The 58229-nt window shown below is 30.8% G+C and overlaps 5 protein-coding genes across 5 annotated transcripts; 1 reads left to right on the top strand and 4 right to left on the bottom strand.

Moving 5' to 3' along the window:
* Nucleotides 1-975: 975 nt before the first annotated feature.
* LOC109809036 (Tetratricopeptide repeat (TPR)-like superfamily protein) lies at nucleotides 976-20093 on the bottom strand. The gene is made up of 27 exons (XM_020372256.3): nucleotides 19692-20093; nucleotides 19515-19609; nucleotides 19241-19340; nucleotides 18794-18898; nucleotides 18475-18637; nucleotides 15688-15808; nucleotides 15458-15526; nucleotides 15272-15352; nucleotides 15066-15160; nucleotides 14808-14958; nucleotides 14075-14161; nucleotides 13834-13953; nucleotides 13622-13750; nucleotides 13430-13527; nucleotides 13196-13319; nucleotides 12868-12975; nucleotides 9586-9727; nucleotides 9124-9231; nucleotides 8901-9025; nucleotides 6857-7042; nucleotides 6626-6736; nucleotides 5206-5364; nucleotides 4948-5106; nucleotides 4486-4719; nucleotides 3278-3445; nucleotides 2318-2430; nucleotides 976-2194 (listed from the first exon to the last, which is right to left on the bottom strand). Exons 1-27 carry the CDS (start codon nucleotides 19855-19857, stop codon nucleotides 1642-1644), a joined length of 3870 nt encoding a protein of 1289 aa, XP_020227845.1. The 5' UTR covers nucleotides 19858-20093; the 3' UTR covers nucleotides 976-1641.
* A 5451-nt stretch (nucleotides 20094-25544) lies between these two features.
* On the top strand, nucleotides 25545-26665 carry LOC109807240 (Dof-type zinc finger DNA-binding family protein). Its single transcript, XM_020369758.3, has one exon. It carries the CDS (start codon nucleotides 25608-25610, stop codon nucleotides 26370-26372), a length of 765 nt encoding a protein of 254 aa, XP_020225347.1. The 5' UTR covers nucleotides 25545-25607; the 3' UTR covers nucleotides 26373-26665.
* Nucleotides 26666-27414: 749 nt separating this feature from the next.
* On the bottom strand, nucleotides 27415-28164 carry LOC145958778 (uncharacterized). The gene has a single exon (XM_083076321.1). It carries the CDS (start codon nucleotides 28162-28164, stop codon nucleotides 27415-27417), a length of 750 nt encoding a protein of 249 aa, XP_082932447.1.
* Nucleotides 28165-37855: 9691 nt separating this feature from the next.
* Nucleotides 37856-39435, bottom strand: LOC109807135 (E3 ubiquitin-protein ligase PUB22). Its single transcript, XM_020369661.3, has one exon. The coding sequence runs from the start codon at nucleotides 39336-39338 to the stop codon at nucleotides 38076-38078; it is 1263 nt and encodes a 420-aa protein (XP_020225250.1). The 5' UTR covers nucleotides 39339-39435; the 3' UTR covers nucleotides 37856-38075.
* An 11227-nt stretch (nucleotides 39436-50662) lies between these two features.
* LOC109807239 (E3 ubiquitin-protein ligase PUB24) lies at nucleotides 50663-53107 on the bottom strand. The gene has a single exon (XM_020369757.3). It carries the CDS (start codon nucleotides 52913-52915, stop codon nucleotides 51650-51652), a length of 1266 nt encoding a protein of 421 aa, XP_020225346.1. The 5' UTR covers nucleotides 52916-53107; the 3' UTR covers nucleotides 50663-51649.
* Nucleotides 53108-58229: the final 5122 nt, after the last annotated feature.

The raw sequence follows: 58229 nt of genomic DNA, 5'->3' as shown, positions 1-58229 counted from the left end.
ATAAATAAATTTAATAAGATAAATTTCAAATCTTAAATTAGTTAAAAGATAATCTAAAAGCATGTGTCAAAATTGAAAACAATCATTATTTCAAAAGGATCAAATTAATCCAAATTTAAAAGATAAAAGATTATAATAAATATTTGTTTTTAAAATCTAAAATAAAATAAAGGACAAAAAATATAATTTAACTTGACAATTTAATTAGAATACTAATGAGTTCAATTTCTTTGGGAGGCCAAAATTTACTTTAGTGACCACAGCTCCTCCGAAAAAGAATTAATCTCCTATTATCGATTGGAGATATCCTTGATAAAAAAAATAAAAACTTAATCTCGAATCATTATATGATATAAAAAAAACGTATAGATTATTTTTCCATCACTTTTATGATTAAATTTGCTTTTTTTTCACAAAAATACGACTAAACTCAAGTTTTTCTTGTTTGTTCATACAAATATTTTAACAAGAGATGAAAATTTTACATGAAAATAACACGAATACAATATTTTGGCACACTTTTTATGACTAAAACTTACGTGAATATCACATGTTAGTGAGTTCTACTTTCTATTTTGTTAGTTTTAATAATAAAATATATATTTGAAAATTTATCATGGTATATATTGATAATATATTTATAATAAAAAACTGAAATTGAGTTAAGAATCTTGATTACTAAATCTCTCACACACGTGGTCTATAATTATTTACAGGTCACATAACTGTATAAAAAGAATGTCAAGAGATCATTAATATCTCTCCTTTATAATTATCATGATTTTTATTTTTAACTCGAATAAACAACCGTTACCTAGTGGAACGTGTTGCTGTTTTAGATGCTTATATATTACATGCTTTATTTTAATTTTCCCATTTCACCTAGTTTTAACCACATGGATAGTGCAACGAGCCTCGCTGACACTCGAGTTCGGATTATACCATTAATATTAACACTAAATAAAAGAGATCACGTTATAATAATAAAATTTTATATCTTTTGATCAAATTATACCATTAATTCTAAAAATAACTCTTTACATTGTAATAAAAGCTCCCTGTCTTACAACTTTGCAACAGTAATAAAACTAAGCACTCTAAACTGTTTCCGATCAAATGTAGAAAAAATTAGAAAGAACAATTGCTCCAATGCTCCATGAAGTACGCTCAAAACATTTGGTTTAAGTTTAACTGTATCCAATTCTTGCGCTGCATACGCGTGCACCCCACCTATAGGGGAAAGAGGAAAGGGGTGAAAAACTCTGATTCGATTACCTAAGGTCCACTCTGCCATTCCATTCCTAGTTAACCGTGGGGCATATAAAAAATTGTTGAGGATTGTCTTGATAAAAATACTTCTTGTCTCTATAAAAATACATCCTTACAACTTCCTTTCCCAAACTTGGCCAGTCCAAATACGCTAGCCTGTTCGAGGAATTGTAAATTGCCACCGTCATTATTGTTTGGACAAAAAGAACTCGAGTTCTAACACTTTTTCCACCGAACTTTTACACTGTTCCTAGCTCCTAATGACACTAACAATACATGGAAACGCGTATATAATATATACAGCCCCCAGTTACAAATCACATATAAAATTCTAGCATGAGATAAACGGACAGCAAATCATTTACCAATTTTTCAAGTGGACTGGAGCACGGTAATATAGTGTTTATAGCCCTGGCACTTGCCTGAATGCTGCCTCGTTTCATCACTGTCTCCCTGACCATTGGATGGAAGTCTCCAATTCAAAACATAATTTGACAGGTCATATGTCCCTGGAGAGAATACACAGATCTCAAGTGGAATTTCTGCCAAGGACATACCCTCAATGTGGAGATTGGTTGAGCTTGATCCAGACCAAATATAAGGGGAGACACTTTCAAAAGATAGTGCCTTTCCTGGTTGGGTTTCAAAAACCTTTGGGGATGTGACTTTGTGTTCATTATTCACTGGTGTGATATCATGCCACCCTGCTTGGTTATCAGGAGTTGTTGATTGAACCACATTTATACTGTTCTTATGTCCACCATTACCAGCAGAATCTAAGGTGTCAATGCGTACAAAAGCAGTGGCACCAGATGAATTGTAAAGATGCATCTTCAGACTTATTTCACAGAACGATGCAGAGAAATCATGATGCAAGGTTTGAGGTCCATCCACTAGCCATGAAATAGGGCCAGAGCTAGCAATACTAGCAGAAGATAAACAGATCAACATAAATGCACCAAGAAGACGAACAAATAACATACACATGAATATATTGAATTTATTATAAAGTCAATATTAGAAGCATTGTTTATGGAATGAAACAAACCTGGAGTGACATGCATGATGAGACATAACATGAGGAGGATCAGAAAAACCAGGATCGTTGTTACTCTTGAATGGCCAAGAGATTAATACAAAATCAACAGTATTTAAGTCGCCCTGACCATACAAACAGATGAAGCTCGAATCAGTAAAAGGAGAGAAAAACAATAAATAGATACGTGGGAGAATTTTGTAATAGTCAATAGTAAATGTTCATCACACAGTAAAATAAATGTCCTTCAAACATTCAAATTCCTTAGATCTAGAAACTAAGCCTGTTGCAGCGGGAGAAAAATAAGACAATTCTGATATTTATATCACACAATGAAATATTTTCATAATCTAGCTGCCTAGAAAAATCTAGTAGTGTGAAATATATATATATATTTTTTTTTTCTCATAGTTAATTGAAACTTTGATACTCGTTTTGTCCTATTGAAACTTCATGTATGTATGATAAAATAGAATGACAAAATATCCTTTAGACTTGAGTTGTGAAAAATAATTAAAACACAAAAAGTAAGGAAGCAAAGAAACAAGTGCAGTAGAGCAACCCAATCCCTTCGCAAGTCTGATATGTCACTAGACTCAATACCCTTGAAGCAACCATGGGCCAAGCTTAAGAATATATTGCAAACTAAATTTATGGGCAAGGAAAATCATTTAAAGTTGTGTACATTCTCGATTTTAAGAGAATAGTGGTAATGGCAAAAGTGTGAGTAAAAATTTGCAGAGAATATCACTGTACACTTGCTCAGTTGATTGGTACAAAAAAAAAGCATGAAATAAATAAAAATATAATTCATTTTCAATCTTGGGTAAAAATTATTTTAAACCATCATATGCTTCTGACCTTCCCACTTTCACCTACACAATCAAGCATGCCCTAAATCATATGAAATTCAAATTAAAAATTATATATACACTTTGGTTGGACTTCAATAAAAACAAAATATACATTTACCTTATATGAAACTTCCTGCTGCAATCTTTCATAATGGTGAAAATTGATCAAAGGAGCACTGTTTATATCATAAACTAAATCATCACTGCTTTGGGGTACCAATCTTACATCACTTCTGACAGGCAATGTAGATATGTTGTCCTCCAATGCCGAAAACCTCCTTGAATTCTGAGAACAAACAATAACCTAATTCAGCCAACTGTAGTAATTACATGCATGCAGGCATACGAATTTTAAACAAGTGGTCGCATCTTGCACAAAAACATTCATTAACAGAAGATGCATAATAGAATAATACTAATAGCATATTTTGGGGAGTGTTTGAACTACCAACTCGAGTTGGAAAAATATAAACAGGGTTTCTTAAAAAAATTGATTGGCTGCACAAAGTTAAAATCAGGTTTGGTCCTAAAAGTATGCTAGAGTAATAAGTGAAAAAAATGTAGCTTTTACATTGGGTGGAGAATTCCATACCAAGTTTGAATACAAGCTTGCTTGAGTTAAGAGTTTCCGAACGTAAATCAGTAAATCACTTCAACCAAAATCAATTTTGTAAATTTAAGATCATCCAAAATCAAGTTTCCCAACACTCAACCAAACACACGGTTTTAGATAAAATCATGTCACGTGAAAACACAAAAGCTGATGACCAAGTATTTGAATACACAGATTCCAAAATATTAACATGTGGTCCATCCCTTAATTTCTGCATCAAAGTTTTCCATCTTATCAACCATTCCATTTTTTTAATGGTTATTTCTGCATCAAAGATAAGTTCCATATTCTCTTAGCCACTCGTTCATTATAAAATCATTTCTTTACATTAATATATTATGCAAACAACTTGGTGACTGCTAAGAAAATTTAGGTTTCAACAACGGAATATGGATTCATCCAAGTAAAGGATTGTTTCCTCCCTCTAATATAAGGAAAGAAAAAAAAAATGGTGACCGATTACCATATTTTACAACAAAAAAACAAGGTTCATATTATTCAACATTTTTTTCAAGTCACCTTTCTTTAATTTTATCCCTATAAATTACATGCGCAATTTACATCCTTAATTAAACTATTTATAATAAACCAATTAACAAATTACTTATCCATCTTTTTACACAAAAATAGAACCCATCAAATGAAACCCGATTCCATAACAAAAAAACATGTTAAACCTATGAATCACAAAATTCAAAACCTATAGCCCAAACCTTTAATGTAAAGAAACATGATATTGCTTGACCAGCCATCAATGATTGTGAAGGAAAAAAAGTATCAGGAGGTTGAAGTAATGAGATTTCCCAGTGTTGACCAACTGACGACAACTGATAAACTTGGAAACTTTCTGAGGTAGTCTTGTTAACAACATCCATTCTAACAAGAAATTCTTGTAATCTTAATCGAGAAGGACTGATTTGAAATGAGACATCCAATGATGGTAACACCTACAATCACCATAAGTTGGCACATGAGAATTAACTAGGTCTAAGGCTGGTAAATATGAAAATACGTAATTTAACAGATTCTCTTCTTTTACTCGTAATGCAGCAAAAATTCATAGAACACAATTGTTCAATTAATTTTTCTAGACACCAAAGGAAAAAAATGTTACAATATAAAGATAATAGAACCAGTGAAGCCCAAAAGTTTATGTCAATATCCATTATACTAACCTGCACATTGTAATGCAAGCGAAGCGTACGATATTTGATGACACTTGATACATCTACCATCTCATAATATATGCTCATGTAAAGTGATATATCACCTGGAACAGCAGCCCTAAACCAAAGAGGCCACAATAAGGGTATTTCACCTTGAACTGAAGTGCCCTGAAATGAGGGGTAAATCATGTAATCAAGAAGTCAACTAGGGCCAAATTAGAATAAAGTGTCAATACACAACTTAGATGGAAAAGATTTGATACTGACCTCTGGAAACAAAAAGACTGTGTCGGACATAGAATTAGCATGTGCATCACATTGTACTGAATCAGTATTCTTTCTTAAGCATGCAGGAAACTCTGACTTCATATTTTCCTGCTCCCCAATTATCAGGAATCTAGGATGACTTATCTTCATCTTCAGATTCTAACAAAACCAGAAATGTAAAGGTATTAAGAAAAAAAAAAAACAGCATGAAAAAAAGAGGAATAAGAAAGCCAGATCTGAAGTTCAGCCCAATACAAGGTCCTGCTAATAAGGACACTGGAAAAGGAACATTTAACACATCTTTTTAAAAAGCTTTCAAATTTCAATCACTTAAAATAGCAAGAAATAAATGATTTGTGATTTCAATGCAATAAAAGCTTTTCTCTTCATTAAATGTTCTTCTCTCATTAGCATTATACACACACAAACATAAATTCTAGAAGTAATTGCTATATAGATTTTGGCTTAAATACATTGCAAGTCCCTTATTATGTGTATTTTTTCATAACTATGCTCGCCTCCCACATTATTTTAAAATACCTAATTATAAGTGTAGTCATTATCTTGCTTCCCCTGAAGGCAAGATGTGCAAATGAAACAAATTAACAAAGTATGGATTTCTTTGAAACATATTTTTGAAGACATCAAGTACAACAAAAGGCAAACATGTCATGACCAGCCATGACAAATTCCTTTTATAACATTTTCAATTATTATATTATATTTTTCGAGTAAAGTAAGAAGGTTACACTTGTTCTCATCCAGACACAAGTTCCAGTTTAAGGTCACAATACTAAACATTTAAAGAAATTTAGAAACCTAAATACTGTAGAGTGATGGTCTAGGTTAAAAATGAAAGACCACAAACAAAGGAAAGATTAGTCCCTGTGAGTACTGGAGATATTTTCATTCTTTCAAGTTTCAAAGTTCACAGTTCGAAAATTGACTTAAGTATGTTTTGGTTCTTGTAAATATAATAATTCTGTTTTCATGGTCCCTTAGTATGACAGATAGCAGTGATAACTTAACAATGATATGGCATTTCTTTTATCACATTATCACTCAATTCTGACCACTTAAAAGCAAGACCATTTACAGATATATTAAAATTTAAATTGAAACTGAATGGTGAGTAATCTAATTGATATTTTCATGATAATGAGTACAATATTTATATACAGTGTGAACAGGATCTGTCTCTTATGTTTAGAGATTAGGATCAACCTATGTATGGAAATAATCAGAAAACAAATCAACCTAAATATGCAGTACGGTATTTCACACCACTAATCAGAAAACAATTTAAAAGGGCCAAAACTAACAAAACAATTGAAAGACCAAAACTACTTGAAGTCATATTTATAGGGACTTAAAACCTATTTATCCCATTTTAGAGCATGTTAACTCCAAATATTGTTACCTTAACAGGAAACTCTGATGTATTCCTCAATTCCAAAACAAGTCGCTGCAAATCTCCAGCATATGCTTTTCCAGGTAAAGGGTGAATGGAACCCTGAAGCTTGGGTATGCTCTGGGATTTTAGAAAGGGATAAGCTGTTTTTAGTTCAAACTTAGAGACTACAAGAGGGAGGACTGAAAATACATGTGGAACAAAGATAATAATGAGAAAGGGTAGGATAAGAGCATGCACCTTAATCACCACAAATTTAAATTTCTCATTTGGCAGGCACTTTGTTTTCCTTCTTCCTTTTGCAGCATTCCTCTTTGGAAGGCTCAACTCAAAGTTGTGAAAGCCAACTATTGTACCCGACAGTTTCCACCTAACACCAAGAATTTCAAGATTACCCTCTGCCCTGGGAGTAACTGATAGTTGAATCTGGAAAAAAGTACTTGGCAATGTTAATTTTGCAAAATTGTTAAGTTGAAAATATAATACACACAAACAAATATATAATTGTGTAACACTGTAACAAGATGTTAGCTAACAAACATATAGCAGAAGATATGAAAAATCACTGTAAATTCAATGTATTATTGCTAAAATGGACCTGTATCAGGAGGATACAGTGCCTGAATGTTGAAGACTGCTGAAAAAGGAAATACAATTGGAAAAATGTCCTAGGCAGTAAGAGACTGCCCATGCTCTCCCAAAAGCACCAGCCTGATCTCTCCAATCCCCAGTACCTAGCCTTCAACCCCCCATACAACCAAATCACATTTATTCTACCCTCCGTACTGCCAGTTCAGCAGTCAGTTACATAGTGGAGATCCTTTTCATTTTCACTCTTGATCACAATCCCCAACATTGTAACCTTTCTTTATTACAAACACCTTAGTTATTTTGGGCGTAATAATGAGAAAAATGTAAAAGTCAGCACATTCTATTATTTAGCATTGTCAAGCAGCTACTTTCTAAAAGAATAATCCATTTTAAGTTTTGGGAATATAATGGATGTCTTTCCAACTGAGCATTTTGCAAGATACGTTTTGAAGGTAGAGCGAGAGAGAGAGAGAAAAGGATGATAAAACTTTGAGCCAGTATGCCTGTTGTGATTTAGAGAATTCAGTTAGAGCAGAATGCACACATTTTCAAGAGTTTTTCTTTGCCCAAACTTCTTGTACAGTTCATTTATTCTCCCTTAATTAATCTTTTTATCTTCATTTAAGAAAAATAAAATGCATGTCTAGGCAACGCATCAATGTACACATCAAGCTATAGAATTTGGATAAATCTCATGTCTAGTCATAGAATTAGAGCTTAGGCCAGTGTGGTCTATCGACAGAGAACAGAGAAAGCTGCTGTTGGAGAGTAAACAGGGCAGAAAGGAAGGACATGGGTAAGAATTTGCTGAAAAGTCAAGAAATGATGACACTGACCCGGGAGCTGTTGGGTTTGCCAGAAAAGGACATGTTCCCCAGAAAAGGAGGTGCTCTTTGCTAGCACTGCTGTTTAGCACGAGACAAAAATAGTGGGTCTCCTAACAGAAACCCTATCTCTCAGACAGAAATACCAACCCTCCTCCCCCAACCCTGGTGTCACAAAGATAGGTAACAAGGGCATTTTCCCAACATCAACAGCAGAACGTGGCGATCACAATGTCTGGGAATTCTGGGATTGCAGACACAATTCACAGCTATAACTCCCACACAAAAATGCTCCGATACAAAGTCTGGAGTTGTGGCCATAGACCACTACACCACTATTGTGTGCCATTAACATTAGGAGAACATTTTAAGCATAGGGAAAATTGTGGAAACTAAAGTTTTACTACAAGCACACACAACTTTAGTAAACTCATCAGTTTTTAAAATCCTAAATTAACTTCCCAACAGATCCTCATTACAAGATCATGAGAAAATAGGATTACCTGGTGCTTAATCCATTCAATCTAAATTTTAAACTCAAATTTTACCACAAAAGCAAGAAAAAAAACCATCTTTTTCTTTTAAATTTATATATTACCTTACCCTGCTGTAAGGGTGATGATCTGAACAAAAGAGATACATCATCTGGGAGCTTCTTGCCCTTTGCTAAAAGGAACAATTATCATCATCTCCCAGGACTGAAGTCTACTCTAGTGCCGTTCTACTCAACTTCAATTTAATTGAAGTTATGCACAAAATTAAGATGGAAAAGGGATTTCTCGAATTTTGACAATGCAACTCAATTTACATATTTTTAGTCAAAACAATATCTCAAACTGGAATTCAGCTCTAAAACAAAACAAACTCACCATGGTTGTTTCACCACCTCCTAGTAAGAAATCAACCTCAGACACCATAAATGAGGAATTGTCAGAGCTCATATTCCTGAAGTGGTCAGCCTCATCATCTTTCTCCACACTTGACTCATTTTCATCTGTAGTATTACATCACAAAGTATTACTACTGAAATATAAAAAATATGAAGAAACTAAAAAAAATGGTAGAAGACATCAACAGAAACTCATAGCTTACATTTAACTTCATCACTACTAGCAGAATGCTTGCATATGAGTGTAACACCAGATATAGGAATTGAGATTTGCAGAGGATTTTTGAATTCAATATTCACCTTCACAGCCTCTGCAATTGGGTGCAATAAATAGATAAAGGGGGGGAAGTCAGCCTATTGTGCCAAGACCATTTGAAAAACACACATATATAAACTGACATCAATTTTTTTAAAAAATATCCTATTCATATTTTTACCTTTTGCATGAATATCAACAGGGTTTAAAGAAGAAAGTCCAAATGTCACCAACTTTTCAAACTAAGTTCAAGTAAAAATCACTCACTACATAAAATGTAAGACAGAAAAATGAACTTTTTATCCTCCAATAATCAGGAGTGAAGAAAATATTGGAAAAACTTTTGAGTGAAGTAAAATGAAATATAATGATTCAGTTATCAAATCTCAGATGAATTTCTACTATATACCGTCTGCAACACAAACATTGGATTGAATGTTCTTTTGGGAGATAAGCTTTGATTGCAACTCCAACCAATTAGTCTTGGCAGCAGAGAATGATGGTAGCATTTCTTCCTCCAAGGAATGCCACAAGCCTTCTCTAGTATTAACCTGAAATGTTAGTTACCAGAGAGTGGTGACACTTCAAGCCATCAGACTACAGCCACTAACTAATTTGTAACTTGTGCACAACAAAATCCATGAAACAGAAATGCTTCCCCTGGAAATTTGGAAGTACTACTACTAGCACAAGTATTACAGTGAAAACCCATGATATAATGGTTATAGCAAAAACTGAATAGAGGACCAAAAAAATTCCTAAAAGTCCCTTTGCAAACCACACAATGAGAAGCATAATTTCTACAATCAGAACCTACCATCATCTCTATTGAATGAATTGGCAAGTGCTGCAAAAGGGTGCTCCTACTGTCTGCATGGTATAACATTGTTTTTGGCTAAAATTGGTGTTATTAATTTGTAAATGGGCAGTTACATGTAGCCCACTCAGTATGGTTAGTTTTAATTGTTCAGAGCAAAGCTAATCCAACTGCATGGTAAACCAAGCATACTCGCCATAATAAGCAGCTAAGATTGGCAGGACACAAGCATTAAGCATTTTAACTAGAATGATTCTTTAGTAGTTTAGTCTACATGATCCGTATTTCCTATCAACCAATTAAAGGCCTTTACGATAAAAATCAGAAAATATGGAAATTGATCGGTTCATGCTTTCATGTAAATTAGACTTGAATGTAAAGGGACGTGTCAAATAACCAAAACCCAATCTTTGTCCTTCATCCTATCGCTTAAGCTTTCATGTTCAGTTGCTGTGATTTTTTAACACAGAAATACAAACAAATAAGCAACTGACAGATGGAATACAACTTTCACTTGAAAGGGGAAAGGAAAAAGTGTTTCAAACTTTCACTAAGGTCTAAGAACAAGGAACACAAATTAAAAAAATAAAAAAGGATTTATTGAATAAAAGCTTAACCACTAAAGTGGTTAATTAGTCAATAAACAGTTATTAACTACTTTTAGAATGTCTTTAACTAGTCAAGTGTTAAATTGTTCCTAAACTGTAAATATTTTTATGAATAAATCTTTCTTGCAATTTCACTTGCACACAAATTTGTGTTATCAAATAGTGGTCATGGCAGAGCCATGGTCCAAAGTAGCATAGCATGGGAATGTTCTTGTGAATTGTGATTACTCATGGCACCACTTTTTGTATGGTAAGCATCATGGATATTGACTATGGGCAGGAAATGCAGTTCTTTTAGGGGCAATTTCAGGACTTTTACAAAAGAAAAAATGAACAGTCTCTTTGTGACTGAGATTCTTCCTTGAAAGAATTCCAGCTCCTTCTCTTCCTGTTTCTAATTTTCTGTTTCTTTCTTCTACCTTTTTCTTTTCTGATCTTTCTCTCTCTTTCTGTTTTGTCTATCAATCTGAATTCTGATTTTATATTGGTAATATTATATTATGTATTTATAAATAAATTCAGATTCAGATGCATTTCTCTTCCTCCCTGTCCTTGACATAAATTCTGTTTAAAGAAATAAAGATTTAGAATTCTGAAGAAAACTAAAATTCAAAAATTCTGTTGTCTTGAATCTCTTCTCTTCCCCCTCTGTACTCTGCTATGAGATTTATCATATTATCCCACTGATAAATTTTATATCTTAAAATATGTCTCTAGTTTTGTTCTTCATATGAATTATTATTTGTTACTTATTGTTATTTATCTATTATATTTTTTATCTAGCAAGAACCACATGATGAGGAATGTCAATTTACTTCTTATCTCCCAACCTGTTCTACACCCCTCTTTATAAATAAAAGATTTGTTGCCATTATTTATTAACATTTTGTAGATGAGATGCCACTGTTTTATGAGATTATGCAGACATGGATGGAAACTTTCTTTTCCAAAATAGGAATATAGTCGAGCTAAATATAAAAACAGCAATGAGGTTGTCCATGTAAGAGAAAGGTTATTCGCAAAAGAGCCAATTTTAACTTTATAGAAAGGCTATTCACAAAAGTATGCTCACTTAGCATAATTCTTGTATTGGAGGGAGGAATACTCATGCAATTGCAAATTCAAACAATGGGGACCATATCGGGATCCAAATGGGTGTTTTATGGCTGCACTAGTTCTGACATTATTGGGGAACCTATTGGAAGCAGTGTAGTGATCACTGGCAGCAGATAGTGCAGGAATTCTTCCTTGTTTTCAGCAATTACAAACAGTGCACCTTGAGGACAAGGTGAAACTTTAGGGGGAGTATTGATAGGCAACCCCCATAGTCGATTACAAAGTTAATTAGTAGAATAATTAGAGAGTTAGTTGGGAGATGAGCTAATTAGAGAAACAAGGGATTTTGCAAATAAGAAAAGGGGTTGAGAGGGGAGATTTTATCTTGTGATTTCTGAAGGAATTCAGGCCTCTCAAAATTCCTGGAAATCATTTGTACTTTTTCCTATTGATAGAAGTTTTTATTTCTATAATTCTGATCTAGTTTCTATCTGTTAAAATATAACTATTCATCATATTTATTTTTAGCGTCAAATATTGTAAAATTGAACAACACTAAGAATATAATCAAATGGTTTTTATTTTTGTATGTTTCAAAAGTAAACATAATGTTAATTTCGATGTATATCAATGAAGTACTAAATAATTCTATATTAATGTAAAATTTTATAGATATAATCTATATGATAAGAACTTATAATCCAATGGTAGATTTTGTAAATTAATTATACAGTAAAAAATTATTAAATGGTGTACGAATAATTTTAATTACACTAGTATAAACCAATTCTCTCTCTCTCTCTCTCCACATGCATGCACAAAGCAATGGACACCATGTTTTCAACATGGGTACATAAAATATTTTGTAAGTTTTTCATTGCATTTGCTGAAGTACCCATGTGAACTCAAGGTGCTCACAATCATCCATAGGCCAGTTAGATATTTTGGTTAAGAGTGAATGTGCAATAACTCTAAAAAAGAGTGTAACAAGAGGTGACTGGGAGAGGAAAAAAATCTTGAATGATAGATAATATGCTAATAAAAAATTTATACATGAGTATCATAAATGCAGAATCCCCACCTTCTAGCAAATAATCAGTCTGCTAAACAGTAACAAGGGCTAGTAAAATATGAAAGGAAAAACATTCTGAGAATTAGAATCCCAAAAGACAGAAAAAAATGGGGAAGCATAGAATTAGATTCATCTTACAGCTGAAGGTGATCCAAAAGTTCGGTAATCTTCGAAAATGACCTTGAGAGAAGAGATGTTGATTATAGGCAATTGAAGTTTTGTTACCTCAAATGTCCGTCCAGTTTTCTATTGTATACATGAAAAATTAAGACAGCTGTCAAATTAATTAGCTTCTGTCCTAGCATCAAGATAATATTAACACTGAAATTTTAGATTTGAGCAACGCAAACTATTTCAGGAATTAAAAATTACAACAAATCAAATTATTGCTTGTTCAGAAAAATATTATACAAGCAATCAGGTTCTAAACGTATGATGTCTGAAAACGCAATAGAGGCACTATCACCTCCACAATTTGAAGAAAGTCACCCAGGAATAATTCCTGTGTTGTCTTGGACTGGTGGCTACAAGCCAAGATTTCCATCATATGCTTGACAGCCACATCATACATCCCAAGAGAAGCATACCACCTAAAACAATCATCTCAATTAACAAAGTCCAAAGAATGCAATGCCATGCTTTGTGATAAAAATAAATAAATAAATAACAATATACTATAGCTGAACCAAGTTTAACTTACTGTCCTATATGGAAATGAACATGATCATTGATATAACTCCAAGTAGTTCCTTTGAAAACAGAAAGAGCACTTTTGTATGTTCGAATTGCATGTTTGATCTGAGCATGACAAGGTCAAAGAAAAAAATTGTAAGGAAAAGCATACATTATTAAATAGGAAGGGGGTGTCTGCATATTGTTGATATCCCAATACCTGATCACACTTTTTATACTGCTCACCAGAAAGCACTAGATGAAATCCATATTTGCGTAACATGGAGGGTTTAGACAACAAGTAGCAGTGTGATGCTTGTTCAAGCATCACAGCAGAATGTAGGATATCCTGAGACAAGGAATCAGTCAATAGCAGAAGACAATAATCCCAAATTACAATTACTTTTATTTTTTTTTAATAAAAAACACTACCTCACCACAAATACGAAAATAAACAGTAGCTGCCTCCTTATATTCATCACGTGCCTTTAACATTTCTATCCACCACAGACCACACCGTGTTGCATTTAGCTGACCCAATGATCCAAGTTTCTGGACATATAATGTTTATTAATAAATAAAAAAAATGTGTAAGGAATATAGCAGTAACAGAGCATTTCTAGAAAAACATGATATTCAATCTTCCTCACGATCAAAAATAAACCATACATACTAAATATGTGGTAAAAGCATTTTCCATGCAATACTCAGCTTCCTTTCTTGATTGATCCAACATGAAGTATGTAAGTCCCATCATTTCCTGATAAATAAAGTAGGCAAACAGATATTGATCCATTCAGAACATTCTATAATCAGAAAGCTCATAATATGGCCATTGGAAAAAAATCAAAGGTAAGGAACTGCACCACAAGGAAAAAGAGCACTCCAAAAAGAAGGGTTTCTTCTTAAGGCAGGGGATGATATGGTAAGTGCCAATAAGGTACGAATAGAATAAAACTAAAATGTCGAAGAACATCTTTAACAATAGATAGGCACTTTAAGAATGACAAATGCAAAAGGCATGAAGTGCATCTGAAATTCTGAATGCAACGTAACTTTTACTTTAAAACTCAGTTTGATCATTTTGATTGACCCAAGATGACAAGCAAAGAGCCATGTAAAGTATCTCACCTACAATATTTCCAGGGTTTCAAAGTTTCATAACACAAAAGGATTATAGAGATTCAGCCTGTACTGAGACAAATGATAGAATTAAATCATTATTCAGATATGGCTCTATATTATCAAGGGAAGTTATTCCTTATTTTGGGGGAAAAAATTGAATCCAATTCATCATCCTTCCACTGCTTCACTAAAGAAAATCCTAATATTATTTGAACATATTTAACAACCTTGCATCATCTGAAAACCTTCCGCATTTGGAATGTTAAAAAAATACTAATTACCTGCACACCAGCATAACGCTTCCAGGCTTTATCAATCTTGTAATCTGTGGAAATTAAGCGATAATTTGACAAAGCAAGTTCATAATCCCGTAACATGAAAGCATAATCACCCAAAACTCGAATCTGGGATTCAATGGAATTAAAGTTATACCTTCAACAATGGAAAGCAAAACCATATTAGAAAAATGCAAGAAATTGAGTGATACATAGCATACATGTATTATCTCCTATCATAATGTATAAATAAATATAACATACGTAGGACCGTTGAGAGAATCTGCACCGTCTTCTTTCCCTTTTCTCCACCATAAATTTTTTATTTGGTTTTTAAACCCTTTTCGTGTTGCAGAAACCTAAATAAAAAAAATATTACAGAAAAAGATAAAGGACAATCAGAATATAGATCAAAATAATAAATATTAGGTCTGAAATAACATATTCAAAAAGGGTTAAACGTGAAAGACCTGTTGATTGAGTACACGAATTTTTTGCTCCATATTTGGAATGATGTGCTTAGATGACAAATCTTGCATTAGATCTTTGATCTGTACTCGAGCAATAAAAATGAGTAGCAAAAGGTGCATTTATAATGTAAAAATAAGTCCTATATAATGAATCTAACAGCATTGCTGGCAGCAAAAGCAATATACCTCATTGATATCATCAATATTGAGAAAGCAACCAAGATCTTGACTAGGAGTAGGTGAGGCATCACTTATCTGTCACAAATTTCAAGAGACACCAGCCTAAATTGCATAATTTCATATGAATGAAACCAATGTTTAATTTTTAACTTAGGTTACAAAAGACAAAAGAAAAAGGAAAAAGCACAAGGCAAGGAAGATGAACTACAAATAGTGTCCTCCCCAAACAAACTTACATACAAAGCCCAAGGATTATCTTGATGTTTGATTGGAGCATCCAGGGAAGAATTAATGCAAAGCAACGAACAGTCAATTGTACCAAATGTATTCCTCATTTCTGTGAATATTTTACTTGCTCTGTTGAAGAAGAATAAGCAACCCAAATAAGTCTAACACTATGTACAACTAATAAACCTATCTCCACAGAAAAATTATGAATAGTGAATGCCCAAGATTGCATTAGTTTACAGAAAACAACTGTCATGTTCTCATTCTCTTTCTTTATAAGAAAAAAACTTTCACTTTCAATGTTCACTCCCAAACTGAAATTATGGGAAAAGGTAATTGAGCACAGATTAAGAGAAGAGATGAGGATTGCAAAGAATCAATTTGGTTTTATGCCAAAAAGGCCTACAACAGAAGCCATTTAACTTTTACATAAAGAGACTTACATTACATATGGTTTTTATTAACTTGAAAAAAGCTTATGATCAAGTGCCAGTAAATGTTATGGAAGACTTTGGAAAAGAAAGGTGCTAGTGTGGCTTATTATCAATGTTATACAAGTATGATAGACTAATTACTGCTGTGAGAATTTTAGGAGGCGAGACTAAGGACTTTCTTATTGGAATAGGATTGCTTTAAGGCTTAACCTTAATTCTTTATCAGTTTAATGAGTCTTGGAAGTGTTTACCATTGACATACAAAAGATTATCCCTGATTACATTTTTTTGCAGATAATATAGTTGAGAATGGGGAATAATTAACTTGAGCTTTGGAGACATATTTGGAAACAAATGAGGTTTTTGCTTAAGTAGGAGTAAGAGAGTGCATGCATAGCAATTTTAGCAAGAGATGAGGAATATAACTTGGAAGTAAAAATGGGAGAAGATGCCATACCATAAGTTTCTAAGTTTAAATATATGGGATCAATGCCATAAAATGATGGGGACACCCATAGGATACAAGTGGGATGACTAAAATAGAAAAAGGCATTGGGGTATTTGTGATCACAAAGTACCTAGCAAGCTCAAAGGCAAGTTTTATCGTATTGCTATGAATTTGACTATATTTTATAGTAATGAGTATGGGGCTTTAAAGGAACAAGAGAAAAAGGTGGGAGACACAAAAATGAGAATGTTAAAATGGACGTGTGACCATACAATAATGGACAATATATAAGATGATTGTATACAAGGAAATGAGGAATTATTGGTGCAATGCTGATTAAGGAAAAGACAACAAAAAATTGGTTAAGGTGGTTTGGAAACAGACAAAGATCACAAGAAGCATCAATGACGAGAGTAAATTGCATGGTTTTTAGGCATGTGAAAAGAGGAAGAAGGAGACCAAGGACACTGGAAGTTGTTAAAAAGGATCTCATGATAAACAATATCTACAGATTTGGTATTTAACCAAGCCAAATGGTGTTGTATGATCCATGTAGCCGACTTCACCTAGTGGGGTAAGGCTTTTCTTCTTCTCCTTCTTCTTGTGATGTTCACTCCCAGTGAATGAAACTAGTTTCAAAACATGAAATTATTTTTAAGTCTATATCATACTGACCTCCCTCCTTAAAGGAGTATTGTGTAGGTTTTAAAGATGGACAGAATACTAGTAATAAAGACAAAATAGAGAAGCGAGGGTAATTTTCCCTTAAACTGATCTCAAAGATGCTATCCCCTGTACTCAACCAAACATAATGCTAGATCCATTTCTATATCTTCATCAAAAATGAAATCAGAAAATAATCAAACCAAATAAGTTGTAATTTTCCATGAAAATGAGTTACTATTTTATCAACAAAAAAAAATTATTAAAAGAAAGGAGAGGCACAATAAGCAATCCTCCAGAGCAGAAAATAAAAGAATATCAAGGTATACCCAAAAAAAAGGCAAGAATCTAGCAAAGCTTCCCAATCTCTAAACAAGTGTGAAATGGAAACTCCCTCAAATTAACAATTGACAAACACCAAAGAGGGGCCATGTAATCTAATTTGTATTAGAGCATGTGTCCAGTATATGCAAACATTATTCACCAACTTTATATACCACACCACAGAACTGGAAACTCCGCATAATACTACAACTTTTTACCCAACTGCTGAAACCTTTAAATATAACCAACAGATAAGACTAGAGTAAGACACCCACTGTTCCTTTTTTTTGTTACAGAGACACCCACTGTTCTTCAAGAAACCCGGACAAATTATTCAATAAAAAATTGGCTGCCTAGCAGGGAACAAACAGGTGTACAATTGATTCTGAGCTACAGCAGCACATCACATATCAAACAGACAGAGCAATGTGAAGCCTGAAACCTTGTAACAAGGTCATTTGTATCCAATTAATACCAATGTCCGTACAAAAACTCTAGAGGGAGCTTTGGATTTCCAAATCAGTTTTTCTCAAAGAAAAAGCTCATGATTACGAGAGTAAGAGTATAGAAGAAAAAAGTACAAGAAAACTTTCCAGGAGCATTTAAAGTCCAAAAATTCAAATACTCCCCTACATAGACTTCAAAGAATGTTCCCAGCATCTCTCCTGAAATATGCCCATTAACTTCCAACTTAAGGGTCTTTCCAAAAAACAAATGTCAGGCCCAAAGAATCTTCATAAAATACCAAAACAGATATTTCCCATCCCATCATGTACGAGATACATCTCACAGAATGACATGAAGTAATAATGACCAAAATGAAGTCATGGTTCCCTGTGTACTGATTATTGACAACCGGTGCATGTTGTCAAATGTATATGCACTTAAATAGGTTCTCAAACAAAAAAGAATGACAACATTTATACCTGTCTGTAGAGCCATCTTGATTATCATGCACTAACAAGTAATGCTTTGAAATTTTTGGATCCATTGCACCATCATTAAGAAGGGAAGGAAGCTTGTTGGTATTAAAAAGGTCAACAAATCTGTTGATAGGCTGTTCATCCTTTGAAGAAACAGCTAGCAGACCTGCCATTTTTTTTCATGAAGAAAGACAAATAAATCCAAAAAATAAACATTCAGCAGAAGAAATTTTCAATTATGTATAGATATACTAGTATACTACAACGTAAGAGAAAATTTAAAGTCAAAAGAAGAAGAGCTCTAACTGATCCCAAATCTTACATATCACGGGATGGTCAAAAGCTTCATGGTCTGAAAAGGAAGCCACACGAACAAGCTCTTTATTGAGAAACTGAAACCAGGATGGTGTATTTTGGTATTCAGAACCTACAAAAGTATTTGTCAATCATTAGAACTTAACTACCTTGACATCACACTAACAGATATTTTACAACACATTCCAGCACTGTAAACAAGTGGAGCCTAGCAGAGCGCTAGTATTTGCTCAAAGTTATTAAATTATTGAAATATACCATGCCCAAGCAACTCCAAGCTAAAAACCGCTGTGCTGAAGCTCAGCTCAATTCCATGCCCAAGCAATTCAAAATGAGTATTATTTATATGATGCATAGTTGTACATTCATCCATATAAAATTAAACTATTATAACTAATTATATCACCATGTAAAGACATGTATATGAACATAAAAAACAGAGAATATCACTTACTCAAAAGTTCGTGATTAATTTTCAGCACATCTGAACGCGACTCGGAAAACATTTTATCCCCTGCCTCTGTAATAACTTGCTTCAATTGCTCTTTAGCTACCTAGTAAAAAGGTACGGAACCACATAATAATAAATCCTAAACAACGAAGAAAGCGCAGAATATTAAAAAAAAAAAAATATATATATATATATATATATATATATATCTACGAAGCAAGCAAATCCTAAACATCGAAGAACGCAACGGTGACGGCATTGTTGAGCAATCAATTACCATCAAATCAGGCTTCCTGACATCAGAAGCATAGAACAAGCGTAATTTGAACTTGTGAAGGCGATAGGGCTGGTCACTGGCGGTCCTAACGGGCACTGCGCGAGGGAAAGGGGAACAATGCTGGTGAGGAGCTTAACGGACGAAGATAAAATGGATTGAAGGAGGAGATTAGGTTACCGTCAATGTTGTTGAAGGAGCAGAACGGCGTTAGCGTCTGGAGGAAGGAGAGGCCGTTCTTGAGGCACGCTTGTTCGACGGAGGGAGTTGAAAGGAGCATCACGACGGGAGTGATCTCCTCCAATAGCATTTGGCCGAGCGGCGTCGTGGCCGGATCCATCGCCATCTTGGTGTTGTCGATGTTCTCCTTTCTCTGGTTATTCTCCGCTCGCCGACACTGCGGTGTGGGAGAATCACCTCACTCAGAGATGCGAAGTAGATCGGATCTCTGCCGTCAAAGCGCGATTGGGATTTGGAGAGCAACGGCCAACGGGGATACCACACAGCTCAGTCTCTGAGGGAACTTCTCTTTGCCTTCCACGACGTCGTCTATTCAAGTCCGTCCGGGCAAAGATTAATAATAGCGAATGAAATAACCAGAACTGAATTTATATTTTTTTATAAAATATTCAATTTAATTTCTATACACTTTGTATTTATAAAAAAATAACTAAATTTTATGTATTTTCTGTAAACAGATTATATTTTTAATTAATTAAAATATTTATTAATATACTTTTTAAAATACTATAAAAATTAACTAATGTATCATTTGTAGGAACAATTTGTAATTAAAATACATGCTTAAATTTTTTTTTACATCAAATATTATATTTATATGATTTTGATTTTTCAACCCTTAATCAAGTAATTTTAGTCCTTTAAATATTTTAATAATTTTATTTTTAATTAAATAATTTTAATCTCTTAAGTGATGTAATTGTATAATTTTAGTTGAAATCAAAAGATCATTAACTAGAATAAAGAGTTAGAAGATTAAAAAACATATTAAAATGGCTCGTGATGCTTGGAGCTAATTATTATAATAAGATTTGGCACTTGTGTCTGTAATAAATATTTTTTTTCTTATTTCAATTAGTGAACTTGAAATAGACTCAATTCTCAATTTTAATATTTGCTTTTGTTCCAAGTGGTACTCTCAAGTCTCAATTCCTTGTCTCGGAAGTTGTTTTTCTCTTAATTTTGCTTAGCGAAATTGGAACAGGGTCAATAGCCTATTTCAGAGATTATTCTCTCTTCAAATTTTGCTTACCAAATTTTGATTAGAAACAATTCTGTATAAAATTCTTGTAGTATCGAGCATCTTGAATCGAAACGTAAAACAAAGGACATTTGATGTACCTAATAATGTAATGCTACATAGAAGGAAAATGCACCATATCACTCAAATTTAATGAAAAAGATATGTATCATATCCTTTAGAATTGTAGTATTACATAATCAAGTTTAAAAGAATAATGAATGTAGAAGTGAAGAGGAGGGATTGAAAATTAAGATTTTAAGAATAATAAAATTGGGGTGTAAAAGTAAGATTTAAAGTATAATAAAATTGAGATTTATAATAAAAGAGAGAAGGGGTATACTTAATGAATAGGTTGTATATAACAATAGCCCATTGTTCATTATGTTGCTGAGTCTTCCTGGGCCGTGGGCCTCCTTAAATAAACAGTAGAAGTTGATTTGTGGGTTAAACTAACTGTATAGTCCATTACCGTAGACGTCAATATTTTCCCGGCTCATGATATATACACCTCCTTCTTTTTATAAGTACACCTCCTTTTTCTAAAAAAAATTATAAAATATTCTTACCGGGAATCCGAGGTAGGGATGATCCACTGAGTAAGATTGGTGAGCCTCCTTCGCTGGTACGTTGGTGTTCCAAGATGGGGGTGGTACCTGCAAAAGAGACTCCAATGCTAAAGTTAGGGTTTGTATGAGTGTGAGCCTCGTATAAATAATGCACGTACCTTGGTGTGAATTAGGGTTGTGTTGGGCCTTAGGCCCTAGATCAGTTACGATGTGATTAGATAGCAGATCTCGCCTAGACCGAGATCGCCCAACGCATGTCCGAGGTCGTCGTGTGCTGTGATACCGAGCTCAAGCTCGGCATGGCGGTACGGAAAGTACATAAAATATTATAATTTTTTTAAAAAAAATTAATTTTACACTTTCAACTTTCAATTTGTTACTTTCTTCTTCTTATTCACACACATTTTTTTTTCTTTCAATTTTTACATGCTACTAAAATAGGTGAGGTGAAAGAAAAATAAGGGAGTGCATGTAAAAATTGAAAAAAGGAGGAAAGATATGTGAAAAAAAAGTACTAAATTAAATGTTGTGGATGTAAAATTAAAAAATTAAAAACAAAAAATTAAGAATATTTTAAAATTTTAATTATTTTTTTTAAAAGGAGGTGTACTTATATAGAAAAAAGGAAGTATATATATCATGAACCTATTTTCCCGCACCTCTGGATTTTTTGTTTTTGGTTACAACCTTTTGGATTACTCACATATAATTTTTTTATACTAATAATTAAACATATTAATATTAATTGAATCATTTGTATACAAAATTATGCAGTTTTTTAGTTTAGTAGTTTTACATCTAATGAGGATTTGCTTTTACCATTTAGAAAACATTTGACATACAAATTCTTTTATTAAGAAAATATTTTTCAAAGTAAATATTATAGTTTTTTAATATTAAATGTAATTTTATCAGAGACAAATTTGTTTAGTTAAATGAGATCATGAAAAAAAAATTATTTATTTTCAAGTATTTAACGCAATTACATATATAGAATCCAAATCCTAACAATTCCTTAAGTAATATGATATATTAATGACTTAAAATCTTAAGCTTGAAATTTGTAAGATTGAATATTTACAAGTAATCTGATAAATTCAACAACAATAGTTAATATAAGTTTTAGTACCATCTTAAAAAATGAGTTTAAACCTAATTTAAAGTCGATTTAAATATAAAGTATAATTTTTTTAGAGTTTCTTTATTAAAAATAAAAATTATTTTTTCAATAGAAAAATCCTAAAAAATGCTTTGAAATTTGTATCCAAACAAATTTTTAACTTTATTCTATTTAAATTTTCTATTCAAACACATCGTATATTCATTATTTGACTTTTGTTATTATTTTCTGTGATATATATCATAATCTTAGTATACTAATAGATAATCTTAACATTAACTCTTTTTGTCTATTTAAATGGTATTTTAATTTTTATAGCATGTTTTAGCATGATTTACCTCTTTTCTTTTTTTTATATTTCATGAACCCCTTGTCATTTTTCTTGCTTCAGAATTGTAAAAGGCAAACAAATATATTTAATTATAAAAGGCGAAAGGGGCAAACACATGAACATAAACGTGTTCACTTTGAACGAACTTAACTTTTTACAAATCAACTAATTAAGTAGAAAATAATGTCATATATAAACATCTCAATATACAATTTATCAACTTCATTAATTCAGATATAATATATCAATTTTCTACCTAAGAAAGTTTAATCTATCAATTTCACCTGCGATCTCATCACCGTCGTCAATTTGACCGAAGTCCCTTAACTAGAAATGCTAAACCAATTATAAACTAGCAAAGCGAAATAAACTAAATAACTAAGAGTCCAAAGCGAAGGTAATGGTAAAATTTAAAATCATAGAATAAATTTGAATTTGTGGGTATATACATGTAAGGCACTTAAACTACAATGCCCAAACAATTAGTGAATCAGCTCTGCCAATATCAACAAATTAAGCAATTTTTTTTTATCATTCTTCCCTAATCTCAAGCTTTTGATATGATAATATTTTTTAGAACAGAAAGAGATAGAATCCTTTCAAAACACAACGTACTCTCTAATCTCTCTTCCCTCTCATCCATGCTTAATAACATAGACGAACGCATACACCTTTTGAAGCGCAAAATAGAACAAGTGAATACAAGTGACGATAGCAACATGGCAAGCAACAACGACCAAGAATGAAAATGAGAATAAGAAATAGGAAGAGAGAATGTGAGGGCTAGGCATGACGGTTAACACCTTCAACGACGACAGCGGGCCGGACTCAACGGAGGTAGAGCAACCACAGAGTTGAGAGCAAATTAAGGTGTGAGAAGGAAGAGAGAAAACTGGAACACGAGAGAGAAGAACTAGTGGGTCTCTTCCTCAATTTAGAATTGGATTTTTAAAATTGATTCTTAAATAAATTTTAAAAGAAGCACTAAAGAGACGTTTCAAAATTAGTTAAAGGATAATTAATTTTAAAAAGATCTCTTAAAATCAGTTTTTCTTTAACTAATTTTAAAATTATATTTTTACATTAGTGAGTGTTCATTATCTAACTAATCACTATATATAATATGTATTTAAATTTTTTTATTTATGATAATTACATCACATAGAATCCAGTAAGGAATTGTGCGCTAATAATTTCTCCCTTTTTTGCATGCACCGATATCGTCACTCTTTTTTACTGAACAGCTCTTGTGACGTACTTGTAATTGCATTTTTGCAACGGCCTATTTTTGTTTGACTAAGTTAATTTATGGAAAAGATCAAAACAAGGGAAAGAGATGGAGAAGCATTCCTTCACACCAAGTAATTACTAACGTTTGCTCCATGATGGAGTTTTATTTTCTATTTCATTGATATAGTATAGTTTCAGGAAAGAGCTAGCTTGCGCATGATCCGAGAAGCTCAAGATCCAAGCAATAAGAATTAACCATCTCTTATTATTATCGTGAAATTAAGAGACATTCTTTCTTCAGAAAACCATGCCTACTCGATAATAATATTTAACCCCATGTGCTTCTTTCTTGAATAAGAGTCGAGCAATTAGCGTACCGTACATTTTAGAGAATTGAAGCCAACGAAAGTCGACATAACTTACAAAATGGAACTGCACTCACCAAAAAGTTTGTTTAATTTCAAATCGGGTTATTTTATCTCATGAACTGTATGTTATATATAAAAGGAAAACATGAGTGAAAAATTAAAGCACTCGTCGATCAGAGCTAGCTTCATAACAAACACAATGCTCCAAGTCACTTGAGTCTTGAGTATTAGCATAATTGCATAAAACAAACAAAGTTTTGCTTAAATTCTAACTATACATGCTCTAAAATTCGCTATAATTGATATCAGTTTGATCACAAGTTAAGCAGCGTACAAAATAAACCAAGTTAAAGCAAATCAACAGTTTGAAAAGAAACCAACTAGAATCAGTGGACTGCTCCCAGAATTAATGCCAAAAAAATAATTAACATAATCAGCGCACGAGGGCGCTGAACAATGATTAGGACGCACGATTAAAAAACTGTATTATATCAAAGCTGTGATTTCTTAATTTTTTTTCTTTTCGTACACGGTGATCGATTAGTTTAATTTATATTTTCAAGTCTTGGGGGATATCAGGGGAAGATTGAGGTTGGGATGTTAAACTTTTGTTGTGGGATCTGCTTAATTCCCGTATATCTAAGTTGTTAGTTGTTGAAAGAAGAAACCTGAAATGATGCAAGGGAGAGCGTTTTGCTTCCCCAATCACCATCATCACCATCATCTCCACCAATATCAGCATGCCACGTATGGTAAACACCGACACCATGCATTAGCCCGCGGGACCTGACACCACCTGGCCTAACTTACCCCATGCATGCTCATGTGCATGGCTGCATATACATTTCCAAGATCATACTCTCACGTGCATTATTTTAAAACAAACTTCACCACAACACTCAATGTGCTATATAGGATCTCAAGCTTCACCATCCATCAAACTCAAATTAAGTAAGAAAAGTAGTATTATTCTTCGATTAGAATCGGAGTATTACTTATATTATGGAGAAAAAAACTCTAATTCTAATAAAAAAACATACCATTAATATGTTATTGCATATAAGTTTTATGTTTAATTAAACTCTATATAGATAGCCTTTGCACTTCACCTTTCTTGAAACCTCCCTCCCCCCCCCCCCCCCCCCCTCTCTCTCTCTCTGAGTCGACGAACAAAAGCTAGAGAGAGGGAAATGAAATGCATTAATATGTGAGTTGTGATGGAGAGAGGCTGGAAGGCTAATAATGTTGAGGTTTCACCAAATTGTCCTAGGTGTGGTTCTTCCAATACCAAGTTCTGCTACTACAATAACTACAGTTTAACTCAACCAAGGTACTTTTGCAAAGGTTGCAGAAGGTACTGGACCAGAGGAGGATCCCTTCGCAACGTGCCTATTGGTGGTGGTTGCCGCAAAAGTAGAAGGGGTAAATACAGTAAGACCTCAAGACAAGTCAATAACTCAGTTGTGCATTCTGATGATTTTGGAAGGGCCTCATCTTCAGTGGTGTGCGATGGTCCAAATATTGATCTTGCACAAGTTTATGCAAGTTTTCTCAATAATCAGAAGCCAGATCAAGAGCAAACAGATCATTCCTACCATTCTCCCGAGTATTCAACCCTATTGAACATTGATATTGCTTTGTCTGAAGAACTTGGTCTTAGTGAGTGTCTGCATTTTCATGATCAATCCACAGAATCCCATTTCGGTGAGAGTGTCCAAATGTACTCGTGCAGGTTCAACTCTATCCAGAAGCATCAAGAATATAGTAACAGTTATGATACTACCACAAATACAAATTTTGAGTTGCCACCGTTGCCAGGTGATGATATGCTGTGGTCCGATTCTGAGATAATGGTAGATCATGCTTTGCAAGCCACCCAACCACCCCTTTTTGGACCTGAAACTCACGATGCAGACTTCTTATTGGCCAATTGTTGGACCCACTTCGATTTGCCAAGGGATGCTTCTTTTTCCACGCCCTGATAATATATATGATTCTTCTTCAATTTCTGTTTCCTTTGTTTTGCATGTTAAATACTCTAGTTTATGTATAGGTTGGATTGGATCAAATATCACTAATAACTTAAATAATTTGAATATGTAAACAAATACAACCTCAATCTGGGCTATATATATAATAATGATCACAAACTTTTCTATCTTGATTTGAACACATGTACTTCAATCTAGTTCTACTGTTGTTTGAGTTAAAAGTATTGGTTTGCGGGCTAGGTTTCTTGTTCTAAGTCCGAGAGAAAGTCATTTTTATGAGTGTGGGTTTGGTAAATATGGACTCAAAGTACTCTTCCATTAAAATCTTCTGGTAAGATTTATTTATTTTTTTTATAAAAATGGGATGTAGGTTCAATTCTCATTACAACTATCTTTGTAATCTTCTGGTAAGATTACAAATAAACTACTATCATGTATCATAAAAAAAAAAAAAAAACTTTTATATTGTATTATCACTAATATTATTATTATAATTATTTTTATTATTATCATTGTTATTATTATTATTATATTTTTATTATTATTATTATTGTCATTGTTATTATTATTATTATATTTTTATTATTGTTATTATTATTATATCACTATTATAACTAATTAATATATATATATATAAGTTTAAATATTCCTTATAAGTATAAATAAATAAATTTAAGATTATATTTAAAATATTTTAATTCTTCTCTTATCTCTCTAAATATCTCAATATTTAAGAAGAGTTAAGATAGAAGGAAGTTACCCTTTTCCCTTTTAAAGATCAAACAAAACAAAACAAATAAATTATAGAAATTCTTTTCCTCCACTTTAACTAAACATTATTTAATAATTGTTTTTTTTTATCCTGCTGGTGTAAAAGAAAGCCTCACTAGAATAAGATTTTATTCTTAGTGCGTGAATATGCCAAAAGCAAAAATTACGTTAATAAAACATTACAAGATGGCTAATTTTTCAATATGATTCAAATCAACAACAACAAAAAAAATACTATCATTTTTTTTTTAAGAGCTGAGCCTTAGCTCAATTCATTAACAATAAGAGAGAAGATACAATTTGGGATGTATGCAAAATCCTTAAGATTAGCATAACATTTGGAGGCCTTTGCAAGATTGGCAGCCACCAAATTAGCTGATCTATGGGTGAAACTTACATTAAAGTTGGCACTAGAATTAATCTTATTTCTACAATAGTTCATGATGTCACTAAATTCAGTTCTATCCTTTAGGTTGGGATGACGGAAAAAACTTTCAATTCTGCTGCTACTAGACTCGAAGAGGATGGGCGTATATTGATTTTTCGAAGCCAAAATAATGGCTTGCATGAGAGCAATAGCGTCTCTAATACTGGCAGGAGGGAGACCAGGGATCCTGAGAGTGCGTGCACCCACAAAGGAACCCAAGCTGTCTCTAATGCAGAAACCAATTCTGAATGTATTCTCATCAGGGTTAGGGAATGTAGCAAAATTGCACTTGTATGAACCATGGGGTGGGGGAGACCATTGGGTAGTCAAGGTGGGACCAAGAATACCTCTAGCATCAAGAGGCCGCTGGTTAGCCAAGGTCCAATTTTGTCTGGAGTTACGGGCACGGTGGACAATTTCAGATATATTCCAAGGCATATCTTTCCATAGGAGATTATTCCTGCTAGTCCAGATACTCCATATCATCATGCAGAAGTCAGCCGCATTAGAAGTGGACCAAAGATTAAGGATTTTGTTCACAAGATCAAGAGTACCATTAGCTTGATCAATGTTGGAGCTCATCATTTTAGTTCTTACAATTTTTTGTTATTGTTATTTTTAGATCCATGATATTTTCTTAGTGATTTTTTTTAGTTCCTATCATTAACTTAAATTATTTTAATGCTCACATAATTAATAAAATGAATAATAAAAATTAAGAGCATTAATGTGATGAATGATATTTTAAATTAAAATAATAAATAATATTTAAATTAAGATGATAAAATTATTTTTAAATTTATACTTCAATTATAATAATGCATTTTTATTTTTTTAAATTTTTATGTATTATAAAAAGGATTTTTAATATTTTTAATATTTTCTTACTTGCTATAAAAAAAATTATATTTTTCTTACTTTTTCAATATAATAATTTACATATATTATTTTTAAAATATTATAATTTACTTAGATAATCAATGCACTTTTAATGTATTAATGTTGACTTAGTTTTAAATTTTAATTCATCAATTTTCACTAATTTTAATATAATTTTTTTAAAATCACAAGATAGTGATTTTGTCTCTAAAGACAAAAGTAATATATTAAAATAAATTATATGTATTATGTAAAGTTTAATTTTTATTTTAAAAAAGTACAATGTTCATAGTAAATTAGCAAATTAAAAAATAAGAAATAAAATAAAATAAAAATTGTTGTTCATAAAATATTAAAAATTAAAATAAAGTATAAAATTAAATTATATATAAGGCTTAAATATGTTCAAACTACCTCCAATTAGGCCAATTTTAGATTATTACTTATTATTTTTTTTTTGTTTAAATTAACTGACTAATTCTTTTTTCTTAATTTAGTACCCGACGTTAGTCCTCTTTCGTTAAGTGATGACGTGGCTGACGGATTGTCACGTCATCACCCAACAGTGTCTGCCACGTCATCTAAATCAAGGATTGTCACATTGACATTTAGATGACATGGCAGATACTATTGGGTGATGACGTGGTAATCTGCTTGCCACATCATCAGTTAACAGAAGAGGACCAACGTCAAGTATTAAATTAAAAAAAAATCAAGTATTTAAAACAAAAAATAATAAATTAATAGGTAATAATCTGAAAACTGACCTAATTGGAAGTAGTAATTTGAAAATCAACCTAATTGGAGGTAGTACTCTGAAAATCATCGCTGAAGGATAACCTATTTTGAGGCTTCCATATTTCGATGACATAAATTACACTGAGTAAAAGGAGCGTATGCGAATATTCATACAATCCGTCGGCTTCAAACTTTGGTTTGTCATAAAAAATGAACCAAAAATTCCAACAAAGATAGTGGGCAATGAAGAAGTGGAGAAAAGTGAAGATTAATAAGACGAAGAAGACATGAAGCACTTATAATTAGAAGCAAAAGCAACAAATGTTTTATATTGTCCCATGAATTAAGATACTGTTAAAAAAAAATTCAAGTGCGGCTTAAATATGTTCAAACTACTTTCAATTAGGTCGATCTTCAGATTACTACCTCCAATTAGGTTGGTTTTCATGTTACTACCTATTAATTTATTATTTTTTGTTTTAAATACCTGATTATTATTTTTTTTCAATTTAGTATCTCACGTTAGTCCCCCTATCAAGTGATGACATGACAGGCGGACTGTCACGCCATCACCCAATAGTGTCTGCCACGTCATCTAATTAAATGTCTACGTGGCAGTCATTTAAATGATGTGGCAGACACTGTTGGGTAACAGCGTGGCAGTTTGTCAGTCACGTCATCACTTAAAGGAGGAGAACTAACGTCATGTACTAAAGTGAAAAAAAAAATAGTCAAGTAATTAAAAAAATATAATAAGTAGTAATCTGAAAACCAGCCAAATTAGAGATAGTTTGAACATATTTAAGCCTATATATAATTATCTTATTTACACAAAATAATAAATACATTAGTTACTTAATTAAATTAAACACCTAGAAAATCATTTAATTATTTCAATTGAAAATATTTTGCATTAATTTATCATTTTAATTAATTTTTTTCATTTATAAGTTGTGTTAGCACTAAACTAGCTACATATGGTTAGTATAGTTTGAATAGTTTTTTTTAGAAACACTTTTAAAGAAAAATAAATAAAAATATAATTGAATGAGTTTTTTTAAGTCAAAACTAGTAGATGCATAAATTACAAATAAATTTTTAAAGAAGTTAATGGGCTATTGTTGCTCTTTTTTAAAAAATAAATAAATCAAACACCTATTTTAATTATAAAAAAAAGTTGTTTTTTTATTATTTTATTATTTCTATTGTTGATGTATTAATTTATCTAAATATCTTTTAAGGAATTAACACCTCAATAGCGTATCAACACAACATGTCTAAATGTTTATAACACTCGATATCAATACCTTAATAGGTCAACAAATCATGCCTAAAGGTCTAAAGCATTTTCAGCATCACACTTCAACAATATTCATCTATATGCATTATCCTAGGTCAATGAATATAAATCTAACAATATTAATCAACTTATACATATAAAAGCACCTCAATTATCCAATCATACAACCATTTATATATATCATTCTATATCAATATACATAGAACAAATATCACCTATTAATATATAACATGCAATAGATTCATCTAACCTATCCATGTTCACCAATTAATAAAATAATTAAACAACAAATTTTTATAAGGAAACTCACGCGCCCAATGCTATCCACCCTACGCCCAACGCCATTGAAGCAAGGAAGCCTCTATTTCACCCACACCCGATGCCATTCAACCCACACTTAGCATGGATGAAGTAGTGACCCTTGGGTCCTCAAGCCTAGCATGGCAAAGTCCCATGCTTGACCCCATTTCATGTAGCAATGAGTCTCTCTTCTCCCGTTTGACACCAATCTAAGCAGAGTCAATTTTATAATCTTATGTCTGACACCATTCAAACCACACCCAACATTATTTCAATTCGAGATAATTATTTTTCCTCGCGTTCAATGCCACCAATCCTATGCTCGATCTAAGCATGACAGAGAACCATTGATTAAAACAACGCTCGTGCCATGAAGGCGCACTTGATGCAAGTTCTGCACTTTCAGACCCACAAATTTGACTCAAACCACCTAAAAATCAAAAAATACCAACATGCAATATAACACAATATACATATGCATCATCCACTGCTCATTTCAATCAATAAACAACACATGCAATAGAAGATCCACCAATTTCACCAAATTTTCTCTTGAAAAAACAAGAACACCAAACACTAGTGGAAAAAACACTTTTAAAATCGGTCGTTTTTGACTTTTAAAATCGGTTCTGTGATCGATTTTAAAAGAGCCGATTTTGAAAACTGGCACTTTTAAAATCGGTCATACCATGACCGATGGTATGACCGATTTTAAAAGTTGTTAATTTTTTTTAAAATATTTGACTTATTTTAGGAGTATCCCTGAACAAAACTTGCAAATTAATAAAATACCAGACAATTCATACATTTTTAATATACCAAATTACATACAAATAACAAGAGTAGGTAAATGTCAACCATATATGTAATCAAAGTAACTTACAAATTATGTACATCCTAAACTACAAAATGAGTAAAACTATAATCATAACTCGTAGCTAGCCAATGTTTCAATGAAAAATGTAGCCCATTACTCCCTAATGGTGTTTATATCTTCTAGCGACAATGGTGATCGATCTATAAATATCTGTTAAGAAAATTTAGAACAATTAGAAGTAACTCTAAAACATGATAAAATGCAAACTTAAAATAAAAAATTTTAAAATTTTAAAACGTACTTCAGTCCACCCAGATACTATTTGTGCATCAACAATAGTATGCATTGTCTTCATTACATAGTATTCGCACTTATAGTTTCCTTTTTGCTTATGAGACTACAAAAAGAATATAAAAACCAATTTTAGTAGTAATGGTAATTCAAAATAAAATACCTTAGAAAAAATATCATTACTAAAATAACTTACTTTGTACTTAAGTTACCAAACGGATTCATTCCATCCGTAGCTAGTCCAAGCCTCACATTTCTTGGCTCCTTGCTAAAATTTGGAAACATAGAATCAATTTTTTTCCATTGCAAACAATCTGCTGGATGCCTAAGACTTCCATCACACTTCCTTTCATCTTCATGCCTTCTCATTAGCTTTGCGTCATCCGCATTAGCAAACAAACGTTTAATCTCGGAACAATTGGCAAATACCAAAAAACCTTCGCTGGAGGACCCTTAGTGCTCACTTCATAATCAGAATCATCTTGTTTCTTTTTATATCGTGACAACCCACATCTTGGACATTGATGCGACCCTTCAAACTCACCATGATATAACATACAATCATTTGGGCACGCATGTATCTTCTTATACTCCAAACCCATAGGACACAACACCTTTTTTGCCTCGTAGTTACGATTAGGCAATATGTTACCCTCTGGAAGCATTTCTTTCAGTAGCTCTAACAATTCTGTGAAACTTTTATCACTCCATCCATTTCTTGCCTTCAAATTGAACAATCTTAATATCGCTGAAAGTCTTGTGAAATTTGTACAGTTTTGATACAACGGCTTCTCCAAATCGTTGCACTTAGTTTCATACATATGTGCACGCTTGAATGATTCTGGACCAACACCACGAAGCATCTCCTCTAACCGATCATCCATATCTATCTCTTGTATAAATGTTTGAGTTTGAGTTTCGACTGATTCACTTTGAATGTCAACATTTTCACCATGCCATATCCAACGTGTATAATTTTTAAGAAATCCATCACACAAAAGATGTTCTCTTATAATATCAAGCTCTAGGCGAGTCGCATTACAACAATTAACACAAGGACAAAAAAACCTTCCATTCATATCATCATTAGCATTTCGTATTAAATATTCAATAAAATATTCTACTCCAGTCTCATACTCATCACTTATACGTGATGCATGTATCCAACTTCGATTCAATAACCAACTTTTATCCATAACTTCTGTTCTTCATAAAAAAAAAAAAACATAGACCATGAACGTTAATCTCACTATTTTAATCATTTGTATTAAATTTCAAAAGGGAAACTAAGGTTCACTCAATATGTGCATAAATATAACATCATACTAATTTATAAAAATCAAATAAACCACCTAATTTTTCTAAACACTAAATTACTAGGTAGACATTAATTATATCACAAATTATTAATAAAATACAAATATATAACACATACATACAAGGGGTCCAATTTAGAAAAATGCCTAAAATAGTGTCTGGGAACGGCTCTGGAACGGCCCCAGAACGGCCCGTTCTGCAGAACGGGCCGTTCTCCAGGGCCGTTCCAGACTCAAAGTTCGCCCAAAACCAATGAAATAAGACGCATGAAACGAAAATGTTACCTCAATGTTGTATTCGTCCCAGAAAATGAGAAGCTCCACACTTTAGATGAGAGTCCCAAAGAGTAAAGAGGAAGAATTTATGATAGTGAAGCAAAATAGTAGAGAATGGAGCACTAGGAGCAGAGACAGTGTAACTAATTCTCTGATACTACTTTTAAAATCGGCTGTTTAATAACCGATTTTAAAAGTGATACTTTTAAAATCGGCTACTCAATAGCCGATTTTAAAAGTCTACTTTTAAAATCGGCTATTGAGTAGCCGATTTTAAAAGTAGACTTTTAAAATCGGCTGTTCATGAGCCGATTTTAAAAGTCTCACTTTTAAAATCGGTTGTTCAAGAGCCGATTTTAAAAGTAGCGTCAGAGACTTTTAAAATCGGTCATAACGTAGCCGATTTTAAAAGTAATGCCATTATTTACAAAATTGCCACCGCATCACTTTTAAAATCGGCTACCAGATGACCGATTTTAAAACCCCAATTTTAAAAGTCATTTTTGTACTAGTGAAAGTTCCATAATCAACTTCAAATCATGCAATTTAACAATACAACTACATCCATTGCAACCGATTAGCAACCATTACAAACATACAACTTAAACAAATCAACCACAAATCAATTATAGTTTTCATTACCTTAAATTCAAAGAGAACTGAGGAAGAATAAGAAAAAATGAAAGTCAAGCTTCGAGACTCCACACCAACACAAATTTTTAGCTTCACAAGCCTTGAATCACCAACTCATCAATCAATCAACTATGATCATACACGCTCGGGAAATCTAGAAAGTAGAAGAAGGATCAAAACTCTAAAGTTTCTCTCTCTAGTTTATCTTCTTAAGAACTGAACTTATAAAAATTAATTTTAAAAAGAAACCTTATATACTTCCTCCCTCAAAGTCAAACTGGACCTCTACCTAAAGAAACCTTTTAAAATATCTAAAGATTTCTCAAAAGTTTCTTAACTCCTAAAGTCTCATCACACCAAACTTCAGAATAACACAACACATAATAATTACTAAAAATAATAATTAACAAAAACTTACAATGTTACAAGAATTGAACTTTGATATTAAGAAGTTTCCAATACTCACATACTACCATTGGTACGTAGTTAGTGTTGAAGCTCAATTACAATTAATAATATTCACTTTTGTCTATTAAAAAAGAAAATAATGATGGTCTAACCCTTGTATTTTTATTTTATTTTTATAAAGCTCACATATATTACAAATAATCTTGTTCGAGTTAAATAAAATTATCATGAACAATAAAAAAAAATTAATAGTTAATGCAGTTCCATATTTAAAATTTAAACTCAAAACTTCTATTTAAATTAAATTAGAATAATCTTATACTACATCATCTACCATTATAATAACACATAATAACTAATGTCAAATTGCATGATTTAATATATTGCATTTGATTGTTGTGCGAAATTTATTTTGTTTTTTAATCGAATAGTTTAATTATGTTGATATTAAGGTGACTTCTTTTAACAGATATTATACGGTATATTGTTAAAATTCAAAACTCTAACAGACGTCGATATCCAACCGTTTAAGTAAACTCCAATTAATCAACCATGCCCTCTACATGGGCCTTAGAAACGTCACTAGTTTCGGATCGACGACTCCAGCGAAGGTAGGTTAGTTTGAAGATTGATTAGAAATTTAAAATACCACTAGTATAATTTTGTGTTGATGCAGAAAGTCTTTGACACTTATAAGGGTCAGCAGAAGGGTACTAATTAAAATTATTTATTGCGGGTTCCCAACAACGCTGACATCTAAATCAACTATTGGACCAAACCCAACTTGCACCTGGTCACTGATCAATGCCCAACACGAGCTCATAACTTAATTCGGTCAGAAAATCATATTCAAATCACCTTCACGGCTATATTGACCTCCAATGAACACAGTCTGACACTTAAAATTAAATTAAATTAAATAGTATAAATTCATGAACCACATAGTGTTTTATAGCGAGCTGCCCACCTAGCCCACCACCCTGTATTTTATTTTTTTTTTGGAGAGAGAGGCATTCAAAGTTTGAAAGTTTGGACAAACTGAAACTACTACTTTAAATTAATAAAGAGATCGAGCAACCACCGTCATAAAATTATATGTGCGACACATGATCCTAGAAAATATTAAGCTGGCAATCTTAGAAACTTGCCATCATGATATATAACAAATGTGTAGTTTATACACAAATTTATAAATCCCCAAGTACTTATTTATCAAAAATTAATTAATATTTACATTACTGATCTAATTTATATATATATGGTATTGTTAGGAGACAATGATCAACATATATCATATGATATTTGGGAATTGTTCATACCGTAAAATGGTCATAGACCGCATAGATCATTGAGGGATTAAGGGTTGGCAACACCATGTGCAATTAGCTAATATACACATATTAATATTAGTATAAAGTGATATTTGACTTATAATTTGTAATCATTATTGGTATGGAAGAATTATTTGTCATTAATCCATCTCTCCCCGCGGCTTCCTGGTTCATCGGGCTGTTCTTTCATGCCATTATTTTTCGGACGTTGTATGGATTCATTTTTATATATCTGTTTTTATTTTTTGGGGGATAAATATATACAGATGAAGAAGTTTCTTACTATATTTCTAGACTGGTCTATATATGAGTTTGAACATCACATTCACAAGTACGCTCCTAGAGAGCTCTATTTCTAGAAGTACATATATATCACGATTAATTTTGTTGAAGAAAATGAATCTTTTTATTCAAAAAAAAAAAAAAAAAAAAAAAAAAAAAAAAAAAAAACGAACGACTCCCTGCAAGACACATGACAAAAGTTTCAAAATATAACAATCTTCGCGAACTTTCTTGCTGAAGTAGTCTGAAGTGCGTATGACAAACAACCTAGTCACCATTCCTAACCACGACTCTTTCACATAAAAACGGGGGAAATGCGGCTCTTGATCTACTAGTACTCAGAATAAGGTTGGTATACACATATATAATAATTCACTTTTATATAGGCGATCAAGTCTATTGGGTGTTAAAGGGAAAAAACAACTGTTGCTGATATACAATCATGTATAGACGAATAATATGAAATTCAAATAAAAGTGCTTTCTTTGATCGCATAAGTATCTTTTACTTACTTGAATTGAAAATATTTACAATAAAGTATAACTTTTTCTATGTTTTGCTTCCCATCTATAAGAGAACCTAACATATATATACCACGTAAACCAACTACTCATTGATAAATAAAATCAATTTTAATCATCCAAATAAGAATTAACTATAAGTCATATTCTAATTCATATACAAATTAAATTCTTACAAGACTAAATCAAATTAATGGATCAAAATAATCAAGTTGCAGGGTCAAATACACTAATAATAAAAGGAACCATGATCATGAACAGTAGCTATATTGGCCTTGAACCATCTCCACAACCTAACATTTATCAAGTCTAATTAAGTCTCATTGAAATTTTAAAAATAAAATAAAATGAAACACAATATTACTCTGCATAATTCAAGTAGAGCTAAACTATAATGAGCAGAAATATCATCAGACAAGACCCAAAAATATCCAATTGGAGAAAGAAGCATAAATGTATTCCAAATCCTGTTTGTCACCATATGCACGAGAAAGAAGTGACGATTATCTTCGTAAAAGAAACCTAGCACACAAAACATACCCCTTCGCGCGAGATATGTTTTTTACACGTGTTAACTCAAGTTGATAATCTATCTAGAATAATTAATCCTCCATAATAATGCATGGTACCTGGTAAGATTTACTTTATTTGTGTGTGTAATATTAAAATCAAAACATAAAGCCATGTGATTCTTTAAGTAATACTATTTAACTTTGACCATGTATACGAGATTCATAAATATTAACTCCTTTCTACTTTTGTAATAAAATAATATTTTCATTTCATACGCCTCCACAATCAAAATCTGAACAGTGAATTATGCGACTATTAAAAGTTCTTATTTTGCTTTATTCAATATGCCCATTTTCCCCACGTTAGTTTTGTGGGCAATTACTATTTCATACTCCAACAACATTAACTTTTAATATTATAATGGAATAAAATTTTAATATAATCAATATTAAAGAAAAAAAATTGTTTCGAAAAGGTTAAGTAAATAAGTTCTTCAAATTTGAATCAGTTGCTTAAATGGAAGTAAATTACTTGAAAGAGCTGGTGTGTAATTTATCTCAATCGAGATTAGGCCTCGCCATGCTATGTGTTACAGTAATTTTCTTGGAGCATTTCAAGCAATTGAATGTAAAGGGAAGAAACAAAAAAGAAGAGAAATGAACTAAAAAATCTGGAAGAAAACCCGTATGATCAATTAACCTTTTGTGTCAGCTTATTACCAAAACCAAAAATCCATTACACAGTGCACCAACTTGTCAGGAAATACACATCAAACCCTAAATCTACACCATTTGTGAGCAATCAATTGTTGCTGCCCATATTTATGACTTAGACCTAATTATCCTTTCCAAATAATTCTGTACATAAAGGGACTGTCTCAAAATTCTGGTTTCACACATAACCCGGGTATGAACCAAGCAAATTGTTTGGTATGCATGGAGAATTCTTCCACGCGCGAGCATGCAACTTGAGTATCTCTCGTGCCTTTTCCTTGGCCTTGTTTCCACTGTCCACCTGAAGCACCAAGCACAGTTTCGCCACCACACCCAGTTTCAGCATTTCCTGAAGAACGTGTGGAGTCGCAGAGAATTTGGAAACAAAGAAAAGAATCCTAACGGCCCTATCATTCGCCAACGTAGAAACTCTCAGAATCTTTTTGGACACAATGGCAAGTCCCGCTCCATGGCTCAATAGTTCTGCTCTTCCTTCAGCACACTGGCACAAAGTCTCCAACAGCACCAGCATCATCTCACAAGGCTTTCTCTCCTTGCAATCGAGAAGAAGTTCAACCAAAACAGGAACCGTTCCTGCTTCCACAGCTTTGATCCTGTTCCTCCCCCAAGGAGAGAATTGGATCAGGGTTTGAAGGGTCGCTTTTGATGTCTTGAGTGAAATCTGATCCTTCAAAACTTGCACTAGCTCCACGAACAGTTCTTGCCTTAGATGCAACAGTTGCACTGGATCCGCCACTTCGGCCATCGATCTCAACAAGAAAACTGCGTAAGCGCGTGATTCAAAGAACCCCTTCTGCATAACCCTAGTTAAAGACTCAATGAACTCTCCGTTTTTTAAGCTTAAGAGAGTCTTCAAGCCTTGTTCAGATAAACCAAGATTATGAAGCAGGCCCAACGCTTCATCGCTTGCACTGGTTCTCAAATCGAATCCAGATCCATATCTTGGATCCGCCTGTGGTAGATTGGAAGAGTCAACGTTGTTGTTCATTACAATCGATGCAAGGAACTCAACGGCCCCAGAAGCTTCCATACATCTTTTGTTAGTTTCGCTTCCTGAAGCGATGGATTTAAGCCTTCGGAGGCATATGAGAGGGGAATGAGAAGCGTCTTTGAGAAGCTTGGAAATCTGGGTTTTGTTTACCGGAGGCTTAGGAGTTGGGATCCTTTCGATGCCGTGAGAAGCGTTCATGGTACACCAGGCTTGAATGAGTCTCCGAAGAGTGTGGTTAGGGGTGAGATCGGTGTAATCCAACAAGGGTTGTTTGGTGACGGGGCATGTGGTGTTTTTCTTTGAGAACAACCAGGTTTCGATGCTTTCACGGTCGTAAGTGATGCCGGTGGAGACAGTAACCGGATCCTTCATAATTTCTAATGAAATGGGGCAGACGAAGAATGAAGGAACATCAATCTCATTGTCCATGTCGATCTTGAAGAAATTAAGGTTAATAGACAGGTAAAGATCGAAGTTGAAGAGGTAGTGGTCTTGTGAAAAGATTGGAGTTGAGAGAGGAGAGAGGGGTGGTGTTGGTATATATAGGCGAGTGCGTGTGAAAATTGAGGGGAAGTCAAAACACGCAAAAAGTATAGCCTCCGTTTGAGGAGAGAGAAACAGTGTGCGATGACTTTTCCAAAGGGAAGGAACTTCAATGTTCAACTAGGTTCACTTTACCTAGTCCTCAACACGTATAAGACAAAACAGAAACACAAAATCTGAGTGGAACATTTAATGCACATGGGGAATTAAGCTGCTTCACAGCTTTAACGATCCTCTTCTTTACTGTCTGTATTACAACTTGCTTTCTTTACAACTTGCTTCTTTTCATCCTTATCGTTATCAAATACCTGTGACGGATATTAATTTCACCATCTCTTTTTTATAAGATTCATTTTAAATGATTCTTTCACAAAAATTGCTTTCTGTAATTTATGGATGAAAAAATAAAAAATCATTTTGCTTAAAATTAATTTTACCCATCCCTTAATTGTTTCTTTTTTGTATTAACCCTAAACTATTGGTTTTCAAAATTAACAAAACTTGACAGAAACAGTTTACTTTACACCTCGTACTGATCAGTTGATTCAATTCTTCCACCCTAAACATAGTTTGCAGGACAAACCAACGCAGACATGGAATTCCTTTGATTTAAAGTTGACTATATTATATTTTAATACATTCAATTTTAAATTGTTTCATAGGAAAATTTTAAATCGTTAAACATAATTGTTAATAAATATATGAATTTATAGTAAAAGATAAATTTTTCAGCGGAAAATACGAAAAAAATTCTTAATTTCAATATTCAACTCTTCTTTTTTTAATACAAATGTCCTAATAATTTATTTTTGGAATATATCCTTAATTAAATTTAAAAAATAAAAAACACTAATAATTTTACCGTTATAGTGAGGATAGGTCCGGATTTGATGCTACTTTCATTGCTTGGTAGACAACTATTCCTAGGAGATTCACTTATACACCAGGAAATAGTTGAGTAGGTAAGATTGTTTACCAGTTCGTTTTGTTTGGATCAAATTTGAATTAACTAATTTATTTAGTTATGTTTAAATTTTTTAATTTATTTTGTACTATCCGATTAGTTTAGATTTATGTTATTAATTTATTTTCTACAATCTGAATCGAATCAAACTAATTCAATCAAAAAATACTTTTGTTTAATTCAACTTGATTAAATTTCAAGTTATACAATTTTATTTTTTGAAAAGTAAAAATATTTGTATAATAAATTTGATTAAAATACTATTTATTTCCTTCGTGTTATTCATTTTTTAAAATAAATTTATTTTCTTTCAAGGATAAATATAATTAAAAAAATTATTTTTCTTTCCCTTACTTATTAGTGGTTATTAAAATTTCGTTAATTTTTCTTTTAGAAATTTATTTTTAAATATAAATGAATTATAAGAATGTATTTGAGCATTTCTATTATATTATTTGATTTTTAAATATATCGTTATAATTTAAAAAAATGATATTTAATTACTGATAATATAATTAAAATTTTAAAATTTTGTTAGAAACTTTTAAATTATAAGAATATATATATATATATATATAATTTTCTCTATATAAATTAAAATAATTATTTTAAATAATATTATTTTAGCCAATTCATATAGTGTTAATTCTCCCATCTCATATCTGATACTATTCAAATTTCAAACCACGTCCAATGCCAATTTAACTCGAGTTAATTGTCTTTCCTCACACCTGACGCTACTAATCTTGTCTTCGACGTGAGCAAGACAAAACACCTTTCACTCAAACCACCTGAAAATTAAAAGAACCACGCATGCACAACACAATCCACAAGTATGCACCACATAAAGTCCATTACTCATGATATTAACAATATGCAACCATCAACAATCTCAAATCATCAAAATCCACCTCTACATGCTCAAAACACCTATAACCCAACCCTTTCATCATACCATTTGAAATCAACCAATACATTTACATTTTGATTAAACAACATGCAACTCATACAACTCATCAAGAACAAGTTTCTAACTTCCCTTACCTTAAATTCGGGGTGTATGATTAAGAAGAAGAATAAGAAGAAACAACTCTGAGCTAATTCCAAAAGTTTCACACCAACTTAGATTCTCAGCTTGAACTTTAGCTTTTACTACGCCAACTAGCCATAAGGGAAAGAAAAAGAATCTCCCGATGGATTTAGATCAATGAGCGAACTACGGTGGCCCTAAAACACCTATCTTTAACTTCTTTCTAAAATTCTAGAGTTGTGAATTTTTGAAATTTATTTCTAAGAATTTGTCTAATATGCCCCGACCTTCTCTAATACAATTCGTACACACTTAAGTTATGTTATCTACAATTTAAGTTTAGAGTTATGACAACCTCAAATTCAGAGAGTATATGATTAAGAAGAAGAATAAGAAGAAACAACTCTAAGCTAATTTCAAAAGTTTCGCACCAACTTAGATTTTCAGCTTGAACTTTAGCTTTTACTACGCCAACTAGCCATAAGGGGAAGAAAAAGAATCTCTGAATGGATTTAGATCAATGAGCGAACTACGGTGGCCCTAAAACACCTCTCTTTATTTTCTTTCTAAAATTCTAGAGTTGTGAATTTTTGAAATTTATTTCTTAGAATTTGTCTAATATGCCACGACCTTCTCTAATACAATTCATATACACTTAAGTTATGTTATCTACAATTTAAGTTTAGAGCTATGACAATCTTAAATTTCATCGTGCAAAAGCTACAACAACAAAACAACACGAAATAAAATACTTAATTGCATATATTTTAAATATACATAATTAAAAAAGTACGATGTTATAAAAATAATACTTTATATTAATTTAAATTATTTTAAAATTTTCAAATATAATTTATTTGTTTAATTTTTATTCTTATAAATTTTAATTTATATATTTAAAGATATAAATTAATTAGGAATTTTATTTATATAAAGAATATTTTTTAACAATAATTATATACAAATATTTATGATGTACAATTCACATGTTTAAATATTTGTTTAACTAATAGTAATACTGTAATAGTAGTTTCTATCTAAAGTGTTACATTTGGCTGTTGGTCGACAAAGTAAAGTGTTTATTCCGGCAGATAACACGTGTAAGCCACTAAGTCTAAACTAAAAATATATATATTCGAATGCAAACGAAATTTTCGATTTGTATTGTTTGAGACGATAAGATTAATTACTGTTCACTGACGTGGAGAGAATTTTTGACTAAAATATTTTTTTTTTTTTTAAATTACCAAAAAAGCACATGTACCACTTTATTTACGCAAGTAACACCTTTCACTGTTCACGTTCAGAATTCGGTTCTCTGGGAACCGAATTTTGAACTGTTAATTTTATTTTTTTTGCGTTTTTGGATCTAAGCATGGTATAAAACTGGATCCGGAACGGCCCGTTTTCCTTGCGGAACGGCCCGTTTTCCTTGCAGAACGGCCCGTTCTCCCTGCAGAACGGCCCCTTCTCCTTGCAGAACGGCCCGTTCTGGATGCAAAAAATACACATGACGAATGGATCAAAACAGACTGTTCTGCTTGTACGTTTCAATTTCAAAAATAACATACTACGTGTGCAAGCAGAACTGACCGTTCTGCTTGGAGAACGGGCCGTTTCAACTGCAACATTAATAGACAACCCGAACTACAAATAGAAAAGAAACAAAAAAATTAAACACTACTCGGAATTCGGTTCCCGGGAAACCGAATTCTGAACAAAAAAAAATTTAACAACTTAAAATTTGTTTCTCCGGGAACCAAATTCTGAGTGTGAACAGTAAAAGGTGTTACTTCTGTAAATAAATTGGAATAGGTGATGTTTTGATAAAAAAAAAAAATTTAAAATTTTATTTCAGTAAAAAATTCACGTGGAGATGGCTGTCGGCATCGTGTCTCATGTGTTATTATTCTCCTGATCCAGCCTTGCTTCAGTACCAACATATACGTTTTGACCAAGTACCTTTTTTTTTTAATTGCATTATTTTTTTTTATATAGAAATGTGAGTTCAATTTTTCTTTTTTTATTTTAATTATAAAATATATAACAATAAGCTATTTAAGCAATATTTTAAACTAATATGTGTTTTAACTTGAATTTACTGAAAATTAAAATATTATGTGAACTACATTTTTGTTTAATGAATTTGATTTATAAAAGTATTAAAGATAAAGTTAAGATTATAAGTTTTAAATTTGATTCAATAATTTCGTAATTTTTTTTTTGTATTTTTGTATATTTTTAAAATAAAATAATTTTTTTAAATCATGATATTGATATGAAGTATCGAAAAAAATAGTGACTAATCTTCATCAGAGACTGTGAGTGCACATACAAGATGAATATTTAAGTCATGGTATAGTGACTAATCTTCATCTGAGACTGTGAGCATACATACAAGATGAATATTTTTCTCCCAATATAGTTTATTTCACATCCAACGCTAAAATTTGAACTCCAAACAACTTGATTAAGAGATATAAGTCACTGTCACTTGTGTGATCAATGTTGATAAATGAAAAGAAAGGATAATAATTAGAAAATAAATAATTATAATTATAAAAGTAATTTTTGAACAGTTTTAAAAAGTAAAATAAGAATAATAAAAAATAAGGGTAATTTAAGAGATAGTTATATGAAAAAACTTATCCAAAAAAATTAATGGACACACAACAATTTCCTTTATTATTAGTAACTATAAATTCAAATATTATATATATATATAGACTTAAAAAATATTTTGTGTCTCTCTATTTAAAAAATATAAAAAATAATGAATAATGAATACTTATTTAAGTATAAAAAGTTTAGAAACTGAATGTGACATTTAAGTGAAAATAAATAAATAAAATGAAAGAAATATTAATTTAAGTCATATGACAATATTTAAATTTAGTAATTAATAAATATTAATTTGACAATGAAATCAAATTTTGTATTTTTAAAATTAAAAAATGAAATATTTTTATTTTCAAATAATAGATCAAAATTACAAATTGTAAAAATATACAGATTTAAAAATGTAATTTAACCTGAAATTTGATATGAGAAAAGGCTAAGAATCTAACATTACTAAAACATGTTCATTACCTGCAAAGGGTGCTGAAATAATTTAGTTTTTGGGCCACCGCATCGTTAATTTAATTTTTACAATAATTTAATTTAATATAGTTGTTTGAACACCCCTATGCATCGTGCATGTAGACTTCAATTGCCTTAAAGGCTTAAACAGAAGTCGTGTTTATATTCACGAATTAAAAAAACTTAAAAATTGCGATTCAATTCACAACTTAAAAAAAAAAAATCATTTTTACTTTCACAATTTCAATTAAAAATTATTTTTCTTCTCATTAGAAATTTGGAAAAACTGAAGCCGTGAATAATGACACAACTTATTAAAATTGAGTATAGGAAGTTATGTACATTACTTCTAAAATTAAATTAAAAAAATCCATAAATAGAAAACAAGTTTATATTTAAAATTATAAATTGAAATCGTGTTTCAATTTATAATTTTAAAATAAAAAATTCGTATTTACATTCGCAACTTCTATTAAACAAATTAAAAATTATAAAAATTTAAAGTCATAAATGACTATATGACTTTTTATTAAAATCGTGTAAATAAAGAGAACTTAAAAAGAATCATGAATTGTAAAAAGAAAACACGCTTTCATATTTAAAAATCGTGTTTTCAAAACTAGAGTTATCTAAATTATATTTTATTTTTAAATTTATTCACTCTATAAATTCAAATTTCGAGTAAACATGTATTTTAATTTATAAAATGGTGACCATATTTGTATTAGTCTTTAGAAATAAGAGAATATTAAATAAATCTTTGAAATTAAAAATATTATCACATTAATTACATTGTTTTTTTTAAGTTTTTATTAATTTAATTATCAAATTTTATTTTGAAAGCTTATTTATTATTGCCTTAATTTTAAAAAAAAACTATTTTTTTTTTACAATTTTAAAAATATTTATTATGGTAATTGCTTATAATTTAAGGATTAAAGTGATCATTTATTTTAAAAAATAAATATCCTTACCAAGTCAAAAAGGTGAAATTATATTGTTATAAAGTATACATACGTTGTGGATATAAAAAATACTTATCTTATATATATTTATAATTTTTATACAGATTAATCACTATTATTTATTATAAATACTTTATATTGATATTATATATATATATATATATATATATATACTGACCGGACATGGGTTCACCACGTGACAATATTTATAGTCGACAATCACGAGCTACGTCATGGTCGCCCATTTACACTCATTTTGCTCGTGTTAATTACTTGAAAAATAATATGAATATTATAACAGTTTAAAAGATGACCTTAGCAATAGAAAAATAATAATGATTATTAAACATCTTTGTTAAAAAAACAAATCTTTATTTTATACTAATAGAGGGAAAGCGATTTATATCTTTATATTTATTTAAAGATATTTAAAAATTATTAATATCTATTAAATTAATTTTTGTTACTCTTAATCCTTAAATTTTAAAGTTTTAGATTTAAATCTTAAATTTATAAAAATAAATAATTTTTAATATAATTTTTTATTATTTAAAATATTAAAAATAAAATGATTCAAAAATTATATACATAAAAAATAAAGAATCACTCTTATATATAAATATAAATTATTTTATATATTTTTTAACAATAATTTACTTTATTTTGTTTAAAAGGTTCTGAAATGATTTTTATTTTGTTTGTAAAAATTGAGGTGATTGAACTAGCCGACAACACTAACAACGATCCATATCGGATGTTTTACGTGTAGGAATTCTATTGGTTACTTTTATATATGGTAGTAGAAATTTTGGATATAACTCAAAACCATTCTTTGGAGCGATACAATTATTATGATAAATTGATGGGAAAAAGTACTTAATACTTTAATTTTATTTATATAAAAAAAAACAAATATTATCAAGTTTTAATTTTATTTCAATTGATGTTTGAATTTCGTCCTATTAACAAATAGATATTATGAAATTTAATTGTATCATAATTGATCTTTAAATTTATCAATTTTGAAATAAACATCTTAATTTTACTTTCTTTTTATCCGACTCTTAAAAGTTATTTTTTTTATTATATCAAACAAAATAAAAAGATTAGTTGATAAATTGATATAAAAATATCTATTATTGACTTTGACTTTATAATTTAAGATAAATATTAATGATTCATTAATCTGTTTATTAATAACACGTTGACTAGGAATCCTAAGAAGACCGTAGACCGTTTTATTTATTCATGTATCTATTATTTTTCTCTATGAATGGTCAAACTCTTTGTATTTTTCTCTATGAATGGTCAAATTCATTGTATAGAAACTTATAGGAATCAGTTTTATTGCAGACAAGGTAATTTTTTAACCATGCATTCAAAAAATTTACACTGCAAGTTTTGGTTTCATTATAAATTTTCAAACTTCTTTTCACTATAGTTTTTTCTTCTTTATCTTTTTATCAGTGTGTTTGTGTGAAATGTTATTTTAAAAATGAGTTTTTTTCATGAACAATAATATTTTATTTGTGTAATATTATGTTTTTATTTGTTAATTGGCCTTAGTTAGGAAGATATTTATGTTAACAATCCTTCAACTTAGAGCTGCAGACAATTTTTCTCCTTTTGCTTTTTTTATTTTTTATTTTTATTTTTATGGTTGACATATAATAGGTTACTTGAATGGAAGCAAAATACAGCTCCAGAAACAATAGTCTATTATAAAAGGGATTAAGTTATTTTTTATTTAAATAAAATATAAATAGAGACATCTCGATCTCGACCCACTAGTGTAAAAATAAAGGAAATAAATAAGAAAAATGTAAGAATAAATTTAATAATAATAATAATATTATTATTATTATTATTATTATTATTATTATTTGGCGAGTATTGAACGTGTTTTATATTTTTAAGATATTAAATATATTTATTTTTATTTAATACTTTTCTAAAGTAATAAAAAAAACTGAAAGATTTATAGAAATATATAACATTACACATCATATTATCAATATTTAAGGTTAATATACATTAATTAATTAAAGAGTATTTAATTAAAATTTGTTTAGTTATAAGTTTATTTTTTTAATTAGTATATAAAATTATTTATTCTGAGGCTAAATTAATATGTGGGTTCCTACAATTTTATAGAGATTTTAATTATGTTCTTATAGTTTTTTTTTCTGCATTATGTCACTAGTTAAAAATAGTTTCAAAAAAGTCCTTATAATTTAATATTTGTAGTCACCATTTATCATTATGATATTTAAAGAAGCTAAACTATAATTAAGTAAAGTATATAAATTAACAAATTTAAAACAGTGTTAGCGTGTAGAAATTTAATTACACACTTTTTAAATTATAAGTACTTTTTAAATATACAAATGCATGAATCTCAACATGGATCATCGTAGCCAATGCATGAATAGAACAAATTGTCGTAGCAAATGCATGAATCTCAACATGAGCGTGATGAATAAGATGGATGGAAAAGAGAGAATCTGTATAGTAAACGATGTTTTTTTTTTTTTTTTTTATTTAAATTTTTAAATTTTACTTCTAACTCTCAGACATAAAATTTAAAGGAAAATGTAATGAATTTTTTTTAAAAAAAATACACAAATGTTTTTTCAAAAATATTTTTTATTTCTTATAATTAACATTCCATTAATTCTTTATTTTTCTATTACGATTTTTTTTTACTAACTTCCTAATCTCAATTAGTTAAAAACAAATATTCACAAAATTTCATGAAAGTCAGCCGTGTATCATCAACACAATTGCTCAATATGTTTGGAAGAATTACAATATGCACTAATGTGGTCCCCCCCACAAAGAGCATATGCATGTTTTCAATAGTTTTATAAATCCTATTTGTTTATTTGGAGTAGTGATTGTGTCTTTTAGAAGGGAATTCTTCCTCCAAACGAATTAAAAATGTATTATATTAACAGTAAGTTTTCATTTGAATTTAGAGCATTTCAAAAGCGTTGACGATATAGAACGTAGAACCATATTAATACTAACATTCAAACTGAAGCTGTTACATGTTTAAAAGTTAAAACCATGGTCTTTAAAAATATGGCGTTTGAAAAACAACGGTCAGCTTAAACCATACAACTTTTCTAGTTCTTTTCCTTTTTTTTTTTTTTTTTTTTTTTTAATACGCTAGGATTTCACAGGAACCATCCATTATTAATAAGGGAGAATTCGTTATGAATATTTTGCGCATATGCTTATTACTATTTGTCAAATTTAAGAGTTAGTAAAAATAAGAGGTTCTTATTTTATGTTCTAGAGGACATTGCTAAGGTGCAACCTCAATGACCAATCTCGAAAGCTAAACACATCCCCTCCCAAAAACTTATTTATTCTCTTCATCTTTACCTAATATATGTTAGTAATTATTTCGGCACTATATTTCATATAAAATGACAAATATTGTAAAATTAAAATTTTATATAAAAGAATGATCTACTTACTCCAGTTCATAATTCCTGTTTCAATTAAATTTCAATTATTTCAATGACTAAATTAAAAGTTCTTAATGAGTAGATAAGTCCACAAATTTTCAAAAAAAATTAAGAATTATTTGATACTTCATTTCATTAATTTAAATCAACGTATAAAATAATTTTATAATTATCTATCTATTTGAATTAATGAAATGAATTATCAAATGATTTTCAAAATTTTTTATAAAAAATTTACAGACTTAATCTATACATTAAGAACTTTAAATTCAATTGTTACATTGTTGAAATTTGATACAAAACATGAATTATTAAATAGAGTAAGTTTAAGTAGACTTACTCCTAAAATAAACGATCATTTTCTCTCTCTCTCTCTCTCTCTCTCTCTCTCTCTATATATATATATATATATATATAAATTAAACATCTAATCACTACAATAAAATAGAATTTTAGTGACATTTTTAATATTATTTTTAGTGACAATAAAAATGACTACAAAATCTTTTAATTACTAATATTTTCACATTAGTCATTATATGCATTGTCGATATAAAACAAATGCCAACTATTATTTTGTATGCTGTTAAAGACCCTTATAATGGTCAAGAAAAATGTATAGTTGATGTGAAATTTATGTTTTTCTTAATACACCCCCTCCTCAAGTTTAACACTCAATACACCCTGTCAAGTTGGTAAGTAATTTGATACCAACTTAGAATAACAAGTTATGGGTCTAACCCAACCTAATAAAATAACTTGTAAGATGAGATTTATCATTAATTTATATATTCATTAATTATCTTATTTTTATTAGCTAATGTGAGACTTAAATTTTTTTAATAAATAATTATCGTCAATAACAAATTTTGGTATAATGTAAATACACTTTTAATGATTATTATATATTAATTATTAATATTTTTATTAAATAATAAAATAGAGATGATTAATTTATTATTATTAAATAATTATTAATAATAATAAATTTTGCTATATAATGAATAAAAATAAACTAAAGCATTGATATTTTTTCTCCGTACCTCCTTCACACAGGACAAAACTTGAGTACCTAAGGATCATTAGAAGAAAGTAAAAACTATTCGATAATTTTTAACTTTTTATAGTTTAATAAATTACTTTTGAGTTAATATTCCATGAATGGAATATTTTTAGATCTAGAGATTTGAAATAAAGAAGAAAAAAGTAAAAAATTCTAAAACTATATATTTTTAGGTATTCTTTCCGAAAGTTTTCTTCATTTAAAAATAGTTTTAAAAAAATCTTCTTGGTCCTACATACGTTTATTCACCAAAATTAGTTCTTTAAAGATTATTTTCGTCTCAATAATTGTAGTCCTTTATTTTATATTATAATTGAACGACTAATTTGGTCAAAAATTAAATATTTTAAAAAATAATGCGATGATAAAAAAAAGTCAAATGACCGGAATGGTGATACATTAAATATTTAAAGGACCGGTAATAATTTTTTAGGGGAAGAACTTAAGTGATAACACATGCAAGTCTATACACTTGTTTCCGGTGAAATTCGTAGATAGATTCTTTTTATTTGAACTAGCAACACTTTTAATTTAGGCATGTATATTAATGTGGTCCAATATTAATGTAGTCTAGCATACAAAGATTTATAGACGTTTCTTGATGATTATCGTGAAACAAGATTCATGCACATAAACATTCAAATGATTGAATGAACATGTATATTGATAGCAGAAGTCATGCTTTGTTTGCTCCAGATAATTGTTGAATTACAATGCATAAGGATTCTTAGAAGCAACAGAACTATGATACTACAGTATACCAACTAGGTTAGAACTACTCTAAGAAAGGAAAAAAAAAGGTGACAAGAAATATACTCAGTGATCTCGTGCATGGGAGCCATGGATGTAGGCAATGAATGTATGTGAGTGTGTAAATATTGAATTTCCAGCTTCTCCAAATGAGCTTACCTTGTTTATTTATATATAGAGGATAAGAAAGAACAGTTACTTTTGCGTTGGTTTGACGTGGTGGGTGCAACTACTCCATGCTACACGATGAGGGTACCCCCTTCGACCGTTCTCAACTTCTCGCAACTGCATGTTACATCTTCGATTCTCAAATAATCTCTTCGAGATCCTTGACTTTAATATTTTTGAGGAACAATTGCTATCCATTGAACCCTTGTGATCTATAACCGTCCCGTCGTTCACGTCGATGTAGATAACTTTTTTGAACTACTCATAACTACCCTCCTTCGACTTGTTGAACAATTCCTTGAGAATATTTTAATTACTTAAGGATTTTTCACAACTGTCCCAACAACACTATACTTTTTTAAGTTATTTTTTATCCATCAAATATTTACTCTAAACTTTAAAATCACCTCAAAAATATTTTTTCTATCATTGGGAAATAAAACACTTCAATATTATTTGATAAGTAAGACAATAATCCGGTTTTAAATAATTTGAAATTAAATATAAATATTACTCATTTAAATAAATAAATATTATATTTGAAACTCATATGCTTGATTAATCATGGTCTCTAATATGCATTTTCTAAGGAGTAGAGCTAAGAAATTTGTCTCCACGCAAAGGCGCAAGTTATATATAATTACAAAAGAAAACTATTTTCAATTGATTCTGGAAGATAATATATAGTATAAAGAAAAGATTAATTTGGCATAGAGCTATGAATAGAATAACATTGCATTTCACTTAACATATTCGCATAAAAGGATCGATCACGATCAGAAATGCAAGGAGAACATTTCCAAACATCAGCATGAGACTTGAGTATTTTTCCTGCTTTGTCTTTCAAATACGTGCCATGATGATCACTCTGAACCAACCTACAAAGCTTGGACACGGTCCCAACCTCCACCATCTCCTGAAGCACCACACGAGTGGCCGAGAACTTAGACACCAATGAAAGAATAAACACGGCTCTTTCATCCACATTTTGCGAAACCGTGAAGATTCGCTCCGTCAACAACGCAATGGCACCTTTGTGACTCACAAACTCAGCTCTCCCGTCAGCACAAGAACACAGATAAAATAATATCTCCATTGTGAGTTCCGTGGTGCTCTTTTCAGGTGTCCCCAACCCAATCTCTACGAGTTCAAAACCTGCACCACTTTCCACCATCATGATCCTGTTTCTCCCCCAGTGGCAAGCGCTTAACATGACACGAAGAGCAGCGTTGATGCGTTGTTGGCAAGTCCCACATCGGAAAAATTTAACAATCCGCTCAAATAATTCAGGTTTAAGTCTCTCCATTACTCCGGAGCTGGCTTTTTGCATGATTGTGTTGAGTAACGCCACTGCATGGGATTTCATAGCAAGTGAATTTTCCACCTCACAACCCAAAACCCACGTTAGAGAATCCAATATTTGATTGTTTTCCGCTAGAAGGAGCTTTGTGTCCTCTTGTGACATATCAATAAGCTGCAATTGCAATAAACTTAGGGCTTCTTCTAGACCCTTATCAAATTGACCTTTTCTAAAACAGGTCAACATGAATAGGATCATGGCTTTTGGCACACCAGCCTGTAGTAAACACTTGTTATTTCTCTCGTTCTGAGAAGCTAGAAACTTCAATTCCTTGATATTTTTTAGTTGCAGCTTGGGGTCCTTGAGGTCTTTGAGGAGCTTCAGGACTTGATTGTCAAGTGGTGGTTTAGGAGTAGGAATGCTGTGAATACCGTTTTGGGTGCACCAAGCTTGGATTAGGCGGAGAAGGGTGTGATTTGGGGTTAGATGAGAGTTTTTAGGGAGAGGGTGTCTGGTGATTGGGCATGTGGTGCTATTGTTGGTGAATAGCCACTGCTCAATGCTGTCTCGGTCGAATGTGATGCCTGTTGTAGTGGTTACTGGGTCTTTCATGATTTGAAGGGATATAGGGCACATGAAATACTGAGGAACTTCAATTTCATCCATATATTAAAACCAAGTTTGTCAAAATATATATATGCAAAAATAAGTTAGTTGGATATGTATGATTGAAAGGGGGAGCAAGGATTTTAGAAACTGGTAAGTTTAAGTATGTGTGGCTAGAGATCCTGACTATATGATGAGCAAGGCATGTGTATAAGTCTGCTGGTAGACAAGAATGGTGGCAGCAGAGTATTCTTCATTCTAAGTACCCGTGCTGTGGTCAAAGGAAGGAAAAAGTGAGTGAACATAAACCAACCAGCAGGGCCACACGGAGTTTCACGATACCAGGCTATATCGTGTGGTGTGCGCGCACGCGGGCGTGAGTAAGGAAAAGTATATTTTTGAACACCCTTAGCCTGTCTATATACACACCTTTCCACAAAATTTACGATTTAATTTCAGTAATATATATTTATATTTAATGCAAATCTCGTTAATATAAAAATAAACACTTAATTTGGTTCATAAAAGATAATAGAGATATCTAAACTTTAAAAGATATTTTGTGATATTTAAATTTTTAAATTTTAATTTTATTATATAAGTTAATCTTTTTATAATAGTCAATTACTAACTATATTAATTTCTTAAATAATAAGTAATTAAGTGTCACGTTGATATTTATTCTCTCTTTTAATTGAATATTCTCTCTCCTAATCATCTAATATAAACCATAATATAAGATTTTGATATTTTCTAATTAGTTATGGATACTTTCTCATATTCAAATATTTTATTTATGGGTGTTATAGTTGATTATTTTCTATTTCAACCATTCTTAATTTTTTGTTTGTTCTAATTACAGGTTTAAGATTGTAAATCTTGAATTTGAAGTTTAGCGAAATTAGTGATTATATATTCTAGAAGATTTCAAGTAAAGAGGTATCAATCAAATATGAGTGTTTTTATTATGATTAAGTCACAAACCTCCTCTGATAGAAATGGGGAGGAACTTGTAATGTTTCTCTTTATTACAACGAAAACAAGTTTGTTAAGGGTTTCATAAATAACTAGAATGTAGGAGTTTTATTTTTTCATTTGTCCTCTGCTACTTTAGTGGTGTTAAATGACATAATGTCCCAAACCCTTGCTTTGTAAAAATGAATCTCATATCTTGTAAAAATCAATTTCACATAGAGGTGTCAAAATGAGTCAAATTTGATAGATCAACTCGACTTACCATGAGTCTATATCGGGTCGGATTAGGAAAAAATTATACTGATTTTGACTAAATTCCAATCTGACTTACTTATAACCCATGAGTCAAACATGTTCGAGTCTAAGTGAGTCGGTTTGACCTATTTAACTCATTAATAATATATATATATATATATATATATATATATATATATATATATATGTGTATTTGCATTTGGATCAATGATAAACTTGATTTTTTGATATAAAAAAATATAACTCTTTATTTTATTTATTAAAAATAGAAACATGTAATTAATTTTTTATTTTTTATTTTTAAACTCTCTAGTGAGCCAACCTACCTACCCGTGATGATCGAGACAGGTTAGAATTTTTTTGGCTCATCAGAAAGTGAGTCAAGTTGGGTTAGTCTGTTTAAAGCACCAACCTTTGATGAGTCAACTCGTGTGAGTCGGGTTTGCTCACTTTGACACCTCTAGTTTCATGAATGAAATGGAATATGATAATGAGAGTGGATGAGAAGAAATAAATCATCCAAAAGTCATTTAATTTATTTTTAAAACTAAATTCAAAATTAAACTTTACTTTGTCACGTGTACTTAGTTTGTAACTGTTACATGCCAAATGGGAGAGAAAATACATCCTAACATGGCAAATTAACTATTGACTAGTCATGAGACTAATAGAGTAAGTAATCGAGTACCACGTAATAACTAACTTGCATAATTAATTTAAAATTTAGCGACGTAGATTGTGAAAAAAAAAATTAATTTTTTTTACTCCTTAGTCATAGGATAGAGAATACTTTGTTGGAATAAGAAAAATCACTTTAGTGATCTTTATGTTTTGAAAGTAAAATTTTTATTATGGAATATCTTTTACTTACACACACAAAACAATGTTGCTAACATTCCTCTAATATTAAGCCTTTGACGAGTTAACCTTGCTTGGTACTCAAATGAGGAGTCTCAACTTTCATTTGGCAGCTATAAAACTATTAACTCATTTTAATGTAGCACAACATTATGTGATAAATTCTATAGTCATCAAGCAAGAAGAATTATCTCCCATTCCATTGTTTGTAATTCCATTTGAAATAAGATGTACGGATTTCTTTTTTTTCTTTTTTCTTTCAAATACATTTCTAACTTTTTATAATTATTATTGTATATTATAAACATGTCATAGTTTTATGTATATTATAAACCGCTATATGACTTCAAGTGTAGTGATGACAATTTTCGAAGTGAAGCTCGAGGAAAAATTGGATTGGTGGTGAGTCTAGGGACCTAACAGGATGGAATGAATGAAATGAGATTTTGAATGTTACCTAACAAGGTGTACGACAAGCTATAATTTCCACATAGGATTACATGCGAGTGTAAAGGTATCTCAACCACATATAAATGATTGTGTGGTTAGTGACCACGATCTAATTAATCTCAAGTTCGATATCAGTCACATGCAATAGGACCGAATGTTGCACAAAGGGTAATAATGGAGGCCTAATATTACTTTAGAAGACAGATCCGCATATAACTTTTTATATTTTTATGTGAGTGCCTTTTTATATTACTAGCTGTTTAATGATGTATTGCCGCGGATCATAATATATTAATATATATATATATATATATATATATATATATATATATATATATATATATATATATATATATATATATATATATATATATATATACGAGGAGGGTTCAAACGACACCGGTGTAATTTTTATTAAGTGTTACACCGCTTAATAACTTTATATTAAATGTGAATTTTGAAAATCCAACCGTTAGATTGAAAGTTCATATATCTTAGATCATATATGTCAAATTTTGTTAAAATTTAACAACAACTTGAAGGGAATCAAATTGTTCATATTTTAGTATATTTTGAAATGTATTATGTTAATTTTATTTTATGAGAATGAAGTATCAAATCATCTTAGATTAATATAAATTTGATATATATGATCTAAGAGATATGAACTTTCAATCTAACGATTGGATTTTCAAAATTCACATTTAATATAAAGTTATTGAGCGGTATAACACTTAGTAAAAGTTACACCAGTATCGTTTAAACCCTCCTCATATATATATATATATATATATATATATATATATATATATATATATATATATATATAAAATTAATTAAACTTTTAAAGTTATTAAGCGGTGTAACAAATCTAATATTTTACATATGTAATGTAGAAGGTCTTCTCATTATAACTATGGAACTATGGAAGTACAAGCTAAATAATTCATAGTAGGTTATTATTTAGGCTTGCTTTGTGATTTTTTACATATGTAATTGAGTACCTCTAGTGCTTTCATATTATATATAATACTTATTGGTTGGCTGATAAATTTTTTTTTATCAAAATATTATATTTGTGTGAAACAATGCGTCAAAAATTAAATATGAATTAATAATGTTGCGGGTTGCATCAATTGTCCCGTGGCGGAGGCTAGGTGAGCCAAGTCAACATGGCCCTTGGGCTGCTGCGCTCTTAAGTAAAAAGAGTTGTGCCCTGACTATCAGCTATAATTTTTGGCCTAGTGGTAAGCGCTCGATCCAACAAATAACATGAAGAAAATAACAAAGTTATTGTTGTTATTATTATTATTTACACGAATAATAAATCGTGTAATGAAATGTGTTATTTAATTATAAGAAGTTATTATTATAGTGAAATGTTTTTAACAAGCTTATATATATATATATATATATTTCTTTTTCTTTTAAAAATTATATATTTTTAAATAAATAAAAAATATTCTTAATTTTTCTAATTTTTTAATTTTATATTTTAACGTTCGATTTAACATTTTTTCTTTTTATTTTTCATACATTTTATTTTTTAGTTTTCATTGCACCTTGTATTTTATTATGCTCTTTAACTATTCTAGTAAATAGATAATATATATTTTTTATTTTCACATTACTTTCTTTTTCACCTTCCTTCTTTCAGTTTTCACACGCAACAAACCATAGAATTAGTGTGTAATGGCATTGTAGGCACGAGCGACTTCCTCATTGGTGTCGAAGATGTTGAGCCAGACACATATTTTTTCTTTGAACATTTCCTCCCCTTTCACATTTTCAGAAACCTTAACATTAAATTTGGTATCCCAGAAAATACTTTTCAGAACATTAATTTTAATATTATGTAAAATATTTTCTCAAATAGTTCCATTAGTATTTCGAAAAGTTTTTTTTCTTAGAATTATGTTTTTTACGTACTTTCGAAATATTAGATTTATTATTTTAGAAAAAACTTTTCAGAATTATTTAAACAACACACTTTTGAAAAGTTATTTTCGAAACAGTAAATTTAGTATTCCGGAAGTACTTTCTAAAATTATTTAAAAAATTCAATTCCAAAAAAATACTTTTTAAAACACTAATTTTACTATGCCGAAAACTACGTTATGGAAAATTGAAATTAATGTTTTAAAAAGGAAGGAAGTGCTTAAAAAAAACACATTTGACTTGTCACCTTCAACACTGTCGAGCAAGCTGCATGCGCCTACAACGCCATCATGCATTATTTATACGTTTTGAGTGTGTGTGAAAATTAAAAGGAAAAAAAATAATAATGTAAAAATCGAAAGAATTAAAACTACTTATTAAAATAAGTGGAGAGTAATAGAAAGACAATGGGTAAAAAGGAGGAAAGTAAATGTGTAAAAAAGAAAGGAGAAAGTGTTAAAATTAAAAGATTAAAAATATTTGTTAGAAAAGAAAAAGAAAGGAGGTATATTATATTTGCAAATTTGATCTATGTATTAAAAACTTTAAATTCAACGATTATATCGATAAAATTTAATGTAAAATATAAATTATTGAACAAAGCAAGTCTATGTAGATTTATTTTTGAAATAAACAGATTTAATATATATATATATATATATATATATATAGAGAGAGAGAGAGAGAGAGAGAGAGAGAGAGGAGGGTTCAAACGATACCGGTGTAACTTTTACTAATTGTTACACCGCTTAATAACTTTATATTAAATGTAAATTTTGAAAATCCAACCGTTGGATTGAAAGTTCATATCTCTTAGATCATATATGTCAAATTTTATATTAATAACTTTAAAATAATAAATCTAATATTTCGAAAGTACGTAAAAAACATAATTCTA

This window comes from Cajanus cajan, chromosome 6 (assembly GCF_000230855.2).
Source record: "Cajanus cajan strain Asha chromosome 6, NIPB_CcT2T_4, whole genome shotgun sequence".
Classification (NCBI taxonomy): domain Eukaryota; kingdom Viridiplantae; phylum Streptophyta; class Magnoliopsida; order Fabales; family Fabaceae; genus Cajanus; species Cajanus cajan.
This window is presented reverse-complemented; position numbering and strand designations above follow the sequence as displayed.

Bases quoted from the DNA above. Each gene is read 5' to 3' on its own strand.
- LOC109809036 (XM_020372256.3), bottom strand. From the start codon at position 19,857: ATGGCGATGGATCCGGCCACGACGCCGCTCGGCCAAATGCTATTGGAG. The intron at 18,638-18,793 runs GTAAGATTTGGG...AAAAAATGGCAG, and splicing joins TTTTGACCATCCCGTGATAT to GTCTGCTAGCTGTTTCTTCA. The intron at 9,728-12,867 runs GTAAGATGAATC...CTAACATTTCAG, and splicing joins CTTTTGGATCACCTTCAGCT to GTTAATACTAGAGAAGGCTT.
- LOC109807240 (XM_020369758.3), top strand. From the start codon at position 25,608: ATGGAGAGAGGCTGGAAGGCTAATAATGTTGAGGTTTCACCAAATTGT.
- LOC145958778 (XM_083076321.1), bottom strand. From the start codon at position 28,164: ATGATGAGCTCCAACATTGATCAAGCTAATGGTACTCTTGATCTTGTG.
- LOC109807135 (XM_020369661.3), bottom strand. From the start codon at position 39,338: ATGGACAATGAGATTGATGTTCCTTCATTCTTCGTCTGCCCCATTTCA.
- LOC109807239 (XM_020369757.3), bottom strand. From the start codon at position 52,915: ATGGATGAAATTGAAGTTCCTCAGTATTTCATGTGCCCTATATCCCTT.